General features: G+C 43.3%; 1 protein-coding gene and 1 long non-coding RNA gene across 3 annotated transcripts in view; both read left to right on the top strand.

Moving 5' to 3' along the window:
• Positions 1 to 20,132: 20,132 nt before the first annotated feature.
• LOC308589512 lies at positions 20,133 to 30,719 on the top strand. The gene is made up of 3 exons (XR_014009339.1): positions 20,133 to 20,274; positions 23,752 to 23,873; positions 30,371 to 30,719. It is a non-coding gene; the product is annotated as an uncharacterized lncRNA (long non-coding RNA).
• A 34,795-nt stretch (positions 30,720 to 65,514) lies between these two features.
• The window catches only part of GPC6 (glypican 6), an 809,956-nt gene continuing 803,381 nt past the window's right edge, over positions 65,515 to 72,089 (top strand). For both annotated transcript variants that reach the window (XM_081198452.1, XM_081198451.1), the window contains exon 1: positions 65,515 to 65,702. In XM_081198452.1, the coding sequence (XP_081054578.1) occupies positions 65,540 to 65,702 (163 nt within the window). In that variant the 5' untranslated portion in view covers positions 65,515 to 65,539. The remainder of the gene's footprint in view (positions 65,703 to 72,089) is intronic.

Below are 72,089 nucleotides of genomic sequence, written 5' to 3'. Positions count from 1 at the left end.
TAATAATAATAAATTTTATTTATATCCTGCCCTCCCCAGCCGAAGCCGGGCTCAGGGCGGCTAACAACAATAAAACAGTACAAAAGTACAACATAAACAACATTCTAAAATCATTCATTATAAAATTAATTAATTCAAGCCACTAGCAACCATTGGGCCAGAGCTCTGCGAAGATTGCCGAGGGAGGGGGTCAGGCTGTGCCCTGGCCAAAGGCCTGGTGGAACAGCTCTGTCTTGCAGGTCCTGCGGAAAGATGTCAAGTCCCGCAAGGCCCTGGTCTCTTGTGACAGAGCGTTCCACCAGATCGGAGCCACAGCCGAAAAAGCCCTGGCTCTAGTTGAGGCCAGCCTAACTTCTCTGTGGCCTGGGACCTTCAAGATGTTTTTATTTGAAGACCGTAGGTTTCTCTGTGGGGCATACCAGGAGAGGCGGTCCCGTAGGTACGAGGGTCCTAGGCCATATAGGGCTTTAAAGGTTAAAACCAGCACCTTAAACCTGATCCTGTACTCCACCGGGAAATATTGGTTTGCATTAGGATATTTTCTTCAGCAGCAACAACAAATCACAAACTGGTGTGGAAATGGGAAGAACTGAAGTCAGGATTAGAAAATGAGGAATTGAGAGAAACGAAAATGGACAGATTCACCCATCCCTAAATTGCACAAATGTTTATGGCACCAAAAGAAAATATTTATCTCTGCATTCTGAGAGCGACACACTTTTTGAGCATCTAGAACAAATACAGTGGTGCCTCGCAAGACGAAAAGAATCCGTTCTGTGATTCTCTTCATCTAACGGTTTATTCGTCTTGCGAAGCAAGCCCATTGACGGATTAGCAGATTAGCGCTATTAGCGGCTTTTAGCGGCTTTTAGCGGCTTATCGGCTTATCGGATCAGCTGATAAGCGGCTTAGCGGCTTAGAAAAGGGGGGGAGGGGAAAAAACCCGCAGGAACTCGCAAGACATTTTCGTCTTGTGAAGCAAGCCCATAGGAGATTCGTTTTGCGAAGCACCTCCAAAACGGAAAACTCTTTTGTCTAGTCTAGCGAGTTTTCCGTCTTGCGAGGCATTCGTCTTGTGGGGCACCACTGTAGATCACAAAATACATGTCCCTTTCCAAACTGACAATGTTTTGCGGTACCTTGAAGAGCTGCCCAGTCCCCATGATTATTATAAAGAGTTATTGCAGATGAGATCTCTCCTAGGGAAGCTTGATCTCTATGTAGTACCTCTCATTTTAAACTGTAGATCCCAATGAGAGGGCTATGTGGCTTTTCCATAGTGCTGCATGTTAATTAAAAATATATCTCTACAGAACTAGTTATGTCAGAATTTGCCTTTGGCAAAACGAGGGAAACACTGGTCGTGTATTATGCATGGTAATTATTATTGCTCAAAGCAAGGAAAGGTCTGTCTGTCCTGTTTAAGAAACTTTTTATGTATGTTTGCAAGGCTGCGGACGTCAGTAGTGTGAACTACAATAAACTTTGGCTACGTTTGTCCCATTCAAGATAATGGGTTTAATGTGTGGCTGCATAGCAGGTAGGTTTGCTTGTTTCTGAATTTATATGCCACCGTTCCTCCTGAAGGTGTCCAGGGCAAGTACATATCATTATCATTATCATTATTTCCTTGCTTTTACTATGTCTGTAAAGGGTTTTTTGTGTTACTTGTTTATTTGCTTGGTTGTAAGTCACTTTGAGGGATGCGGGTGGCGCTGTGGGTTAAACCACAGAGCCTAGGACTTGCTGATCAGAAGGTTGGCGGTTCGAATCCCCACAATGGGGTGAGCTCCCGTTGCTCGGTCCCAGCTCCTGCCAACCTAGCAGTTCGAAAGTACGTCAAAGTGCAAGTAGATAAATAGGTACCACTCCAGCGGGAAGGTAAATGGTGTTTCTGTGTGCTGCTCTGGTTCGCCAGAAGCGGCTGAGTCATGCTGGTCACAAGACCTGGAAGCTATACGCCGGCTCCCTCGGCCAATAAAGCGAGATGAGCGCCGCAACCCTAGAGTTGGTCATGAGTGGACCTAATTGTCAGGGGTCCCTTTACCTTTACCTTTAAGTCACTTTGAGTTGCCTTGGGCAAGAAAGAGTGACTAACACTATTAATAAATAATAATAATCACGTTGTTGTTATTAATACGGTGGTACCTCAGTTTCCAAACGCAATCCGTTCCAGCAGTCCGTCTGAGTTCTGAAATGTTTGAAAACCGAAAACTGAAAGTGGAAGCCTCAAAAGGGAAGCCTCAATATGGAAAACTCAAAATGGAAGCTGCGTTTCCTGTTCGAGTTCTGAGGTGCATTTGAAAACCGAGACATTTACTTCCGGGTTTCCGGCATTTGAGTTCTGAAACATGACTACGGAGGGTGTTATGTACTGATGTTCTCATCCTGGGCCAGCAGGAGGATACTGTAGATAGTTATGCAAATGAAGGATCGAAAGTGACGTTCAGTGACTGGATAGTTTGTATGCAAATAAAGGATCGAAAAATGACGTTCTGTGATTGGATAGTTTTAGAAAGTTGCAACAGTTACAATTGTTCTGGAGCTCTATATAAGCAGGCTGACTGAGCTCCTTAGTTAGTTCTGTTCCAGCTTACAAATAGAGAGCTGCTTTGGAAGAATCATTGTGTCATCTGATATGTTCGCCCACAACATAACAGAGGCGTTCGGAAACCGAGTTCAGAAACTACGGAGGCGTACTTAAAATATGTTCTAAGAACAGTTAAAATATTCAAAAAACAGCTATGGTTAAAAAACATTGTACATTGCACCCCAACTAACAAATGGTTAAAAAACATTGTACATTGCACCCCAACTAACAAACACACCTACCAGGCATAAGATGGTTAATGTCAGGAAAGGCACCCTTTTAAGTACACACAAACACAATTTTTGATGATGAACAACACCCTTACTAACCAAAGTCTTTTAAGGTGTTAGCTTTAAGTTTCCTGATTTTGTGGAACAGGTGATATAGCCTGCACTCTGCTCTAACAGAAGCAGGTTTTTAAAATGGTTAAATTTCCTGATCCCCTTCTGCAGAACAAGATAGATAATGATTGCTATTCCAGAGTGAAACCAGCGGAAACTGCAAACAGTGTACAGTCATACCTTGGGTTGCGACCGTGATCCGTGCGGGAGGCACGTTCGCAACCCGCAGCGCCACATCTGGGCACACACGTGACGCAATTCGGCACTTCTGCACATGTGCGTGATGTCATTTTGTGTTTCTGCGCATGCGCGAGCGCGGAAACCTGGAAGTAACCGGTACTTCCATGTTCAGCATGGTCCGCAACCCGAAAACACGCAACCCGCAGCTTTCGTAACCCAAGGTATGACTGTATTGGGTGTAAAGGCAAAGGCTTTCTAGTTTTAACACTGAGAAAATGGCATGTTTTCTACATGTATGGGAGTGTAGAATATTCTGTCGTACCCAGTTGCTCATACCAAGCTAGTTGCTGAATGGAACATAGATCCACACAACATATCCTGGTGTTCAACTGGTTAACAAAAACCAAAGCTGGTGGCAAGAGATATGCCCTAACATGTCTATATTGCAAGGCAGACAGTGCCAGCTGTACTTCCTAGCAAGTCAAGTAGATTAATTTCCTTTCTGGCTCATAGTTACATGACACCTAGTGACCTAACAATGAATTGCAAGATCTAATAGCTTTACCGTGACTGTTCAGTAAACTGCATGGGAAACAACAGAACTATTTCATTGGAAGACATGTGTATGCCTACTGATGTTTGATTTTCACCACAAAAGAATATCAAATGACTTATGGGAACAAATATCAATAGAACATGCATATAGCTAATATTAGGGGAGCATTGGATAATGCCAATGAAAATAGAAATGGGAGGGGAAGTTGCCAGTGTTTGCTCATTCATCCCTGTCTGGAAAGGAAATTGATCCAGGGAATATGATTAGCATCCACTGATGTTGCTACTTTCAGCCCACAAACAAGCGTAATTGATCATTTCCCCCATTTGCTTTGCTTTTCCTTTCCATTGAAACGTATGGGGTGGAGCAAGATAATTCATGCAACTTTAGTAAGCTATGTAATTAATCACATACATTTTGTAAGCTGTGTCTTTTTGCCATGGCAGATGGTGAGACAAATAGCAAAGGTTTGGGCAGAAGGCGAACTGCAGTGGAACAGAAACAGTGCTGCATGGGATGAAAGAGCAGTGCACGGAAACACCATTTACCTTCCCACCAGAGTGGTACCTATTTATCTACTTGCACTTTGATGTGCTTTTGAACTGCTAGGTTGACAGAGCAGGGACCGAGCAATGGGAGCTCACCCCGTCGTGGGGATTCAAACCACCAACCTTCTGATTGGCAAGCCCTAGCCTCTGTCGTTTAACCCACAGCGCCACATAAAGCAGGATATCAAATCCAGACTCTTCTTCTGGTCTACTGCTGGATGCTACAAAGCATCCTCAGTTCCCACAGCCCCATCCACAGTCTCTCTGGCGTTACTGGGAGATGCTGGGAATTGAATCTGGAGCTTTCTATTTGGATACACTGAGTTACAGCCTTCCAGGTTGCACTGTGTTGTACACCAGGGTGATTTGAGTTCTCAGATTTAATGAAAATTCCAATCTTTACGAGAGCTTTCACAATCAATTAAGTAGGAGAAGACAACGGTGGCCATACACACAAACTCAATTTTCCAGTTATATCATAAAAGCAAATTAAAATACTTTGAGTTTGACCCCAGCAGCACTCAGTAGCTTTGATTGAAACATAGTTAGCAAAAGCTAAAAACCCATTCCTAAAATTCCAGCCATGTGCTTAAAGGCAGCGGAGGCAGTTCACTCGAGTTGTCTTGTTTATCAAAATAATTGGTCTGCTATTTCTCAAGTGCATTGTGGTGATCGAAGAACATCCGCAAGGTTTTTCATTACATAAGCAGTCGTGGCATTAGCAATATGGCATGACTGTAGGTAATGCAGATTGGAAAGCATTTGATGACAATTTAATGCTTGAAATGTAATGAATAATTCAGCCTGTGGATCCTGAGAATCATCTTTCTTGCCACATTATTAAAACTATATGGCAGAGATTATTGTTACGAGATCAAAGCAAAGCACTTGACGAAATAAAAACTGACATCATAGGCCAACACCTTTTATAAAAAACATTATTTTGCTATCTCTTTGAAGAATGTCTTTGACGAGATGGGAATACAATGTACCAAGTCTATTACCTAATCCTTCACCATTTCCCCCAAATTGCAGCATATTGCATCACTGGTTTATTTTTTAGAGGCTCTTGAAACAGTGCCTGCCCTTTCTGGAGTTTTTTTTTTTAAATAAATGAATAAAATGACATCAATAAACTTGTATAATTTCAAAATTACAATATCTGCCTCTGCTTCTGGACAACAAAGAAACCAAGAAGAAATCAGAAGAAAAGGAAACAGCATAAGAAATTTACATAAAGTCATACCTTGGAAGTCGAATGCAATCCGTTCTGGAAGTCCGTTCAACTTCCAAAATGTTCAGAAACCAAAGCATGGCTTCTGATTGGCTGCAGGAAGCTCCTGATTGGCCGCAGGAAGCTCCTGCAGCCAATCAGAACCCGCGGAACCCACGTCGGACGTTCAGGTTCCAAAAGAACGTTCAAAAACTGGAACACTTCCTGGTTTCAATCGTTCAGGAGTTGGTTTGTTCAAGAGCCAAGGCATTTGAGATCCAAGGTACAACTGTAATTTGCTTTATCTTAAACTTTGTCTTAAATACAATTCTGAAACTGAACCAAATGGTTGTACATGATCCTACATCTTGGAGTTCTACCACATAACAACAACATCAACATTAATTTTCAAAAAATGCCTTTCCCTGTTTCTGACAAAATCAGCTAATAGGTTCATGAACAAAATTTTATTTTATATGAGCTGGGGGGGTCAGTAAAAAAGGAAAGGTAAAGGACCCCTGGATGGTTAAGTCCAGTCAAAGGTGACTATAGGTTTGTGGTGCTCATCTTGCTTCAGGCCAAGGGAGCCGGCGTTTGTCCACAGACAGCTTTCTGGGTCATGTGGCCAGCATGACTAAATCGCTTCTGATGCAATGAAACACCGTGACGGAACCCAGAGTGCACGGAAATGCCGTTTACCTTCCCGTCGCAGTGGTACCTATTTATCTACTTGCACTGGCGTGCTTTCAAACTGCTAGGTTGGCAGGAGCTGGGACAGTGCAAAGGGAGCTCACCCCATCATCAGTATAACCAGCTGCCTGCAGCAAAGACACATGATACATGACAGGCGTATGCATCAACCCAAAACTTAAATCTTATATTTGTAGCAATTGGAAGCATCTCCTTGAAACCCACTCTTTGAGGCTCTGTGGTTCACCCTTAGACGCAAACGGAACTGATTTCATTCCCCATCCCTACCCGACAAGGACCACATATTATGCGGTCATCTGAAGAACCCCTGTGAATGAATGCTTGTAGAGCTTTTCCACAGCAGGGGAGATTCTGATTGATTGAAAGATCCACAATTGCATGCAAAAGGTCCCTTTTTGCAGCCAAAAGATATATAGCCAGAGAGGTGTGTGGCTGGTGCACAGGTGAGCTCTCTATTTTGAGACCACTTGTCCACCTCATGCATTCTTTCAACATACAAGGGGTTTCAAGTGAAACACTATTATTAGTTTGAAAATCTTCAGGCAGGGACCTGCTAATTTCATCTATGTAAAGCATCGAGCTATTTTAAGCACATAATAATTATTGTCATCATCTTCATCAACAGATATCATCTCCGCCTTCAATCATTATGGTGTTCATTTCATGACATACAGCAGATATGCTAAAACTGCCTCTTTTATGTGAAGTCATTGTTAGCTATCTAATTCCAGAGTTTTAGTTTAGCTTGCTGGTTTGTTGCTTTTTAAGTAGTCCTTTAGGATGAACACACGGGTTTGCAAATACAGAATGGAAATTCAATCACTGCATATAAATACATGTACATCATAAATATATCAGCTTGTATGAATATTTCACATTACTGTCACTTAAAACTAGCTTTCAATCTGAGTAATATCATTAGCTCTTTTCTTTCGCATTTTCTCTCTCGTTTTTCTTTCAATAAGCTCTAAATAATTACAACTCCAAAAGAAGCACTGAGCATTTTGAAAATATTAAAAAATGGAAACCGTAGATGGTAGTAATATGATCCTTTTTGAATAGATTTAATCCTAGTAATATGAAATGATGTGGCGTTGTTATTGTGATATAAACTATAACTTGCCTATGTTGACATGCCATGCTCCCTTTTCCGGGTAGACTTGGAAATTTATCAGGTGAAGCTTTTGGAGTATGTTCTGTGGTTTTGTGGATGAAACTGCCACTAAGGCCCACAAAGGACTGCCTTTAATTATTCCTGATTCCCAAAATAATTCTGAATGGACAGAAAGGAGCAAAATGTGAAGAATTATATAATCAGGATGATGGCTTTCAAAAAAAAATCTACTGTAAATCTACTGTATGTACCATGGTTTACGAACTTAATCTGTTCCGGAAGTCTGTTCTTAAACCAAAGCATTCTTAAATCAAGGCATGCTTTCCTGTAGCAGCGGGGGACTCAGTTTACAAATGGAACACACTCAACAGGAAGTGGAACATGTTCTGCTTCCAAGCAAAGTTCACAAACCAAAACACCTACTTCTGGGTTTGCAGCGTTCTTAATCCAAGTTGTTCATAAACTAAGCTGTTCTTAAACCAAGGTACCTCTATATAGTGTTTCTTGCTTATGCTGAATAAGTGTGCTCTAGTCTGGAAAGTACATCTACAGTGGTACCTCAGAAGTCGAACATAATCTCTTCTGGAAGGACGTTTGACTTCTGAAATGTTCGATTTCCGGGGTGAGGCTTCTGACTGCCTCCTGCAATCAGAAGAGCCAATCGGAAGCCGCTTGTCTGCTGTGTCGGGCATACAGCTTCTGAAAAATGTTCGAAAACTGGAACACTTACTTCTGGGTTTTCAACGTTCGGGAGCCGAAACTTTCAACAATGGAGACGATCAAAAAATGAGGTTTGACTGTATTGTGGGTATCTGTTTTAATCTTGGATATATTACACAGCTGCTTTTCACTTCAGTTGATGGATATATAAGAGAAAAGGAGCATTGTGGAGCCCTATCACAACCACTATTTGCTCACAACAAAGCTCAGTTAAATCTGGATTGGGACCTTAAGAGTTATGTTCTGCTGTTGTCTTCCATTTCTTCAGCAAAATAATAATAAAAAATCTATATACCATTATTTCACAAATGTTATATTAAGGAAATACGCCCATAATACTAGTGAAATAAACTCAGCAAACAAATACAGTGGTACCTCAGGTTAAGTACTTAATTCGTTCCGGAGGTCCATACTTAACCTGAAACTGTTCTTAACTTGAAGCACCACTTTAGCTAATGGGGCCACCAGCTGCCGCCGTGTCGCCAGAGCACGATTTCTGTTCTCATCCTGAAGCAAAGTTCTTAACCCGAGGTAATAGAGGAGTCTGTAACCTGAAGTGTATGTAACCTGAAGCGTATGTAACCCGAGGTACCACTGTAAACAGACAAGCCCCACGTTGTACGAACACTGGAATCTCTTTATGCCTATGGTTTGACTCACCATGTGATCCATGATTAATCCTGTCAAATACATGGGCAGGAAACAATTCACCAAATTGCCCAGATAAATATTCAGCATAATCATTTCATTTCGTTCACTCTAATATGAAAATTCCATCCGCCTGACAGGGGAATCCATCATATCACTTTTCTGTGTTTGTAGCACAGAAAACTTTCAGGGCAGCCCAAATGCAAACAGTACCACATACATTCCTCCGTTGATATTTTGGCTTTGACCAAAGAAATGGGCTTTTATGTGCTTTTGCAGCTCGACGTAGGTGGCCAGAACATGTGTTTGCACTTCAGAGCCAATCTTCCTTGCCAGCATTTTTGAAATCTGCCCAAGGTTGTTAAAACAAAAAGAAAAGATGCTTTCCTAAATTTGGAATAAGAGCACAGGATCTTTATCACAACAGCCACATCTCGTATCTTAAGGAAACGCTACAAATTGCAACGGTGGTCTTCAGGTCATGTCAGGTTTCCCTCAAAACCATTTTGTCCCATCATTTATGATCTCATCTTGAAATGTCAAAGAAGTGTTGGGCATTTCTAGGGCTCTCATTGGACTAAGTGCTGCAGGGATGTGTATAGATGCTAAGAGAGGATATATTCATTAGATATTATCCTTCCTTCCTTCCTCACGTTTGTGAGTTCAGCGGAGGGCATCCCTTTTCACCTTAAAACAGAAGCCTTTAGTTTAAGTAATACAGTTTGATTTAGGGCAGGCTGGATTCTCTTGCTATCTCCAATTTAAAACAATAATCACACAGACGGTCTTGTAAAAAGTAAAAAAAAAACAGCAACAACATTTACTCACCCAGCATTTCTTGTTAGAAGAAAAACAGGTAACAGCTGGTTTTGTTCAGTCGGATTTAACATTTTAATCCAGTTAACCCAGTTGCCGACATACTTTAGTCTATCTTAAAATGGTGTCTGAGCAATGGATGTTTCAAATTGCTGGAATGAGGTGAAAGAGGAAAGACGAAGTACCTGGCCAGGTGAGGGGATTATATGTGACTACAGCTTCCTCCTGTCAAGACACAGTGGGTGTGTCTCCCAGAGTTCTCTCTAGGAAATTTACAGGGAAACTCTGAGCTTCAGCTCTTGTCATGTGCTTATCTAGGAACCATGCATTGTTGGCTTAACTACATTGTAAATATCCCACAAGTGCTACCTGAATGGTATACCTTAGTGTGCTTTTCAGACTCCTCTGCAAGAAGCAGCTGCCATATGGCAGGTGTACAAGGTTTTCCTTGGCATACAAATGAAAGTGGCAATGATCTAGGGCGGTTTCTCATATATCACCCCAACACACACACAAAAAGAAGAAACATCACCGAAAAGAAGACAGAAGAGGTCACAGAACTGCCTAAAACTTGCACATGCCGATTTATATGTAGAGGTGCCATTTAACAAGTAATAATAATAATAATAATAATAATAATAATAATAATAATAATAATAATGAATTCATTTATACCCTGCCCTCCCCAGCCAAGACCGGCCTCAGGGTGGTTAACACCCAATATAAAAACAAATTGATTGAAATACAAATTAAAAACAAGATTAAAACACAACATTAAAACATTAAAATACAGCCTCATTTCAATGGAAACTCAAATCAAAAACTTTTTGGGGGATGAAAATGTCAAGTCTTCACCAAGGCTAACTATCCAGACTGGTCCTACATGAGCCAGAAAAAAGCCAGGGAAGTCCCCAAATAGGAGTTCCATCACAGGAGGAGAAAGGAAAAAAGAAGAGGGGGAGGGAGTCAAATTGATTCCAAGCCAAAGGCCAGGCAGAACAACTCTGTCTTACTGGCCCTGCAGAAATAAATCAGATCCTGCAGGGCCCTGGTCTCATGAGACAGAGCATTCCACCAGGCCGGAGCCAGTGCTGAAAAGGCCCTGGATCTGGTTGAGGCTAATTTGGCTTCCTTAGGGCCTGGGACCTCTAGGGTGTTGCTATATGTGGACCTTAAGGTCCTCCGTAGGGCATACCGGGAGAGGCGGTCCTGTAGGTATGAGGGTCCTAGGCCATGAAGGGCTTTAAAGGTCAAAACCAGCACCTTAAGTCTGACCCTGTACTCCACCGGGAGCCAGTGCAGCTTGAAAAGCACTGGGTGAATATGCTCCCATGGCAGAGACCCCGTGAGGAGCCTTGCTGCAGCATTCTGCACCCGCTGGAGTTTCTGGGACAGCTTCAAGGGCAGCCCCGCGTAGAGCGAATTACAGTAGTCCAGCCTGGAGGTGACCGTTGCATGGATCACTGTGGCCAGGTCAGGGCGGGAAAGGTAAGGGACCAACTGCTTGATGCGGCGAAGGTGGAAAAATGTCGCCTTGGCTGTTGCTGTAACCTGCGCTTCCATGGAAAGGGAGGCGTCAAGGATTACACCCAAACTCTTAACGGAAGGCAATGGCACTAATTGGGCCCCCGCAAGAGAAGGGAGTTGGTTCCTCATTCCCATGCCATCCCAACCCAGCCATAGGACCTCTGTCTTCGAAGGATTTAGTTTCAATCGGCTCCCACGAAACCATCCAGCCATAGCTTCCAAGCATATGGTCAGTGTGTCCAGGGCCGAGTCAGTGTGGCCACCCATCAGCAGATAGAGCTGAGTGTCATCAGTATATTGGTGACAACCCAGCCCAAATTTAAATTAATATAATTTAAATCAAAATGCAATGCATTATAGTTGGGAAGACTGTCATCAAATTACCTGTGTGCTTGGTCATTCCTCTGTCTGAGTGCTTAATGTTGATGGGTAGCTTAAAAGTCCTTGCTCTCCTTTTTTAGAGTTCTTTATATTTAAACTGAACCTTTCAAATAGACGACTCCTTCAAAAAGAAGGCTGTCATCTGTACAGCAGGCTGACTAGACACCCTAAAACAAGATCATGAAGGGGGGAAAGTAATGAAAACAGGAACATAAAAACCCTAACCTTTGACAAAATCTATACAGTCTTTTTTTGCGGGGGTGGGGGCGTGTTGGGAATCATATAATCCTCATATACTGTCAGGTTGCCACCCTTGGTTTTTAAACCAGCGATATCCAAGCTGTCCATACAGGTTAAACTATAGCAAAACTCAGCTTGTTGTGCCCCAAGTTTTATTTGCAGCCCTTTGTTTTGCTACATATTCTCCCAATTAACGTCAGAAGGACAATGAAGCATTGAACAAGGTGCCATTTTCTAGAGAGATTGTATCAGGGAAGGGGAGAAGCAAGGACTTTCTTGCAATAACCTCAAAGCTTTGAAACATACTTCCAGGGAAACTACATCTTTCTGTCTCCTTACAGAGATTTAGGAAGTTCTCCCAAGCCCAATTTGTTCGGCATGCATTTGAAGATTAAGTCTGTTTTGAGGCCTTGTTGGGTGCTTATCTTCATAGGAGTGCAATCTTGCCTGTTGTTTACTCAGAAGCAAGTCCCACTGAGTTCATGAGTGGGTCTTACTCCCAGGTAAGTGGACAAAGAATTACAGACATACAGTCGTGCCTCGGAAGTCAAATAGAATCCGTTCCGGAAGTCCGTTCGACTTCCGAAATGTTCAGAAACCAAGGCTCAGCTTCTGATTGGCTTCCAATTGTGCAGGCACGTCAGAAATAGCGGAAGCCAGGCTGGACATTCAGGTTCCAAAAAAAGTTTGGAAACCAGAACACTCGCTTCCGGTTTTCAATCGTTCGGGAGCTGGAACATTCGACTCCCAAGGCATTTGGGAGCCGAGGTATGACTGTATTGCTTTAACATTGACCATTTCTGTGAATGCTGCTTAAGCTATTTGAGGAACATTTTTTAGAGTTTAGCCTTGTTTCAATTCAGCAAAAGGCCATGCTGACTTAACATCTGTCACGATCAGCTTGTTAAAAACAAACAAACAGCCAAGGCGTTGGCTGTAGCCCTGATCCAAACATAGCAGTTTATGGGCGTGTGAGAAACGACGCAAACAGCAGAAGTTTTCAGTTGCAAAACCAATAATAGGCAGATTGTATGCACATACAAAGCCTCCTTTAGATTCCCGTCCCATGTTTACACATTTTAGGCCCCGTCTTAACAATGCAAGTTCTGTGCAAAGAGCTGACATGTGGATCTCATCCGTTTGCAATGTACCTGCAACTATTTTGGTTGCTGGAAGCCAAGTTAGGGCCCGGCAGGATGCATGCATGCTCTGGTACTCGGCTTTTTCTTTGTTCTGATTAGAAAAAATTCTTGAAACGCAGACTTTGGGTGGAACGTGGTTATTTTTCCAGTTTCATTTGCTGGAAACCTGCTGTTAATGGACAGAGCCAGCAGCCAGCAGGCTCAAGGGTGGACTGCCTGGATCCTGTCCATTTCTCTGGCTGTTTTTTAAGCCCTTGTTTTTCTATTTGATGTCTGTTTTATAACAAGTGGCTGGCTGTGCGAATCTAAAGGGTCTCATCTTCCATGATCTTTCCCAAAGGGACGCGGCAACAGCTGAAAGTGATTTGGCAGTATGTAAGAGCATTTCTGAGTAGTGTCCTTTGCTTTGAGGGATAGCTTCTCCTCGCCCAAGAGCCATTCTATGGAATCCTCACATTCAGAGTCACAGCAGACTCTAGGTTTGAGGGAGCATTGGAGAAAACGTCCTCCAATGTGTGTGCGTGGCTGTGGTGGTCATAGTCCAAACCATACTAAGTGGCTGGATCTAGCCACCGTTTTAATTTCTCAGAGGGACACTAGGTTGGAATTATTGTGGGAAATTAAAAAAAAATAGGAACCTGGGCTACTCAGGGATCTGGACCACAAAAAATATTAACCACAGGAAACCCAGGGAAAGCATCAACAGCAGATCCTGCCAGGCACCAGCTGAGGCCCAAGAAGCCAATTCCTGGTCCTGTTCGGAGTAATCACTAAACACAGCCTTAATGGGATTGTAGCATACAGGAAGTTGCATGTTTCCAAGTTCTCCTCTGTAAGAGACTCCTGAGACTACAGATAAAAGATAGCCTTGCCTTCTCTTTGATTAAATAGTTTCTGAGGTGCAGAGATTGCGTAAGTTTTTATTCATTCCTTCCTCTGTGTGAGTGAGACCCAGGTAATGGTCTGGCAACATTTAGAGCTGCAGTACTTGAGCATTGAGATGTTCAGTGCCTGGGTGGGGAAGCAGTGAGATTCCCAAGCTGCTCTGTACTTTACGTTGCTTTTCAAACCATAGTCTAGGAAAACCATGAATCTTCAATGAGATGATGAATAAAGTCAAATGGGTGTTTCTATGAAGATAAATGGCCAGTCACTGCCAATCTTCTTCTGCAGTGTATAGTCTCGAGAGAGAGTTGGGTGCTTTCTAGGACAAACCCTCAATTCACCTGGGAGTACAGGAAGCTGCCCTATTTTAGCTAAGACCATTTGTTGATCTCACTTAATATTGATGGGGACAAAAATGGGAACAGGTGTGGTATTTGCTGCTGTTGCTGCTGCTGTCGCTCGCAGCCCATAAACGAAAAACGTAACAGATTTACTTCCCTGCTCCCATTTGCAGTGGGGTGGAATAACAAAATGGCAACACTATTTGTGTAACTGATTGTGTAAATAAGTTATGTAATTACACCACATCAGACAGCAAGGTGAATAATGTAGCTGTGAGTGGGAGATGAACTGCAGTGGTACAGAAACATTGTTGCACGTGATAAAATACAAGGTGGAATAGAAAATGATGCATCCCTGCCACAATGGCGACTAGGATTTTAAAAGCCCCAAAATGGAAAGACGACAAGATACCAATGAAAGAAGAATGGCAAGTTAAACTTATGGAATATACAGAAATGGTGAAACTTACGGGAAGACTCAGAGACAAAGACAACAGAGACTTTAAAAAACACTGGGAATCATTTATGTCACATTTACAGAAACATTGTAAAGAAATGGACTCACTAGCAGGGTTTGAGTAAACACTTACAACTAACAATAAAGGGTAAGAGATAACAATATGGAAATTAATTAAATGTAAGATACAACTGGAAGGAAATTTGGTATAAAAATGATAAAAATAGAAGAGCATTCATCTATAAGATGGAAAATAAGATAAAATTAAGCAGAAGTAGCAAATAGTTAAAGAACCAGAAGGGGAAGTTGAGGGAAGTCATGGGGTGGTGGTGGTTATTATTATTATTATTATTATTATTATTATTATTATTATTATTATTATTATTATTATTTCTTTTATATGATTAATATGTTGAATATAAAATGTAAAACTTAATAAAAAAAGAAAAGAAAAAGAAAATGACGCATCCCTACTCTCCAGATCCTACTCTCTATTGTTTCATCATCTGCAAACTATTTCTTTAAACTGGATACGACAAAACTGAACTAGTAACTTTCTATATGTGCTCTGCCACTACGCTCTGATTCTTCAACATGCTATGACAGAGAGGTGTCTTAGAACACAACCCACCATGCAGAGGCATCCCTCCGTAGACAACTTAATGTAGACGTGTTCCCTGCAGTGTAATGGAAACAAGGGATCTGAGAATAATTAGGAGGGTATCAAAATTACCTAATCAAGTCACCATTTATTTACTGCTCTGTTTTGAGATTTCTGCCCTACAGGACTGCATTGATAAAGTCATCTACTGCCTGCTACCCTCTCACCTTTGGGCCTTTTTAACTTGAGGAACAGGAACGAGGAGCTGCAAGAACAGAGGGCAACAAAACAGGCGTGAGTCCGATTCACCATAGGGAAGATGCCATCAAGTCTGCCTGTAATTGATGCTGCTCTGTTTTGAGCAAAGCGCTGCTCACTTATGGGATCACCCTTGCTTTGAATACTGCAATTGTCCTGCCCTGTCCTCTTCCAGTTCTGTGCCTCCCACAACAACCCGTCTTCATCCTGCCTCATCTCCCCTTCTCACTCATTTATCCAGAAGGGCTGGGAGACTATTTTCCAAAAGAATTGATTTAATGCCTTTTTATAAGTCTTCCTCCTAGGGGTCTCCATTTCAAACCCATTGGATTTCTCATCATTGGGCTGAGGGGGTGGGGATGGACAGACACCTTTTTCTTCAAAGTCTTCTAGCATGTATGGAAAAGAGGGTGTTTTCCCCATTCTTTTGTTGTTGTGATAATGCACGATGTTTTGTGATGTATTATGCATGCCATTTTGCCACTTTTATTAATTTATATCTGCTTCCCCCTAGAGCTGTGTGTGGATGCCTGTGCGCTGTCCTGTTTAAATTTTTAAGCAGAGCTCAAAACTGTCCGCTGAACAGAACACAGGATGCTCTGTTGCAGAGAGAGGAAGGATAAATATCCCACTAGGACCACTCCCAACTGAGAACAGGAAAAAGAAAAGAAGCAGAAGTTCTGGCTAGACTGAACCTCAGTGGGCTGATGCAGAGAAGATGGAATGTGAACATGAAGGAGTAAAGCAGGGGGGGAGGGTTTGGGGTCCCCCCCAAAAAAGCCAGTTTTAGCTGGTCTTATGATATTCTTGAAATCATGTCCAGGCATCACAATACACACATACGCTGCCTGTTATTTCTGGAAGAGATTTTAAAATATTTTAACATGTGCCAGAATCGATGTACTCTGCTGCTTCCACCTAAATAATAATAGATAACAGCAAAATTATTAATAATAATAATAACAACAACAACAACAACAATAATATTTTAGACACTGAAAAATAAAGTAATTTGAGGAGGAGGAGGAGGTACTTTACCATAAGTAGAGATGGGGAAATCTATCAATTTTGGTATTATTGAGAAATCCCAGACGAATAGCTGTAGGTGCAGCAGTGGCCAAAGAGATGTCATAATTTTGTGTAGTTTGGTCCTTAACTAAAATACTTCAACACAGCAGCTGTAGTATGTTCTTTCACACCATTAGCCGAAGATTCATGGATTATGAAGAACATTAACCTTATAACCTTCTTTGCACACAGTATCTGCTTAACCTCACAACTACCAGCACTTTGGGGGCTGTGAATCACAAACCACTTAGCTTGGAGTTGTCCGACCAGGTCAGTTTTAGTCACATTTTCTTTAATAGCTGAAATCACTTTGCACAGAATTGCCAGCTCGCTAAATGCTGCTCCATATGCATTTTGTCCATTCTTGCAGAACATCTGTCAGTAACGTCCTACAAGATCCTATTTCACAGGCAGGGAGATAAGAGGATATGATCTGAGGGGGAAAAAATATTCATGGCCAGGCAAAGATTTGAACCCACAACTTCTAATTCCAAGCCGAGGGCACATCCCAACATTCTTAGGCTGTCCCACATGCCCAATCAAAAGATTTGTCATGGGCTGAAATCAATATGGAGTAGTTGTAAAAATGCGGCACCTCTCCTTATGCATGCAAAACCATATCCACTAGTTCAAAACAACCACTTAATCATGCAACTGGTTGTTTATAGTTTATGTTAAGGTTACCAGACGTCCCAATTTCCTGGGGACAGTCCCCGGATTTACAAATCAGTCCCCTGACAAAATCCTATCATTCCTACTGAAGTTGAAACATGTCCCTGGATTCATTGGAAAAAATCTGGTAACCTTAGTTTATGTTAAGTATAAGGGTTTGATTGACACTGAAATGAGAATGCCTAAATGTGTATTGGTGAAAAGGTTTAACATGGGAATTTTCCATGAAGCTATATCGACAACAAGAAGAGCTCTCTCTGAGCTGTAACTAGTTCATGATTTTTATTTTTTTATTCAGTCCTGAGAGTGAGCATTTGATTTCTTTTTTAAAAAAAGATATTTATTAAAGTTTCCAATTTTTTACAAATAAAAAGAAAAAACAAACATAAAAATATTAAAAACACATAAATTTCACAACTTATTTTCTTGTGACTTATTTCCCCGATCTCCTCATACCTCCCCTTCTTGTATACCCAGTTTAAATTATTTATACAGCAAATCCTTATCTCAACATCTTAAATCATTGTAGCTTTAAGTTCTTACTTACAAAAAGAAAGTCATTTTATCATAGTTACAGCTTGAAACCACTTAATTTCAATCCAGCATCATTCAACATTCCTTAATTTTACAATATTTTTGTAAATAGTCCTTAATTTTTTTCCAGTCTTCTTCTGCCGACTCTTCTCCCTAGTCACGGATTCTGCCAGTCATTTCTGCCAGTCCCATACAGTCAATCAGCTTCATCTGCCATTCTTCCAAAGTGGGTAGGTCTTGTGTCTTCCAATACTTTGTGATAAGTATTCTTGCTGCTGTTGTAGCGTACATAAAAAAGGTTCTATCCTTCTTTAACACCAATTGGCCGACCATGCCTAGGAGAAAGGCCTCTGGTTTCTTCAGGAAGGTATATTTAAATACCTTTTCCAGTTCATTATATATCATCTCCCAGAAAGCCTTAATCCTTGGGCACATCCACCAAAGGTGAAAGAGTGAGCATTTGATCATGTGATGAAGGTATTGAGTCGCAAATCTCCATTTTGAAAGGGAGTTGCCTTTAGTTCTTTGTTTCCCAAACTCCATGGAGTGAAAGCTCTTCTGAAGGGAGTGTAAATAACCTAAGGCAAATGGAAGCTGGAATGCAGGTTGTGGGGAAAGACAGACATCTGCTTCGAGGTCTGTTTGGATTATTTCATATTTTCTTAGATGCTGAGCCTATACTGGACAGCCCACTACATTGTATGGATATTTTGGATGTATATTTTATGTTTTGTTTTGAAGAGTTCTGCCAGTAAAATTTTGAATAATATTTTTATGGGCCTGGACAATGCCTGACTTCCAAAAGAAGTCAGTTCTTATGCTTCCAGTCACTTCAAACTGTACAATATTAATATCTGCAACAATCTAATACAGTGGTGCCTCGCAAGACGAAAAGAATCCGTTCTGTGATTCTCTTCGTCTAGCAGTTTTTTCGTCTTGCGAAGCAAGCCCATTGAAGGATTAGTGGATTAGCGCTATTAGCGGCTTTTAGCGGCTTATCTGCTGATCGGATCAGCTGATAAGCGGCTTAGCAGCTTAGAAAAAGGGGGGGGGAGGGAAAAAAACCAGCAGGAACTTGCAAGACATTGTCGTCTTGCGAAGCAAGCCCATAGGAAATTTGTTTTGCGAAGCACCTCCAAAACGGAAAACTCTTTTGTCTAGCGAGTTTTCCGTCTTGCGAGGCATTCGTCTTGCGGGGCACCACTGTATACATTATGTTGCAGTACTGCACAATGAATGAGTAGGACCAACTTAGCCCTCTGAAATAACCAGTTTGCAGAACATATGCTGACGATCAGTTAACTGGGCTGCTTTTCCTAATGTATCCATCAATTTAAAAACTCAATAACACATAAAATTTTATTTCCCCGAGGGCTCTTATCACAGACTCCAACTAATGGGGAACTTGCTGCTTTCTGGTTCTCCTCTCCTGAATAAATTCTCTATACCTTAGAGGATATATTAATAATGAATTGGTTCGCTTCTAGTCCTCTACAGTTCAGAAAAACTATCTTTTGAGTCATGCTCCTAACCATGTAAGTTCTAGTAGTTAATAAAACACAGCAATATGCTCCCTTGGGACATCGACCAACTCAGTCTGCTGGTTCCAGATTTGGATGCTGATCAGAATTCAGCTGCCAGTCAGATTGTGCACTTCTGCAAATGACGCACACAAGAATGCAGATTTGACAGGGGAAAGTGCTCTGAAACATGCATTTTAAGGAAAGAATCTGTCCAACATGTGCGCAAAGTGTGTCTCTTAATGAAAGGTACGGTTTCAATAAGTGTTTGCTGAGCATTAAAAAAATCCACAAAAAGCAGGATGAAACAGACCTGTGACAAAGCACATGTAAAAATGACATGGAATGGATTAAGATTCATCTGACCATTCCTATTCTTAGCTCCCCTTCAGATTCTCTGATCATTCATCTGTGGTTGCTTAACTCTCCAATTAGAGGTGGGCGGCTCTCCACTGCCCTAAGAAATGTCACAAGCCTTTTACCTCTTTTGCTTCCCTTTGAAATTCCTCAAACATTTCACTCCAGATTGGTGGGAGGGGTATTTTGTAAGGTTGTCATCTGCTTCTGTATCTCCAGTTTGGACTGGGAAGATCACTGCCAACCAGGCCATTTTTCAGTCAGAACTCTCTAAAACTCAGTTTCATTGCCATTATAAGAGAACAAGGGAGTTGTGTTCAGAGTGAGTCCTAGCGCCACTTTTTCTTGAAAAACAGCACTACCACCAACTAGTAGTTGGGTGTGGGTTTGCTCCACCACGGTGTGGAAGCAGGTCTTGTTTGGCTTCCTTCAGTGTGCAGGTGAAATCTACTTCTCTTCATGTGACCTGCTGGAGCCAGTAGTGTTGAGGCAGGGGAGACGGCCTATAACAGCTGGCTTCTGCAAGGTCACTTCCTTCTCTTTCTTGCAATTGCATCCTGTCATCCCTCTTAGAAAAATACTGGGGCCTAATTTGAATAGTAGAATGTCTGGCATCTGGTGGGTGGGGTTTTTGTGTTGTGCTCCGGAATCGGCCCCTCCCTTCAGGTGTTCCGTTAGAGAGGCCAACTGTCATTCTTCCTTCCCCCCTCATGCTGTTGTTTCAGTTTCTCTCAGGCAGCATGCTATTGTGTTGCCATTTTCTTTATTATTAAAGCTTTGTTTGACATATAGGTGAGCCGCTTTGCCGACAGAAAAGAAACTCTGCTGAGAACAGTGGAATATCCTCAACTTGGGTGAGTGAGGGGATATTCCCAGTCTGACAGGACTGATTTTTTAATCACCACCACGTTAACTGCTTTCAGTTGCTCTGTTGGATTTTATAGGTATATAATTGTATACATTGATATAAACTGATCTGGGAGGCAATTTGACTTTTAAAAAAAGCAGTCTAAGCCTATTATTTAAATGGTATATGACAAGTTGATTATTTTTTTAATCATCCCCCCCCCCCATCCTCCACAACAATCCCACGCTTGAGCAGTTGGCAAGTGGAGCTGAGTCTTCTTCTTTGGTGATCACTAGTAGCCAAGTAAGATTGTCTTCCATGAATACAGTCTTAACAGTGAGTCCGTAAGTGACTGTGGAGGCCAATTCTGGGTCCACATCTCCTTCCACAGTGGGGACATAGGTTTCCCGGTGGGAATTGATCACAGTGAGGGTTTGCCAAGCGTGCCTTCCTCTTAGCACATTTCTCCCTTTTGTCCTGGGTTCATGCTGCTTCAAAGTCCATGATGCTTTTGGTTAAGGCTGTTTTCGCAGGCCAGTGTTTCCCAGTTGTTTATGCTACCTTTTTTTAGATTTGCCTTGAGAGAGTCTTTAAACCTCTTTTGCTGGCCACCAGCATTATGCTTCCCATTTTTAAGTTCAGAATAGAGTAGTTGCTTTGGAAGACGATCATCAGGCATCCACACGACATGACCAGTCCAACAAAGTTGGTGTTGAAGAATCAATGCTTCGACACTGGGGATCTTTGCTTCTTGCAGTACACTGGCTTTAGTTCTCTTGTCTTCCCAAGTGATGCGCAAAATTTTTCGGAGACACTGTTGATGGAATCTTTCGAGGTGTTGCAGATGGGGTTTATAATAGGATTGGCGTGAGGCACAGTGATTTTGGGGTGCTCTCTCTTTTTTTGGCCTGTTTTGCTCTATTCTGAATTTGATTGGCTTGTGATGGGATGGGGTTTCATCTGACCGTTTCGTTTATTGGCCATTGACCACAAACAGGTGAGCGTTTTAGATACCAGCCTGCCTTCTGGCACACATTGAGTGAAGGACACACCACTAACCACCGCTTGTAGATGAATAGAGTGGGGCGCAGGCTGCTTCTCGTGGTCCTCGTGTAACCTAGCAGGCACCACCTGCTGAATGCTGAGCAGTGGGCGAGGGGGCCTATGGCTTCCCAGTACCTATGGCTTGGGTGTTGGGAAGAATTTCTGCCTCCCAGCACATCTTATGCCTGCCTGCACTTCTGTTTTGGTTTGGCACAGGGATGGGAAATCACCTTTAACCATATCCCTGTATTGAGCCCTTATTTAAATTGTGAGGCAAATATCACAATCTGAAATAAAACAGTCACGCTGTCAGTATTGACAATTCTGAGCTAGATGGGCCAAGGACAGCTTCCTATCTTCCTATCCATGAAATCAAATGTGTAATAATTTTAGTCAAGGGAAGATTTTCCAAACGATTTATTCACATGCCATTTTGCTTCTTTTCATCTTTGTATATCATTACTTGCTTGCTATTCCAATTGGAGACAGGATGTTACTCAAATATCAGATTATTTGACTATCCACCATTCCATGCAATTGTTTTAATTATGTGCCACAACGCACCACTTTCTCACTCTCTCTTTTTAATTGATCCATGACAATCAGTTAGAGTGCGATTGATTGATTGATTGATTGATTGATTGATTGATTGATTGAAATTTGCTCTAGCCATTTTCACTCCAGGAATTTAAAACCATATGTGTGCATTATACCACTACTCTAAATAGTATAAGCTTTACATAGAAATTAATGAACTGAAAAGTCAGGATAAATCTGAACTAATAAAACAGTGAACATGATGGTTTAAACAGAATCATCTGAGATACCACTGACTCACACGTAGGTCAAATGAATTATTTCAACCATTTCAGTTGAATGATCTCAGTTGTCTTTCTCATTCTTATTTTTGGGAGTCAAATTGAATCTCTTTTTTTAAAGTCCTGATTTTTCCATTGGATAAAATCCAGCACTTTTTAAGTCGTGCTGATTTCAGTGAGATTTAAGCAAATGTTCGATGTGAAATCAATGGAGCATGTTTAAAATTGGTTGTATCCTGTCTGCCTCTAGCACCCCCATCTCACCTAGGCTTTTGTCCCTTCTTCTAAGTGGGTCTCCAGACTATAGAATTATCGGTCACATTCTTATTACAGTCTGACCTTGTAATTTTTTGAGCCGGATGGAAACAAATGAACTGTAAATTACCTGGAAAGACTCAGCCAAGATTTGATGGTTGCTAAGATACTTGTGGTGCAAAGGTGAAACTGTAAAAGTCAGTTGTTTGAAAAGAAATGGCAAGCCTGATCACTTTTGGGAGGGGTGTGTGGAAATGGCCACTATAATAAATTCTCAAGACAGTTTCAGCCAGGAATTGCTTTCTAATGGGTATCACAACAAAGTTTGCAAATGATCCCCTTGTCCTTATCTCTCATGTGCTAATCCCTTCCTCTTGTCAACCCTACGACCTCACCACAAGCCTGGAATGGTTTCTCATGAACATAGGGACATCCTAAGGGAAAGTGGGACATTCAGGGATCAAATCAGAAACTGGGATGGCTTCTGTAAATCAGGGACTGTCCATGGAAAATAGGGACACTTGGAGGGTTCTCACATCCTGAAAAAATAATTGTGGAGAGGAAATACTGCTAAAATATTATTCAATTTTTCCACTATGCCCTGGCTACAACTGATGACACAGTGGTATCACACCTACTGTGGGCAGAACTTCACAGCCACTTGACTCTATATGTTCTGTAGCTGTTAAGGAAGGTAGTATGAACTTAATTCTTAAAATACAAACAAACCGCAAAATACCAAAACCAAGGGCTCAGCTAGATTGGTAAACAAAAAGTGTTTTATATGTGTTGTATATGCATTATAACACTGTGACACCAGATGGCACTGTGGAGTTCCGTTTTTGTCAACCTGATTTCTCATACAGTGGTACTTCGGGTTACAGATGCTTCAGGTTACTGACGCTTCAGGTTACAGACTCCGCTAACCCAGAAATAGTACCTCAGGTTAAGAACTTTGCTTCAGGATGAGAACAGAAATCGTGCCACGGCGGCACGGCAGCAGGGGGAGGCCCCATTAGCTAAAGTGGTGCTTCAGGTTAAGAACAGTTCTTAACCCGAGGTACCACTGTACAGAGTTTACAACATGTTTAACTAAAATGCGTCTTTGATGTGTCTAGCTCCAGCGCAAGTTATTTCCATTCCAATCTCCACAGTAGAAAATTCCAGGTTTGCTGTTGGCATAAAGTATGCAAACTCTGCATATATTTTTCTTAATTTTGCACAATTTGTACTGCTGTGTGTGCTGATTTGCTTGGCCATGGGATGGGTGAGGGCACTGAAGGCCTACTCCCACTCCCAAGGAAAATATTCTCAAGCCACTTCTCTAGTTTCTGTTATTTTACAGTCTTTGTATACATTTCAAGCAGCTGTAGGATCTGGGAGCTTCGTCTGTTCTTCAAATGAAGGCTGAAATTCTCAGAAAGCTGAATTCTGCACTTTCTTCTATGCCTCTGGAAATAATGGCTTGAAAATGCAGTGCTGGTTTCAGGTACACATCTAAAAAATAGGAGGGAAGGATTCAGTCTTATCTGTAGCCTGTTCGGTCATAATTCTGTTTTCTACATTAATCTATGCTTTAAAATAAAATTTAAATATGTTTTAATACGTTCTTCACAAAATATGTCTTTATAAACATATTTTCTCTTAAAAAACATATTCTGGTCTACTTTTGCAGCTGAGAAGTGCCTAGAAGGCTAGTTTCAAGCATCACATGAGTCCAATAGGAGCAGATCAGGTCAAGCCATATTGGGACACACAAACTTTAAATTCCTTGGGTATTCTGACTAACAGTGGAAATAGTTAATATGAAAAACAAAGGTTTGAGCACATGGTATCATACTATGGGGCTAGGGTGAAATGGGGGGCATTTCAGTGAATTTCAGGGGTCCATTGTTGTCCATTGGGGTGGACAAAACTTTAGACCTCTTTGATGTTCCATCCTTTATTGGCGATCACTTGTAGCAGAGTAAGATTGTCTTCCATGAACACGGTCTTAATAGTGAGTCCATAAGTGACTGTGGAGACCAGTTCTGGATCCACATGTCTTTCCACAGTGGGGACATAGGTTTCTGGGTGGGAGTTGATCAGGGAGAGGGTTTGCCAAATGCGCCTTCATCTTAGCCCTGTGGAATGCCCTCCCATCAGATGTCAAGGAAATAAACAACTATCTGACTTTCAGAAGACATCTGAAGGCAGATCTGTTTAGGGAAGTTTTTAATGTGTGATGTTTTATTTTGTTTTTAGTCCTCTGTTGGGGGCCGCCCAGAGTGGCTGGGGAAACCCAGCCAGATGGGCAGGGTATAAATAATAAAATTATTGTTATTACTATTAACTCATTTCTCCCTTTCGACCTGAATTTGAGTATCTTCAAAGTTCATGACACATTTGGTAAAGGCTGTTCTCCAATTGGAGTGCTCGCAGGCCAGTGTTTCCCAATTGTCAGTGTTCATACTACTTTTTTTTTTAAGATTTACCTTGAGGGCATCTTTAATCCTCTTTTGTTGACCACCAGCACTACACTTTCTATTTTTAAGTTCGGAATAGAGTAGTTGCTTTGGAAGACGATGATCAGGCATCCAGACAACATGACCAGTCGAACAAAGTTGATGTTGAAGAACATTGCTTTGACACTGGTGATCTTTGCTTCTTCCAGTACTCCAGAATTAGTTTGCCTATATTCCCAAGTGATGTGTAAAAAAAATTGGAGACACATTGATAGAACCTTCTGAAGACTTGGAGATGGTGTTTGTAAGTGGTCTATATTTCAAAAGTGTACAGTAAAGTTGGTAGTACAATAGTTTTGCAAACAAGCATTTTGGTTTCCCTGCGAATGTTCCTGTCCTCAAACTCCTCACTTCAGTCGGGAGAAAGCTGCACTCAGAGCTCAGGCAATGCTGGATTTTGGCATTAATGTGGGCCGTTGTAGAAAAATAACTGCCTAGGTAGGAAAAATGATCAACATTTTTCAACTTTACACCATTAAGTTGGATTTGTGGTGCTGCAGAGGGGTTGTTTTGTGCTTGTTGGTGCAGCACTTTGGTTTTTTGGATATTGAGCAATAGCCCAAGCTTTTCATAAGCTTCTACAAATATATTTAGGATAGTGTGGAGGTCATCCTCTTAGTGTGCACACACTACATTGTCATCAGAATATTGAAGCTCTATGATGGAAGTTATGGTAACCTTACTCTTTGCTTTCAACCTACTCAAATTGAAGAGCTTTCCATCTGTTCGATATATGATTTCTACCCCAGTGGGGAGTTTCCCTTCTACAATGTGTAGGATGAAAATAATAAATAGAGTTGGGGAAATAACACATCCCTGTTTAACACCTGATCCCACTGTGAATGGTTCACTTTGAGATCCATTGTTATCTGTGATTGTTGCTGTCATATTATTGTGGAGCTGCCAAAGGATGTTTACAAATTTATTAGCCACGTGTTGTGTTTGGATTTGTACAGATTTATTTGGGCAGCTGATTTTCAGAAGGACAGTCCACAGGGCAGTATGATTTACAGTGTCGAAGCCCTTAGTCAAGTCAATAAATGCCATATACATGGGTTGGTTTTGTTCTCTGCCTTTTTCTTCAAGCTGTCGACAGTGAAAACTTTAGAGCTCTTTGATGTTCCATCCAGCAGGAAGTCAGCCTTTTTTATTTCCCATAATGCCCCATCCAGTGCTATTTTTCAGGAGGCGTTTTCCAGAACACCTTCCTTGTTCTCTTATAATGACAACAGTGCCCACCTGTTGTCGCCCTGGCACCATTCCAGGTTGCATTTTGAAGGAAAAGGTGGCCACCACAGAGAAATTGTAGTTTCCCTTGGAAATGTCCCTTGGAGTGGGACATTCTGTGAGATAAAAAACTGACTATTATCCAGATGTAGTCATCAAAGCACTACAGTAAGTAAGTATCCCCTCTCCCATGTGACCTCAGACCTGAAAACATGCACTAGGGGAGATGGTTTTGCCCCCTCTTCCACTGCTATCCCCCCATTTTAAAATGAACATTTGGCCTTTCAAAAATGAAAATTTCACCTAGCCCAACAAACAGGTACAGTGGTACCTTAGGGTACATATGCTTCAGGTTACATACACTTCAGGTTACAGACTCCGCTAACCCAGAAATAGTACTTCAGGTTAAGAACTTTTCTTCAGGATGAGAACAGAAATCGTGCTCCGGCGGTGCGGCAGCAGCAGGAGGCCACATTAGCTAAAGTGGTGCTTCAGGTTAAGAACAGTTTCAGGTTAAGAATGGACCTCCAGAATGAATTAAGTACTTAACCTGAGGTACCACTGTATACTCTTCCAGGAGCTAGGATTGTCTGCAGCTTCCTGTTCAATGAGCCCTTGATGACAAATCTGGTAATGCATGAAATGGACCTCTGTCATGCCAGAATCATGCTGTTCACCCTGCAAACTGTCTTTCCTGTTGCCATTATTCTCATCGGCTATTCTGAGGGCACTTGCCTTCTTTGTGCAACATGAGTCACTGTTTTGTCAATACTGCATACAAATCACATTTTCCAGTTAGTGACCTCAGTCTTCTAGCGTACTATACTAGAAAGCCTAGAATAAATGAGGCAGAGGGGTAGCTGTATGCAAGAGTAGGTGTCCATATTTGTTTATGTAGATGGCATGTCTTAATTAGCTTATCTGTCTTTTGGCGGTATGTTCAGGAGTAGTCATTCGGCTGAACTTTACTTTGCAACCTGTTCTGTCCTATTTGGGTAAAATTTGCATAAACAATACAACTATAATTATCCATGTTTCCCACCAGATTAGAGGAGAAAATTACTAATTAATCTTATTTACACGAGGATGAGGTTAATTAGCCAGGCATACTAATGCTTGCTATCCTGCTCTATTGCAATATGTCATTCCTATGATGACGGTGCAAAATATGATTTTTACAACACTTCGCTAAAAGTGTCTGCAGCTATGTAGCTATAGCTAAATTTCCATCTGGATTTTCCTTAAAAGAGCAGAAACAAAACCCTTGGGCTGAGGTTGCTTCCAAGTTAGCTGTTTGTTGAGCATTCATCCTGATTCATTTGCAGAAAGTTTCTGTTGAGGTTATGTGATATTAACAAACCGTATTTTTTGCTCCAGAGGGTACACCGGACCATAGGGTGCACCTAGTTTTTAGGGGAGGAAATAAAGGGGGGGAAATGTGTGCGGCTAAAGAGGAAGCCAAGACAGCGAGTGTCTTGGCTGACTGTCTTGGCTTCCTCTTTAGCCGCACGCTGACTGTCTCCAGCAGAGAGAGGTTGCGCGCGGCTTTGGCAGAAGCCAAGACAGCGAGCGGGACGGATCCCACTCGCTGTCTTGGCTTCGTTTTTAGCTGTGGGGCTGGGGCGGGGGAAGCCGAAGCTTCCCCCAACCCCAGCCCCCAGAATGGGTCCAGGAGCGGGTGCGAAGTTCGCTCCCGGAGCTTGCTGTTATCCGCAAACCTTCTGAGCCCGGCGGGAACTCTCCGGGCTTCGGGCTGCAGGCTGCTATCTGCAAGCCTTGGGAGCCCGGTGGGAACTCCCGCAGGCGCTGGACTCCAAAGGCTTGCAGATAGCTGCCCGAAGCTGGGGTGTGCAGCGCTGTGCTCCAGGCTTCAGCGAAAACCTGCATTCACTCCATAGGATGCACACACATTTCCCCTTCAAGTGCGTCCTATAGAGCGAAAAATAAGGTATTTTATATAGCATTCATTCCAATTTGTTTGAAGGGAGGTTAGATGAGGTCATAACGATATAAGAACTTGCATCATTTATCCCTTAGTTCCATTCATTTCCCTATCACTTCCCTACTGCAAAAGTTCACTTTTTGGGAGGGGGGAGGAGCAGGCCTGTTGCACAAGAGTCCTGAACCCACTTTGATCGTGCATCCTGAGTGTGCTGGCCTGCAACTAAATCCCACCTGCAAAACAGCACTTCCAGAGGGAAGTGTCCACAGCTTGATAATACATAGTAAATGGGTTATAATATCAGACACAGATGAAAACAGTGTGGAAAAGAATTTGATCTCTGTCCCAGACAGTGGTTACATCTTCCCCATAAGAATGAATGCATGCCAACTTACTTAGAGAGGAAAATCAAAACATTAAGGACAAAACTGTAAAGGTAAAAGTAAAGGTAAGGTAAAGGACCCCTGGATGGTTAAGTCCAATCAAAGGCAACTATGGGGTAGTGGCACTCCTCTTGCTTTCAGGCTGAGGGAGACAGCGTTTGTCCAGAGACAGCTTTCTGGGTCATGTGGTCAGCATGACTAAACCGCTTCTGGCGCAACAGAAGCAGAGCACATGGAAATGCCATTTACCTCCCCACCGGAGCGGTACCTATTTATCTACTTGCACTGGCATGCTTTCGAACTGCTAGGATGGCAGGAGCTGGGACAGAGCAACAGGAGTTGTGATGGAGTCAAAACCCAAGGACCAAGTCTCCCCTGACCTAAAGTGGGCAGTGTCTCTCTGTACAGAGAATCTGTCTGGGGAACAGTGGCAAAAGATCAGGGAAAGGTAAAGCTCTTTTGGTACAACTTTGTGTCCCTGCCCAAGAGAATACCAGCCTAAACTTGCCAAAATGGTCTGGTGGCAGTATCGAGGCCAGTTACACTAACCCAGTTGTATTACTCAGAGTAGCTCCATTAAAATTAGTGTCTACAAGAAAATTAGGCCCATTAATTTTAATAGGTCTACTCTGAGTAAAAGTTAGTTGAAGACAACCTATTTTATTAAGATATTACAGTGGTACCTCAGGTTACAGACACTTCAGGTTACAGACTCTGCTAACCCAGAAATAGTACCTCAGGTTAAGAACTTTGCTTTAGGATGAGAACAGAAATCGTGCAGTGGCGGCATAGTGGCAGTGGGAGGCCCCATTAGCTAAAGTGGTGCTTCAGGTTAAGAACAGTTTCAGGTTAAGAACAGACCTCCGGAACAAATTAAGTTCTTAACCTGAGGTACCACTGAATACACATCATATTTTGTCAGTCACAGATCTAGAGCTCCTTGATCTAGACTCATGAGTTGGCTACTCGGAGATACTTCAGTGTAATGAAACCATTTTTTAGAAGAATCTACCCTAAGTCACTAAATGATAAAGAATAATTTGAAATGCAGATATCTTCTGACAACGTTATACGTCATCACAACCTGAGTACAGCTGTGGAGTTTGCTCTTTTTACTGAGTTTTCATGTTCTTCTCCATGCAGTTGTAGATAAACCCAAACCTTCTCTCTCTCCTCTCCCCCACCCTCCAGCAAAAAATAAATAAAAATAAAAATCCTCTAGAAGCAATAGGAAAAGAAAATATGTGTTTGATTTAGAAGTCCTATTTGGGCCAAACAGACTCCAATAAATGGGGCACTAGTGTTTTAAGTATGTGCAAGCTCATGAGTCCTGTAGATTGAAAAAAGGAATTATGAACTTGAAAACTGTTTTTACGATTATGTCAAGCGTGTGTTTTGTGCGTATGCTGTCTGTGTTCTTAGCATTCGGAATCACGGCAGAGTGAGCTGAAGGGCTTCACAGAATGTGAAAGCTTGAGGTGCGAATTGCACCCAAAGGATTTATCCTTCTAGTATCGGCAATAACAATAGAGAACATTTGTGCTTAAGTGACACAAATGGGAAGAGTACACAAAAAGGAAGACTACACAAACAATTTACAACTTTAATGTAAAACTTGAACTGAAGTCTCTCCTGGGATCACGAAGTGGAAATGGCATCATGAGTAAATATAACAAATTATTAGATGAGGCATTAATTTGTGCAGTTTTCCTGTAAAGTGTTGTTTCTCTTTCAGGTGGCCTGTTGGTACATGCGCTTACGACTCAATCCTGTGAAGCAAGCCAGTAGCAAATGAGTGGGTCGGGTTAAGCATCAGATCTACTGCACCAGTGTAGCATTGTAAATTGTGGTAATAGGTACTAATCCCACCATTTTTTGAACAAAAGCATCAGGTCCAAATCTCTTGCATTCTTATCATTGAAATGAACAGGGCAAGAAGCAAGAAGAGTTACCGTCGATTGAAGAATGGAGGATGAAGTTAATGGACTATGCAGAATTAGATAAACTAACAGGAAGGATTCGAAACCAGCAAGACCAGAAATTCACGGAAGAATGGAGTAAACTTACAGACTATTTGAAAAGTAATTGGGAAGAACAGATGACGTTTGTAGGGCTGCAAGAAGTTTTGTGAGGAGTATTATTAGAAGTATTGTAAAAATGGACAAGGGGGAGGATGATTTGTTAAGAGATGTAAAGTCAATATAAAGTTAAGAAATGCATAAGAAGTGGTTAAAACGGTGGATCATCAGAGGTGCTGATGGAAGTCCAAAAAGATTGTATACGTGATAAGTTTTGTGGTACATTTTATAATTTATATGTTAAAATTAATTTTAAAAATATTAAAAAAAGAAATGAACAGGGCTTTTTTCAGCTGGAACTCAGCTGGAACTCACTGGAACTCAGTTCTGGCATCTCTCAGGTGGGTATTATTGCCATTATAAGAGAACAAGGGATATGTTCATGGTGAGTTCCGGCACCTCTTTTTCTAGAAAAATAGCGCTGGAAATGAATAAGAGAAGCACAAGAGCATGGTAATATGTTGTGTGGGTTCTAGGTAACACAAGGCAACATCAAGATCAGGCTTCCCTGAGTGTTCCTTGGCAAATAGACATTATCAATGTTATTAGCTGCAGACAACTATGTAATAGTGAGAAATTGGAAAACAAGATGGAGGAATCAATCTCCTTTTATTGGCTTAGTGCTTCGTTTACATGAATCAGGACACAACACAGTTAATGAAACATAGTAGGAGATACTTCAGGATAAAACTGTCCAAAATGGCTCTTAGGACCTATGGTGACGTAATTTCATGCTGTCACTCAAAAATCTTTCCACATTCTCCACAACGTCATTCCTACAATTATTCAGCAGATAAGACACCCTGGAAGAGCCAGTGCAATAAATCTCCTCCTTCAATAAGGGACCCAAATACTTATCCTATATATTTGCATAACATGGGCAATAAAATAAAAAAAAGTGTGTGATGGATTCGACCTGTTTTGTGCCGCAAGGGCAGTAGGTGGAACATGTCAAGAAGGGGAAATTGTAATACGGCACTAATGTATGCTTTAATGGAAAGATTGACAAAGTAAGTACAATGAGAAAAACAAATATGGAAGCTGACTTCATAGGATAGTATTATGGATTCATTCTATCAAGAACTACAGTGGTACCTCTGGTTGCGAACGGGATCCGTTCCGGAGTCCCATTCTCAATGTGAAAAGCCCGCAACCTAAAGCACCATATCTGCACATGTGTGTGGTTCGGTTTGGTGCTTGTGCGCATGCACGAAGCACAATTTAGTGCTACTGCGCATGCACAAGTGGCGAAACCCGGAAGTAACCCTTTCCAGTACTTCTGGGTCGCTGTGGGATGCAACCTGAAAAAACCTAACAAGAAGCGGACGTAACATGAGGTATGACTGTGTTGAAATGGGCAGTTCCTCAACAGCTTTGCAAGAACTTTGATGGAGAGACTTGATAGGTTGAGGTACCAACTGAATAGCTCAGTTGGTAGAGCAGGAGACGCTTAATGTCAGGGATGTGGTTCGAGAACCACGTTGGGCAAAATATTCCTGCATTGCAAGGGGTCTTGTGATCCCTTCCAACCTCATAATTCTGTTAATTCCATGGAGTGATACATTTCTTTTCATATTCTCCCTACATAACATGAAAATAAGAATAATGACAGAAATGGTAGTTTTGTATACCACACAAACCGAACCAAATATGACTTCCCTGTACAGTGGTACCTCGGGTTAAGTACTTAATTTGTTCCGGAAGTCCGTACTTAACCTGAAACTGTTCTTAACCTGAAGCACCACTTTAGCTAATGGGGCCTCCTGCTGCCACCGCGCCGCCGGAGCCCGATTTCTGTTCTTATCCTGAAGCAAAGTTCTTAACCTGAAGCACTATTTCTAGGTTAGCGGAGTGTGTAACCTGAAGCATATGTAACCTGAAGCGTATGTAACCAGAGGTACCACTGTATTGGTTTGTTTGTTTTTCATGTTGTTATATATGCGGGGGGTGGGGCTTTTTAAAGGATATGCTTTTGCTTCAGTCTAGGTTAAACCTCCCTGCCCTTTGAACTAACATCAAAGTACAGAGGCAGCTGTTGTAATATTCCCCTGCTCATTCCATTCATTCAGTGGGTAATTAGGATTCCTTCTCCCTCTTTTCACCTGCAACAGCAGCATGACAAGAAGAAATTCTACAGATGCAGCTTTTCCCAGCAAGGCGATTCCCCAGTGCTTTAGATGTTGAATGCTAACCAACTATTAAATACACACAGCCTCTGTTGGAAGATGGTGACCTAATGGGAGATTCAGAACAGGTGCGGGTTTAGGTGAAGGAAAATAAGCCCTGAAAGAAGCACTAATTAAATGTTCCCCCTCAAACTGCATCTGTTCCCCATCTGCATCACGCATGAAAGTGAATTGGCCAGAGCTATGTAGGACTAACCCCCTGGCGATTGGTGCTGATGTTGCTGCTGCATCAATGGCGTAAGGAAACAACAGCAACGAAACCTTCAGGCAATGTGGTTCTTAGCCATGCCACACCCATTTCTATGCTGCCTTTTTGCCAACAAAAAGCAGCATGTCCCACTCCTTCAATTACCCCGAAATAATATCTTGAAAGGACAGGGAATGCCTGTGAAATATACTCAGACCTGCAGTGATTTCATGCTCTTTATTGCAGCTTGTAAAACAGTGATTGAATTTCCCCCCAAAAAAACTCAGGCCTTTATATTATTTACACAATGAGTCCTGTCTGATTGGCTGATTCTGTTTCCTTCCTGGAGCCTGATTGGTCTTCTCCTGCAGGCCAATCAGTTGTTGCATTCTACGATCCGACCAGCCTAATAGGCTGATTAACTTCCTCCTGGAGCCTGATTGGTCTTCTCCTGCAAGCCAATCAGTTGTTGCATTCTACGATCCGACCAGCCTAATAGGCTGATTAACTTCCTCCTGGAGCCTGATTGGTCTTCTCCTGCAAGCCAATCAGTTGTTGCATCCTACCTGCCTATTGCTCTAGGATCCAAGCTTAGTACATAACAGCCTGCATGATTAAATGGTCATGATCATGTAAAGCAAAGGTGGGAAACTTTCCCCCCCTCTCAGGGGTCAAATACTGATATCGGTGGAGCCTAAATGAATAATGGGTGGGACCACTGGGGGGGGCGGGGGAGTGCACTGCCCCCAGCACCATTGGGGAGGGGGGTACCATCACAGCCACTCCCCTGGACATGCGCCACACCCCCAAGATGCACACCACGCCCCTGTGGCCAGTGCGCCCCATGGACGCACGCCACGCCTCTGTGGATGGCATGCCGTGCCCCCGGGACACGTGCCACGCCCCCAGGACATGAGCCAGCCATGCCCCCACCTGCTCTTTGCTCCCGGTGCCGGAACATGCATCTTCGCCATTGGGTGGGGCATAGTCTTTGTTATGTATTCAGTGGTCTGTGTTTGCCTGAGCTTGAGTCTGGACTGAGGATTCTGAGCTCTGAGCTCGATACATGATATCCAATCACAGAACATTTCAGGATACGGGCCTCTGCCATTGGCCCTTGAACTCTGAGTCATGATTCACAGCTTGGAAGTTTAGACAGCCAATCATGTTAGGAGTGGGAGTGGCCTAGGCCTCCAGAAATGTATACAGTGGTACCTTGGGTTACAGACGCTTCAGGTTACATACGCTTCAGGTTACAGACTCCGCTAACCCAGAAATAGTGCTTCAGGTTAAGAACTTTGCTTCAGGATGAGAACAGAAATTGTGCGGCAGCGCAGCAGCAGCGGGAGGCCCCATTAGCTAAAGTGGTGCTTCAGGTTAAGAACAGTTTCAGGTTAAGAACAGACCTCTGCAACGAATTAAGTGCGTAACCAGAGGTACCACTGCATAAGCAATTGCTTTGCCCCTGTTTCCCAGTTATGTAGTTCAATAAAGGTTCTTGCTGTAATCACTGTGTCTTGCCTTGTGGGAAGCCACCTACACTTCAGTTTTGTTCTTTCATTCTCTGTCACCCCCTCTCCCCGCTTCTCCATCTTTGCCACACACACGAAATTAGGCTGAGAGACACATTAAAATAGCCTGCACTGTGATCCAGCCAATAGCTACTCTACCAGCTGAAATGTAATGAGCTCATATAGCAAAATAGATTTCCACCCCCTGACAACAATGGAAAACAATGTGACCGACCCAAAAACACAGAAGTTGCCTATCTTGGATCTACACTTTTTATGTGGGGAAAACATTTATACATCTTCGCAGGTTTGCAGGCTGACCTTTTACCAATCAAGCCTTTGAATAATAAATGCTATATTTTTTAAAGACGTTTTCATTAAGCAAGTAGGTCAGTGATAAACTCAACATTTCTGTGCTGTTGTGTGAATGCTAAATGAAATTCCATTTTAAGATATGCAATTTGCTGAAGGGGCTTAGAGGGAAATTATTAAATTAGACTACCGTGCAGTGTTTGCACTGTGTATTTTCCTGTCTTTCTATCCATTAGTGAAATTGACTTAAATGGTCAGCATAGTAAATGGTCTGAATGAGCTAGCTGATATTAAAATTCTGCTAATTAAACTAATTTCTAAATTCACCTACTTGCTTTTACCAAGGTCACTTAACCAAACAGCAGAGCAAAAATATTAATATTCTATATCCCTTTTATTGAATCGGCTCAGAAGGATTAACAGAGAAACCAGATTGCTCTTCAACACTTAACTTTTTTATCCATTTGGTCTATTTTACTGAGTCTGCTCTATCAAAAATCCCATAGTTCCACAGATTTGGGTACTGGGCACACATTTTTCTGGGTTGTGACTCAAGATCAAACTGTTTCTGTGCCTACATTCTGGTTTCTTTTTCCTAAATTTTTATTAAATGAAATTTAATACATTTTCCACAAAAAATAATGAACATGGCATTAAGATTATAACATCATTTTACATGTTCCATTGAGCGGGAGAATTTGGCAGTAGTAGGTGGGAAAATAAGAATATTCGATAGGAGGAAAACGAAAAGGGAAGTAGATAAAATATCAACATTTACGGGGTCCATCAGGGTATGGGAGAGGGGAGCTTTTCCCTGGCCTCTCTCCCCTTGCCAAAATGTAGTGTTATGATAAAATGGCCCCGTTAAGGGAGCTCGTCCTAAAGGAGGTAGAGGATAAATTAAAGGAGATCTCAATTGAGGAGATGGAGAAGAGTTGGGGAATAGAAGGTATGATGGAAAGGGGAAAGTGGTATGTGGAATAAAATTAATAGGTTACAGAAAAGACAAATTTCCTCTCTGCTAAAGGAAGAAGAAGTTTAAAAATGTGGTAAAAGAATCATTACACCCTTTGAAGAATTAGTGAAAGGATATAGGACAGATAGGGCCAAAATAGTTTCAAAGTTGTATAAGGTGTTATTAGACAAGGGGAAATCACCAAAGGAAAGTTTGAAAGAATATTGGAAGTTAGATTTTAGATGAAGAATGGGAAAGAATCTTTCGGCAACCACCCTTTGTTGCGACCTCTAGGATAATCCAGGAACAGGGGTTGAAGTTGGTACAAAAATGGTATTATACACCTGTAAAGTTATATCATATTACAAAATCTAGAAGTAAGAATTGTTGGAGGAAATGTGGAGTGACGGGAACGTACAGTCATATGTGGTGGGATTGTCTGTTAGTTAATGAATTTTGGATTATTTACTTTTTGGCAAGCCTACCCAGAGATATTTCATAACATATAACAAATTTAAAGTTTAATGTGTTCTATTTTTGTTTTTAATTGTGCTTTAAAAAATCCTAATGTTTATATTCTTATGTACTGGGGTTTTTTGTGTGGACTGGATTTCAGCTGTGTTTTATCAAGCTATGTTCTGTGTTAGAACCTGGAAGAAGTCAGAGGTGGTATTCCTGAGAGTCAGGTTTGGAAACAGAATGGTCCAACTTGCCTTCCACCTGGCCTGTTTCTGCTGGGGGGGAGAGGAGCCTGGCGTCTCTGGTACATACAGTCCTACAACAATGTGTGTTTGTGGGTTTTAGAATCCATTGCTATGAAGGTGGAGTTACACCCAGATGTCATGGGCTGCAACTCTCATTATTCCTAACCATTGGATGGTAGGAGTTGTCTTCTGCAACATCTGCAGAGCACCACATTGGTTTCCTGCTATAAAGTAGGAACTGATGAGCAAGAGCATTAAAAAGATAAACACAACCTGTGTGTGATGAAAACACTAAATGAAGGGTCTCATTGCTTGACTTTATGTTTGATTAATATTTGTATTTGATTATGAATATCGCAGCCAGACTAGCTTCCTTTTTAGCTTTTGCTTGTTTTGCCGGTCAATTAGAACATAATATGCTATCACCTTTAGAGATCCATTCTGTTAGCCCATTCTTAAACATTGGCCTGGGCCCAAAGAACTACATTACCAGTGTTGTGTGCACAAGGGAGCTTTGGATTTGTGTTTCTCAGACAGATATCTCCCATGCTATATGGCAAATCTCTTTTGAAGCTGAGAAGAGGTCTGGGAAAGGTAATGGTGCTCCACTGATCCAAGATGGAAATCCATATTGGATGCTTCCAGACTATCACTATTTTCAGATGGGATGAAATCACATATTGGGCAAGTTCAGGTTGTGCAATAACAGTTGCTTGGGAGGTCTTGCCCAACAAACTCACTTCCCTCAAAATATCAGACTTTTCGCAATAGAGGTAATGATGGAGAAATGTTGATAAGTGTGGGCTAACACTTGCTTTGAAACAGCATTGTCTAACCTCCGCACAAACAGCAACTATTCCACATTTAAAGTGTGGAATTGGTCCATTTACTTATTTATTGTCTACTTTGACTGGAAGCAGCTATCTGGGAATTCAGACAGGGGATGTGAATCCAAGGCCTTCTGTTTGCAAGCAAGTCCTTCAGCACTGGACTACAGCTCTTGACTAAAGCCATTAAAAATCCCAGACCTAAAACAATCCCATGCAGAACTGTGTTACTAGCAGCTAGAATTTTGAAGTAGCTATTCTGCCTGGCATCTGAAATGTTGGTACCTTCTTGGTAGAGGTTTGTGGTCTCTCATGGGAATTTGAAATCACGCAGAGAGAAAGGCAGCAGTAGAAGTTGCTGGTGGAAAATGTTTCTATAGCCGTGGTTCTTAAAAGACAAATCGGGAAGATACAAGATCTTCCTTTGCAAAGCCTAGTTGTGGTCAAAAGAGATACAAGAGCGAGTCCTTTGTTTTTTTTTGTATTTAGTATGGATGCTTGTGAGGAAGAAATTGAGAGAAAGGCAAGAGGGGCTGGAAAATGGGATTTAAAAATAAGAAACATTTTTCTTTTTAACCTTTCCTGCTACCTGTGTGTTAGAAACAAGCTTCACAGCATTGTGTTATACCTTCATTAATTTGTGGGTGCGTCTTCCACATTCTGTGCTGCTCTGCTTATGGCCCAGTGTCAAGTGTACAAGCACTATCTGGACTCCTTTAGGACCAATTTAGGTTAATGGGAAATTAAATTATGCCAGTAGTTCCCAAACCTACCCTCCACTCCCGCCCCCATGGACCACTATTTTCATCTGTTTTCAAGTGGACACACTATGGGGTAATGAAGAATCAATCTGCAATGAACTTTTATTTGTGGAATGAACTCAGTTTCCCAAGAAGCACTTTTCAGGGGCAAAAATATATATATGCAACAGACCCAGATTCTGTGTGGACTATTTAGAAAAGACTAATACTCAGTCTCCATTGATTCTAGAATAAAATGTTCTGTGAACACAGTCAATGTTTGACTTGATGAACAAACCACCTGGATCCACCACTGCCCCTGGAGACAGAAGAGATGTCTTCAAAAGCTCTGCTGCCTGTTCCATAGATGATGAAAGCCAGTCATTTAGCCACCACTTAAGAAGGTCTGCAGTCTTGCAAACACATTTTGTGCCTATTTTCAAAAAAATAACGTGCTCTTTTTTGAACAGCAATGGCTGCCTATTGGCATAGCCTATGCAAGAGTGTTTAATTAGGCATGCTGTTTACATGGGGCTTTCCTATCCTTTGCAATTAAGCCAGAATAATTGATCCTCTGGTGTCTCAGATCAGCGAACTTAATCCACACACTTCTCTAAGCAGATGATGGAACTGATATTCAAATTATGTTCTGCGAACGTGGAGCAGAGTCATGTTGTTTAAATTATCTACCTAACAATAAAGGCTTCAATGTGCCTCTTAAGTAAACAGTTTGGCTGAACTAGTAAACCACGCTGTGGAAGTTCTAAATAAATAAATAACCCTTGCTGGTGTAATACATTCCACACTAAGAAAAGGTAGATTATGTTACCAATATAATTACTGCAACTCAAGCAAATTGGCTCATTTAGCATAATTTATAGTTCAATCTAAGACATGAACTTCAGATGTAAGTTTCACTGAGTTCTATGGGGCTTCCTCACCACCCTAATGAGTAGGATGAGGGTGGCGCTGTGGTCTAAACCACTGAGGCGCTTGGGCTTGCTGATCAGAAGGTCAGAGGTTCGAATCCCCATGACGGGGTGAGCTCTCGTTGCTCCGTCTCAGCTCCTGCCAACCTAGCAGTTCAAAAGCATGCCAGTGTAAGTAGATAAATAGGTGCCACTACGGTGGGAAGGCAAACAGTGTTTCTGTGTACTCTGGTTTCTGTCACAGTGTCCCATTGCATCAGCAGCGGTTTAGTCATGCTAGCCACATGGCGGGGAAAGCTGCCTGTGGACAAATGCCAGCTCCCTTGGCCTGAAAGCGAGACGAGTGCCACAACCTCATAGTTGTCTTTGACTGGACATAACCATCCAGGGGTCCTTTACCTTATTTTATCTAATGAGAAGGTAATAGGACTGCAGATGTCAAGAAGCACCAGCCCAGGTTGGCTGAAGTTCAAAGTCCCAATGAAAGCTTGAACTTTCAAGAATTTGATGGAATGCACAACATTCTAAGTCCTAATGACTATAGAGACAAAGAAGAGAGGGAACAGGAAGAGGGCATGATGCCTCTAGTGGCTTATGGCATTTCCCTCTCCACAGCTCTTTGCCTCTCCTTTTTCTCTTCCTACAGATGTGGATTAATTCTCACCAGGATCTTATCAGCCCATTTCTACTTCATCAGTGCTCCTTCACTACTATACAGTTTTGTTATGAGATTGGATTAGCCCTGTGTGTTGGGCCCTTAAGCCCCACAAAGTTTCCCTCATTTCTCCATCTGACCACTATATAATTGCTACTGTATTTCAATCAAAACTTTGCCGAAAATAGAAGGAAAATGTTGAAAGCAAATAAGTACTTTTTTAAAAAAACAGCAACAGCAACAACATACATGCCAGCTGTTTAGCCTTTTAATGCAAACAGAAATTAATAACTCCAGACATGATGTAATTGAAAAGCAAATAGCGGGCCAGAGACTCTTTCTGCAATGGCAAAAGTCCACAGTCAACCTCACTAAAGCTGAAGACTGACATAACATTTAAAAAGTGGCTTCAAAGTACCCTCACTGGGTTCTATACAAAGGCTTTCTTTCTCTCCCAAGGGAATTTCCGAAAGAAAGAAGAAACTTCTACAAGTTTCTCCTGTTGTGATTTTGAACTGGGGGAAAGCAGGTGTTGAAGGTACCAATTGGCTAGCACCTTTGTGACATCAGGTGCATTTTAAATTGCCAGAGCTGTTTTAAAAAAAAGTTGAAGAAGGTATGTGTAAACCTATAGAGAGCCAGTGTGGTGTAGTGGTTAAGAGCGATAGACTCATAATCTGGGGAACCGGGTTCACGTCTCCGCTCCTCCACATGCAGCTGCTGGGTGACCTTGGGCCAGTCACACTTCTCTGAAGTCTCTCAGCCCCACTCACCTCACAGAGTGTTTGTTGTGGGGGAGGAAGGGAAAGGAGAATGTTAGCCACTTTGAGACTCCTTAGGGTAGTGATAAAGCGGGATATCAAATCCAAACTCTTCTTCTTCTATAAGATTTGTTCAACATTTCAGTCTTTAAATCTCTTTAATTATTGGTGACATTATATATTATAAAGAAAAAAGTTCATGCATAACAATAGCAATGAATTGTGTGGCGAGTTCCCGCCTCCCCCCAGTGGAAATAAAGACACAAGACATTATTATTAAGGTTAATGGGCTAAAATTGGCCACAACTTTGGCTTAGGCATTGGTCCTAATCTAACCAACTATCCGGCTGAAGGCCGGGAAGGGTTAACACCAGCAGGGGGAGCCCTGCTGATGCACATCAACTAGGCACTCCCCTGGGGTCACCACTAGGGGGCGTGCCTTGGGCCCTGGCCTCCATATGCTTCAGAAAAGGCCACGCCCCCCGGAGTCCTTTAGCGGACTACCCTTAAATCACCGGGGGAGGAGATGGCACTCCTTCCCCCATTCATCTACATAACAATACCCTGACCAATGCGTAACCGCCAAACCGAGGAAGTTGTGACGATTTGCTACGGGGTAGACGAAAAAACCCAATGGCTGGTGCCAATTTGCCTACCAGAAAAATTCCTACCAGGCCCCTTAACGGCGACCAATCGAAGTCCATAGCAAGATCAAAGGAAAACCTAGAGGGTGGGTGGGTGGGAAATTCCGCAGCTGATCAGTGGCAAAGAGGAAGCTTCTCTGCCACGCTTGCCTTAAATGCGGCACGCCACACCCCCCAAGCCCCCCGATTGTCTGGCCAGGGAGATGACGCGGCAGAGGATTCCCCAGATCGCGAGATCGTGCGGGGCTGGGAGCCAGCCTCCGCGCGAGTGTTGGGGGCGGGAGCCCGCAACACCACCTCCTCCCTAGGGTCGGAAGTGGCTTTGTCGTCTTTTGAATCTCAGAAGTACAGGTTGAGATGGATAACATCCCAGCAAATAGGAAACAACTCTGAGTGATGGGGAGTATTGAGATATTTGATGTCTGGGTGGCAAATTTGATACTGATGCTCAGCTACAAGCAGATCCATAGGGTAATACTGGAAACCTAACTCTTAGCTCAGCAAAGGAAGAGAAAGCTAATGAAATCATTAGCACTAAAGTAATTAGTTCATTAGTATAATTTAATAGGAACAAATGAACACTGCTTTTATAAGGGCAAATCGGATGTCTTTAGTCCATTAAATTCATTGGCGGAAGAGTGCTCATTTATAGAGTGGTAACATCTTTTTTTATGGCAACCCCCCGAAATGGATTTTCAATAGGCATCTGTGGATTTAGAATCCATTGTAAAGCCAGGGCTATTGTGCAATATCGAGAAACCAGTACCTGAAAGTAAGGTAAGCTGTTCAAGAGAACCTTCTGTTATGTGTGGTTACACAAGTCTTCAAAAAGTTCAGATCAATATAATTTCCTGGGCAGGTTAATAGGTCTGGTCAGCAAGTTAACCTTTGTCAGAGGGAATAAGTGGGAACTAGCCTCAGTCTGGTGTTTTCTCTAGACCACAACATTTATTTACCATATTTTTTTATACCCTGAATTTCCCATGGGGATTTCACAAGGTAGTATAAGAACAAGAGGTTGCAATATGAAAGCGCATCATAAAACAAGTGATGACAATACAGCAAATCTGGACCAATGGAATCAGCAAATAAAGACCAGTTGATTTTATTTCCACGTGGTCACAATCATTGACAGTTCTTACTAACAGGTCTCCTTCCTAAGGGAAGTGATATTATGGCCTCATACACCACACTTCTGCAAGTGGTGAGATGTTCCAGTGGCAGTGCTTACCAGATTTAATTTCTTTTGGAGGGAGAGATCTCTGGAGACTTGTGATGTTTGTGTAGTGTTTAGGTTGATTTTTGGCATTTGCATTTATGCAAGCGAGATATAAATGGAGACTAATAGCTTAGCACTCATTCAGGAACTAAATCCATAACACCAGTTGGATCCATAGGGCGAGTCCAGACAAATAACATTTGGGAAATCTAATAAATTAGACATTTTTAAAAAAAACATCTTTATTGAAAATTCAAAAAGTACATAATTATATGTGCACTAAACATGGTGAGATGTAAATAAAAAAGAGAGAAAGAAAAAGAGAAACAGAACCTGTGTATAACGGAAAACAAAGGGGGGAGGGGAAACGCAAAACTGTATGTTTTACATATTTGTTATTGTACTTCAACAGATCTTAACCTATTGCAGTATTTGTAAGAATGGATTCCAAATATCATTGAATTTCTCCATTGCAAGTCTGCGTTTATATGCAAGTTGTTCATAAGTTGCAAGTTTGTATAAATCTTCAGTCATAGACGGGAGCCACATGTTTATTTTTCCAATTCATCAGTATCAGTCTTTTTGCTGTGGTAAGGGCACAGAGAGTCCATTCGAATTGTCCTTTTGTAAGGTTCCATGTGCTATATAATTCAAGAGGATATTTTGCTCTGTAAATGTTAAGTTGTTCCGTACAGTTCTGTTGATAGTTCCAGTTACAGTGGCACCTCGGGTTAAGTACTTAATTCGTTCCAGAGGTCCGTTCTTAACCTGAAACTGTTCTTAACCTGAAGCACCACTTTAGCTAATGGGGCCTCCTGCTGCTGCCGCACCGCCGGAGCACAATTTCTGTTCTTATCCTGAAGCAAAGTTCTTAACCCGAGGTACCATTTCTGGGTTAGCAGAGTCTGTAACCTGAAGCATCTGTAACCTGAAGCGTCTGTAACCCGAGGTACCACTGTACCTTCTGCCTAAAATCTTTCAGTCTAGGACAATTAAAAAATTAGAAATTCTGCAACGAAGCAAATTAACAAGATTGAGTATCCACCTAGACCAGTGATGGCCAAACTTGGCCCTCCATCTGTTTGGGGACTACAGTTCCCATCACCCCTGACCACTGGTCCTGTTAGCTAGGGATGATGGGAATTGTAGTCCAAAAACAGCTGGAGGACCAAGTTTGCCCATCACTGACCTAGACCATTTGACTGACAAAGGATATGGTCTGTGTAGCTGATACACCTTGGTCATCGTTAATAGAATCTGGCAACTTCTGTTTCAGTGTATCTGAAGAAGTGTGCATGCACACGAAAGCTCATACCAAGAACTAACTTAGTTGGTCTTTAAGGTGCTACTGGAAGGAATTTTTTTTATTTAGAGTTTTTGTGCTACCCATAGTAGGCAATGACTGGTACTAGCATGGAATGGACATTCTCCATGGACCTGGCATTACGTGCAACAATGGGGGTATCTAAAAGCCGTCACAAAGCTATTCCAGCTTTTTCCATGGAAATTTTTGTGTGAAACTATATAGGGTAGACATGAATATGACTTCTGGAAGTCTACAGGCAGAACAGCCATACAAAACGGAATCTGGCCAGACAGGACAAGGGAGAATTGGGATTTTGTCTTTTTATTAATAATTTTCCAGTACTACCTGGGAGCCCACTAATCTTAAGAGCAAACAAGCATTTTAACAAATGGGGAGAGGGAAACAAATGTGAAAGATTTCCTGGATGAGAAATAACATTTGTACTTGTATTACTTGTCTTGACTTACAAGGGAAGTGGAATATGCAGCTTTTGAAGGCATGCGTTATTTCCAAAACAGTGCTTTATAGTAAACCAGCAACTGCGATTTGCTAACCTTGATTTTACATGTCAGGCAAATCACCCCATTGGATTTTCCGGTGGGTTCAACTGGTGCAGAGCCCTGTGTGCTTTCCTGCCAGCAGAGCAGGCAGCAAAAAGATGTTATGAGGCATCTTTGTGGAAGCTGGTCAGTCTTACTTGCGAATCAATCCCTGCTATTGAGTTTGTGCAGAGCTGGCAGACAACTAAAATGGAAGCATAATTAATTTGGATTCCCTCTGGAACACTTACGCTTTTTCCATACAAATGGGGGGAGAAGAGGGAGGAATTGCGCACTCTGGTCTTGGCTACCGTTATGGAAAAGAGTCAAAAAGCTGGCATGGGCAGAGGAAGAGTAAGGCAGCCTCGAATCTTCCCTTGTTACCTTTATGCAAACATGGGCCCAAGATTCATCTTTAAGGCTCCATAATTTTCCAAGTTTCTATTGCTAAAACTGAAGTCAGCAATTCTAATAATTACCTTTTGCTCATAGGGTGAATAGGCTGACATGGTATTAATTTCTGGATAAGCGTTCTTGAATCTCAGTTCCTTATATTGAAAATCTCTCTTGTGTGCGTGCGTGTTTTTAATCACTTTGTTCATATCTAGCATTTTCAATAAGGATAATATTTTAAACTGAACCTGCAGTCCAAAACCATTTGCTACCAGCTCTGCAGAAGTCCTGCTGAAAATGATTATAATTCATACGCTCTAACATTTATCCAATAAAAATAGTGATGTCCTATTCAATAATAATAATAATAATAATAATAATAATAATAATAATAATAATAATAATAATACCCCACCCATCTGTCTAGGTTTCCCTAGCCACTCTGGGCGGCTTACAGCATATCTAAAAACATAATAAAACATTAAACATTAAAAAAACCTCCCCATACATGGCTGCCTTCATACATTTTCTATAGGTTGTATAGTTACTTATCTCCTTGGCTCATAGGTGGCATAACTGTGTCATTTTTCTATGCCTCCACATTCCCTTGCTCAAGTTTAAGATAATTTGTTGCTATCAGTAACAATGGTACTCACAGCCTGAACATCAGCAATAGAGGGAATTATGACGAATACTGCTGATTCTGCTATTAGATTCTGTTCAGATGTTGGTGTGGCAGGGCTCATCAGCCTTCTGTTACATACTATAAAGCACATTCAAAGCATATTTCTCCCCTCAAAGAATTCTGGGCACTGTAGTTTGCCTCTCACAGAATTACAATCTATGAGCTCCCGTTGCTCGGTCCCCGCTCCTGCCAACCTAGCAGTTCAAAAGCATGAAGTACAAGTAGAAAAATAGGTACCACTCCAGTCAGAAGGTAAACTGTGTTTCCGTGCGCTGCTCTGGTTCGCCAGAAGAAGCTGGCCACATGACCCGGAAGCTGTACGTTGGCTCCCTAGGCCAATAAAGCGGGATGAGCGCCGCAACCCCAGAGTCGTCTGCAACTGGACTAATGGTCAGGGGTCCCTTTACCTTTATCTATCTATCTATCTATCTATCTATCTATCTATCTATCCCCTTTATTGGCATAAAAAGTGCATTGTATACATGGATCAGGACGCGGGTGGCACTGTGGGTTAAACCATAGAGCCTAGGACTTGCCAATCAGAAGGTTGGCAGTTTGAATCCCTGCGACGGGCTGAGCTCCTGTTGCTCGGTCCCTGCTCCTGCCAACTTAGCAGTTCGAAAACATGTCAAAGTGCAAGTAGATCAATAGGTACCACTCTGGCGGGAAGGTAAACGACGTTTCCGTGCGTTGCTCTAGTTCGCCAGAAGTGGCTTAGTCATGCTGGCCCTATGACCCGGAAGCCGGCTCCCTTGGCCAATAAAGCGAGATGAGCGCCGCAACCCCAGAGTTGGTCATGACTGGACCTAATGGTCAGGGGTCCCTTTACCTTTTATACATGGATCAGAACACAACACAGTTAATGAAACATAGTAGGAGATACTTTAGGATAAAACCGTCCAGACATTGTGAGGTACGAAGATGGCTCTTAGGATCTATAGTGATGTAATTTCATAGCATCACTCAAATGTCATTACTACAATTGTTCAGCAGATGGGAATATGGATGGAGCTGAGCTTTGGGCGATGGCCATCCACCCTGTGAAAAGAGGGTGCAAGCTCATTTAAGAAAAGGTTGAATAAATATGGGACTAAGACACAACCCTGTTTTACCCCTTGGTTGGCAATGATTTTTTTTTGGGGGGGGGGGGAGGCTAGCTTGCCTGCCTGGGAGCATCTCGCCTGGCAGCATGTGGAGGTGTGTAGTTTTCTGATGAGAAAGAGTTACCTTTCATCGATGTTCAATATGGACAGTTTGTTCTGGAGCAGCTCCCTCAGGATTGAGTCAAAGGCTCCTTTTAGGACCCGAAACACTGTATAAAGTATTTGACTAGGAGCACTAGAGAAGTTATTCACTAGGTGGGAAAGTAGGACACAATGTTCCAAGGTGGTTTTGCCCTGGCAAAAGCCCACCAGCTCGGGGTCTGGTAATGCAAATTAGGACATCCCAGAAGATGTTTAGCATATAGCTTCCCCACTATGGAGAGGAGGCTTATTGGTCTGTAGTTGGATGGTAATGTGTGCTCCCCAATTTTGTACAGTGGTACCTTGGGTTAGGTACTTAATTCATTCTGGAGGTCCGTTCTCAACCTGAAACTGTTCTTAACCCGAAGCACCACTTTAGCTAATAGGGCTTTCTGCTGCTGCTGCACTGTCGGAGCATGATTTCTGTTCTCATCCTGAATCAAAGTTCTTAACCTGAAGCATTATTTCTGGGTTAGCGGAGTCTGTAACCTGAAGTGTATGTAAGCGTACGTAACCTGAGGTACCACTGTATGTTGGAACGATGATTGTGCTTTTCCATGCCTCTGGCATAGGTCCAGTCATATCTATGTCAGTTTGCATTTCTGAGTGCAGAAAGTATTGATCTGATGTATAGAGATCTTTCCTATTCTAATTCATTCAAGAGGGTTCTGGAAGCTTCTCTGTGTGAAATAAACAAGCAGAAGGTTCATGATGTTTGGGTCATTCCTTCAGAGAAACTGAGCACAGCTGGCTTAAACTGGTTCTCTTATCTCTTTCAAGCAAGGTCATGCTGACCGTAAAAGTAAGGCCAGAAGGAGCCTGCGTTTCACTTTCTCTTCTATCTCGTTTCCTCCTGGTGTGGTGTTCTGTAAATAGTATGCTTAGTGTTAAGGTTTTGACTTATTGTAAGTTATTGTAAGTTTAAGTTAAGTCTGCTGTAACTGGATTTCATATGGACAGTGCCAATCCTGAATGTATTGGATTTGTGAACATTATGCCCATTTCGTTTCAGTAGCAGCAAAGCTCTGCTGGATGAAATATTTATTTTATTTATTTGTTTAAGTTGTTACTCTGCTAACTATACATGGGAAACTACTCTGGATCAATATTGAGTAGAATTCCACAACAAAGCTTTCTTAGAAGATGTTTGACATAGAGCAGCGGTAGGCAACCTAAGGCCCGGGGGCCAGATGCGGCCCAATTGCCTTCTCAATCCGGTCTGCAGATGGTTCGGGAATCGACATGTTTTTACATGAGTAGAGTGTGTCCTTTTATTTAAAATGCATCTCTGGGTTATTTGTGGGACATATGACTTTGTTCTTTCTTTCTTCTTCCATAATATAGTCCGGCCCCACACATGGTCTGAGAGACGGTGGACCAGACCACAGCTGAAAAAGGTTGCTGACCCCTGACATACAGATTCCCTGCTTTGGAGAGGCGGCTTATTGGTCTTTAGTTGGATGGTAATGTGTGTTCTCCCTTTTTATATACAGTGGTACCTCGGGTTAAGTACTTAATTCATTCCTGAGGTCTGTTCTTAACCTGAAACTGTTCTTAACCTGAAGCACCACTTTAGCTAATGGGGCCTCCTGCTGCCGCCGCGCTGCCAGAGCCCGATTTCTGTTCTTATCCTAAAACAAAGTTCTTAACCTGAAGCACTATTTCTGAGTTAGCGGAGTGTGTAACCTGAAGCGTATGTAAGCCCCTGAGGTACCACTGTACTGAAATGATGATTGTGCTTGTCCATGCCTCTGGCATAAGGTAAAGGTAAAGGTACCCCTGCCCGTACGGGCCAGTCGTGTCCGACTCTAGGGTTGTGCGCCCATCTCACTTTAGAGGCCGGGGGCCAGCACTGTCCGAAGACACTTCCGGGTCACGTGGCCAGCATGACAAGCTGCATCTGGCGAGCCAGAGCAGCGCACAGAAACGCCATTTACCTTCCCGCTAGTAAGCAGTCCCTATTTATCTACTTGCACCCGGGGGTGCTTTCAAACTGCTAGGTTGGCAGGTGCTGGGACCGAGCAACGGGAGCGCATCCCGCCACGTGGATTCGAACCACCGACCTGACGATCGGCAAGCCCTAGGCGCTGAGGTTTTACCCACAGCGCCACCCGTGTCCCTCTGGCATAAGTCCAGTCATATCTACCCTTGTGAATAGGTTGGCCAGCAAGGGAGCCCACCAGTCAGGGTCTATCTTAAGAACATTGGGACCTATGCCATCGGGGCCAGCGGCCCTTAATGAACTACAGTCCCCAGAATTCTTGAGGGGACTATTTCATTTTTTTGGCACTATTAGAAAATCTGAAAGGAGGGCTAGGTGATTTCATTAATTCAAATATGATTCTTAAAGTTAATAAACTTTAGTGCACTTCTTGGTGGTATACTTTAAGGCAGGCATTCCCAAACTTGGTTCTCCAGCTGTTTTGGGACTACAATTCCCATCATCCCTGACCACTGGTCCTGTTAGCTAGGGATGATGGGAGTTGTAGTCCCAAAACAGCGGGAGGACCAAGTTTGGGGATGCCTGCTTTAGGGGTAAACACACAATGGAATCATTTCTTTTTTATTGTCCAATAAGTTGCAAATATCATTAGCATTTATTTTAACTTGATGAATGTCCTTCACTTTAGAATAATTTGTATTATTTTAAAATATTTAATGTAAGTCACTCAGAGCCTTAGGAATAAAGCCAGTTATAAAGAAAATTAAATGAATCAATTTTTTAAAATGAAATAAAAAAGTGGGGAAAATACAAGTTTCTTCCAAAAAAATAGAGTTGGGAAACTGCAAATATATTTAATTATCTTCTCCTTGTGCATAGTCATACTTGTTTTGAATAGGCAGCAGACTTGCAATTTGAAAAGGAAACATGAAGGGAACCTAAGCTAAATGTTGATAAGAATACACAGGCGATGTACAGCATTGATTTGGATATGAATCACAATATCAGCTTATCTGCTTTTGCAGATGAGAATTCTAAGCATGCTGTCTCTGTGCTCATGAAGATGGAAGTATCCAAAGAAAAAAAGGAGGAAGTTCAAGCAACAAAATATTGGGGAGATACTATAGCTCACTGATACTGCATATATGTTTTATGTAAAAGAACCCAGGAACAATCACCAACAGCTGTAGCTAAAAATAAAACAAAAAACTGACAAAGCAGCAAATTCGAAAGCAGTGTTCTGTATTTCTAGACAAGATCCCAAACTATATACTAGCTATTCTGCCAAGTGATCTGAACAAATGCAGACAAATAGATTCGGCAGCTTTTGTGTGAGATACATTCAAATTTGAATCTGAGGTGTGAAGAACTAACAGAGATTTGCTCTCCAGGCAAAAATATTATCTCTGATTATAAGTGTGTCTTGACAGTCACAATGCAACTCTTTCTCTCCTCTTGCTCTCCTGGCACCTTCCTTAACCTTAGTTTTTCTCTTGCGGTGATACTCCCTCCTCCAAAGCGCTGGGATTGGAGAGGGCTGGTAAAATGAAACTAGGCTTGTCAGTTGTGACAGAGCTCCCCTTCCTGATCCTCTTGCTTTAAGCCAGAAAGATAAGTTTTGTTTCAGCTAACCTGCTCCATCTCCCTGGCATTTATATAGTTAGCTTGGAGACATAGTTTCACTTTTAGTACAAATTTTTTATATCAAGAAATCTAGCTTTCCTTAGACAAGTCCACAATCTGCATGAGGCATCTATTGTTGAGTTAAAATCCAAGAAACATCCAGAGCACAGCAACTATATAGCACTTTACAATGTCAGTTGCAGAAGAAGAAGAAGAAGAAGAAGAAGAAGAAGAAGAAGAAGAAGAAGAGGAGGAGGAGGAGGAGGAGGAGGAGGAGGAGGAGGAAGAGGAGGAGGAGGAGGAGGAATTTGGATTTGATATCCCGCTTTATCACTACCCTAAGGAGTCTCAAAGGGACACGGGTGGCGCTGTAGGTTAAACCACAGAGCCTAGGACTTGCCGATCAGAAGGTCGGTGGCTCGAATCCCCGCGATGGGGTGAGCTCCCGTTGCCCGTTCCCTGCTCCTGCCAAACTAGCAGTTCAAAAGCATGTCAAAGTGCAAGTAGATAAATAGGTACCACTCCGGCGGGAAGGTAAACAGCGTTTCCGTGCGCTGCTCTGGTTCTCCAGAAGCAGCTTAGTCATGCTGGCCACATGACCCGGAAGCTGTACACCGGCTCCCTCGGCCAATAAAGCGAGATGAGCACTGCAACCCCAGAGTCGGCCATGACTGGACCTAATGGTCAGGGGTCCCTTTACCTTTAAGGAGTCTCAAAGCGTCTAACAATCTCCTTTCCCTTCCTCCCCAACAACAAACAATCTGTGAGGTGAGTGAGGCTGAGAGACCAGAGAAGTGTGACTGGCCCAAGGCCACCCAGCAGCTGCATGTGGAGGAGCAGGGAAGCGAACCCGGTTCACCAGATTACAAGTCCACCACTCTTAACCACTACACCACGCTGGCTGGTTGTTGGTCTGAGACTGCAGTGGCGCAACTTTCAGTTGGGAGCATGAATGATTGATAGAAAACAGTGTTTCCCAAACTTGGGCCTCCAGCTGTTTTTGGACCACTGGTCCTGCAAGCTAGGGATGACGGGAGTTGTAGTCCAAAAACAGCTGGAGACCCAAGTTGGGGAAACACTGACCTACTAACAAAATAAAAGGGGGATCTAACAAGATCCACTCATTGTCAAAATTAATGTTCCAATTTGGTCTCAGATTCCCCATATTTCTTTTGAATGCTAAAGCCTGCATGATTCATTAGGTTTCCATTCATTGTGAAACTAAAATAACAAATTATATCCTTTTGTAAATGGAATCATTACAGCAGTAATTTACAAAATATATTTAGCCCTTTGATGATCTTTTGCAAAGGAGAAAAAGGAGCTCCATATACTTTTAAACACATTGCCAATCAGTTATCATTTTAAAACTGTATTACTTCTTGGAAAATATTTCTGTGTACATCTGATGTCCAAATTGGGATGTAGTCGCACACTATGGGTTTTCTAATTGTCAGAAAGATTAAAGCTTTAATGGAATGTGTGAACAAGACATAATGGTAAATTGCCTTAAATTGATTCACTTTTTAGTTCAACATTGTTCTAGCTCAAAAGCAATGCAAATCAGCTTGTCCATCAAGGGTGGCTGGCATATTAAATGTTCTGTTGAGTAATGTTGCTATAACTTTTTTGGTGTTTCTGATGGTGATATACATACAGAAATTACCAGTGTGGACTACAAAGCCCTTGCAAACATTTTGAAGACCATTGAATTGTGGGCTTAACTTTCAAAGGGGAGGTTAAAGGACTAAAAGGGAATGACATAGCTTTTTGCTTTCTTTCAGGAGAATTGGGAATGACCCATAACTGCCCCATAACTGTGTGGTATGGCCAGTCAGGAGAACAGTTGGGAGGCTGGGACCAAGCAAACACAATGGCAGAAGTGCTCTCATTGGGCCTATGAACGTTTTGCAGCACAACCCTAAACATGTTTTCTCAGAAGTACATTACACTCTGTTCAATAGGGTTTACTCCAAGGTTTACCTTCCCGCCGCAGGAGTACCTATTTATCTACTTGCACTGGCGTGCTTTCAAACTGCTAGGTTGGCAGGAGCTGGGACAGAGCAACGGGAGCTCACCTCATCCTGAGGATTTGAACCACCGACCTACTGATCGGCAAACTCAAGAAGCTCAGTGGTCTAGACCACAGCGCCACCCACGTCCCTTGCGTTTCCATGCATTTCCAGGCACTCTGGTTTCCATCACGGTGTCCCATAGCGCCAGAGGCAGTTTAGTCATGCTGGCCACATGACCCGGAAAGCTGTCTGTGGACAAATGCTGGCTCCCTCGGCCTGAAAGCGAGATGAGCACCGCAAGCCCATAGTCGCCTTTGACTGGACTTAACCATCCAGGAGTTCTTTACTCTTACCTTACTCCAAGGTTAAAATGTACAGGCTTAATTACAGCAGCTCCCTGATGACTTCTGGTAACAACCCTGGATAGAACGATGTTATTGTCACCTTGAGAATCCTGAAAGAAAACATGACATGGGGGTAGGCAGTAGGAAACCTCTTAAAATATTTGGATGGCAAAGGATAGGGAGGTGGAATACAAACCATATATTTAGAGCACTCCCAAGAATCTTGGGAACTGAATTTTGTTAAGGGTGCTGGGAATAGTTGCTATGTGAGGGGTAAATTAAAGTTCTCATGATTCTTTAGGGTTGCTTTAAATCACAGATTTGTAGAGTTGGAAGGGACCCTGGTGATCATCTAGTCCAATCCCCTGCAATACAGAAATATGCAGGGATCGAACTTACAACGTTGGCATTATTGGTTGCTCTAACCTACTGAGCTATCCAGGCTTTAAATGTATGGACAGCTGTGACTACATTTTCATACAAATCCCCATTTAGTTGACGTCCTGCTACTTTCTTCCATTATTCCTTCAATAATATTCATGGTTTACATTTCCTAAGTTCCTTAGAACTAGATTTCAACTCATTTTCTGTAGGCATATTAAGAATGATTGATGAATATTAAACACAGAAAGGTTATGTCAAATGCTATGTGGGCAGGATGAGCAATCAGGAACAGCATTTGCTAAGTTTCTTCTTGAGAGACACTTTTAGGAGAATGGAAAGAAAAAATGTTAAGTTACTTGCTCAGGACTACAGTGGTACCTCGGGTTACAGAAGCTTCAGGTTACAGATGCCTCAGGTTACAAACTCAACTAACCCAGAAATAGTACCTTGGGTTAAGAACTTTGCTTCAGGATGAGAACAGAAATCGTGCGGCAGCAGCGAGAGGCCCCATTAGCTAAAGTGGTATCTCAGGTTAAGAACAGTTTCAGGTTAAGAACAGACCTGCAGAACGAATTAAGTTATTAACCCGAGGTACCACTGTATATATTAGGAAGGGGGACAAAGTCTTTGGTTCAGTTCAGCTGCACTCTTCTTCTTCCTTTAATTATTTTAAATGTGGTGAAATGGCTAGATACAAATCTAATAAAACAGACTTCCGGGGTGGCGCCATCGGTAATGGCGGACTCCCTCTGATCCGGAGGGACTGGCTCCACGGGTCTTTCCGCTACGGCGAAGCGGGGACCCTTTAAGAAATCACAGGCGGGTGAGGCCTGTGACCGTGGGACTCGGCGGGCACCTTTTGCGCCCCCCCAGTTTGCAAAGGAACCCAGTTACGGGCTCTGGAGCGAAGCGGGGCAAGCGGCGCGGTGCTGAGAGTCAACTGCTTCTTCCGTGGAGCGAAGCCGCACAGCCGTTGCCGGAGAGCGCTGCCTTTTTCCTGTGACAATCTGGCTACAAAAACAACTACCCGTGAGTAGGTTATATTTGGACAATTGGACTCCAAACAATGACCCGTGAGTAGAACGGAAAATTGGACTAAGAAATTCTTTTTAATTTGGCACCGAAGCGGGAAGGTCTAAACAGGAAGTCAGCCTTCCGCTCTTTGTAGAAAGATTAAAGCAAAGACATGGCAAGCTAGAGTTTAGGAAACCGTTTGTAAAGGATCAACTTTCATCATCTAAAATTACTGAACCCCCTTTGGAAGCAGGAGAAGAGGGGGGGTATTTTTTCTGGACTGTTTAAACCTGCAGAAGAGTGTGTAAAGTAAAGCAATTTTCCACCGTCTTGAACCTGGGAGCGGGGCGTCAGGACAGACGTTTTCGGAGTTCATTGACTATAGCAAACATTTTTGACAGACAGTTAAAAGAAGAGAAACATAGTGATTCCATTGTTCTCCTTCGCAGTTAAAAGGAAAAAAAATATTGACAAAATATCTGAAAAAGGAAACTTTGTTGTTAGATCTGCTTTGTTGCTAGATCTGCTTTTAAAAAAAGAGAGAGAGAGATGGATACAAATAGAAGTTCTTCCCCTAGAGGGAGCTTGTGAAACTGTTATTAAATCTGAACTGGGGAGCTATAGATTAAGATCGTGGGATCAGACTTTGACCTTGTACAATAATGTACTTGGAGGCTCTGCTGCGTGCTTTCTGTAAGACAAGTGCTTTATTGGAACAGTTACATGAGAAGACGGATTTGATGACTGTTGCGATCAGAAATTTTGGACAGGTAGTGGGTATCTATATAGAACCCACTCAGGAATCAATTCAGGAGTGTGCTCTGACAGATCAGATGAGGGAGGAGGCTGTGGCTGGACCCCGGCAGGCAGAGATGGAGGGAACTGTGGCCCAGCAGGAACATGAGTTGTGGGACCTGACGAATGAACCTGGAAAAAGCCAGATTTGGAGAGATAGAGTCTTGTTTGGCTTGGAGATGGGGGGCTGGATAGACCCCCCTATGCAGGGATGTTTTGACTTTTCAAGTCTGGCGTTGGGCCGGGAGGAGTTTGGAGTTGTGGGGATCCTCAACTTTGGAGGGACCTTGAAACATGTTTTTAAATACCACATGGAGTTCAGTGTGGACTATGAAGAAGGGGTAGATCTGTCGAGAAGGGACAAAAATATTGCCAAGCTGAAGTCTCCACGAGTGAAAGGAGCAGAAGACAAAGTAAAGTACAGGTATAAATATGAAGAAGATCTGCGGAAGGGACATGGAAGAGTCTTAAGGGCCTCGGACATAAGGTTACCAGGTTAATGAACTAGATGGATGAGATAGAAAGGACTGACAAACCCGAGACCAGGAGGAAGACACGTTGGATAAAGATTGGAAGAAAGTTTTTAAAAATTCTACTTAGGAATGTTCTCTAAAATTAATGAGTATTAGAAAAATGTTGGAACGAAATTATTTGGCTTTAGCAGAAATGTTAAAAAGAACTGTGTAAGAATATGCTATGGTTATGAGAAATTGGTATAAATAAGATTCAAGTTTTAAGTTTTAGGGTTCTTTATGGTAAGATAAAGTTAAAATAGATTAAGGTAATTTAATGACATAATATTATGAAAAATGGAAAGGATTTGCTGTGACAATCAACAACTAGAATACAAAAAAAGGGAGGTGTGAGGAGGTCAATGAAATAAGGTAATGACAGTTAAGGATTTGGGAATATTGGATCTGTTTTTAAATTTTTGTGGCCTATTTTTGCTTTCTGATTTTGATGTGTTATGTGTTTTGTTTTTGCTTTTGCTTTTGGATTTTGATTTTTATCGATTTGTGTTGTTTAATTGCTATTTGTTTCTTGTTTTTTCCTTCTTTTTCTCTTTGTTTTTTTGTAATTTTAAAATTTTCAATAAACATCATTTAAAAAAAACAACAAATCCAATAAAACAGAGCATATAGCACAAAGCAATACATAGTATAACAATAGCATAAAAACTCATCTGCATCTTAGTGTGAACTTTTCCTAATGAACACATTTTTGCAAGCAATTTCCCCAAATATAATGCATTTTATGTGTTATTTGCTCCAGCATATGCATTTGTAGGCACACTTACCTATAATATACACATTTTTGTACATATTACCCGGTTGGAGAACTGCATGACAAAATTCGATGATGTGTGAATTTTGCCTGAGAGCTGTGATTCATCTTGTGTGTTCTGGGAAATTCAAATTGGAAAGGTTCGCATAGAAATACGAATCTCAACAACTTTCGCCTCCATCCCCACATCTCTTGCTAGTGGGTGACACATCAGGGCAGGATCCTCCACACCTGTTTGACTCTGCCAGCTTCCAGTGCCAGACCCGACCTCCCTTGTCATACTTAACTCTGCTTAATGGCAAACATATTGTCTCAGCTGTTCATTGCAAGCACGCATTACCATTTCCTTTGCCCATGCTGCTGCTATCGCTCAATCCACATCAGGGGAGCTTTTTAAAATGGACAAATAAAGAAACTCGCTATAAACTCACAGGGCAATTTGAAACTGTGCTTTGTGCAACTCTGCGTGATTGTTCCTGGTAATATATCTTGGAAAATGAGGACAGGAAGAACCTGTGATGGCTGCCACTTTTTTTTTCAGGCAGCAAAGGGATACAGAGAGTGCATAAATGCTCAGCTACATCTCGACTGAGGCTTTGCGCTAACCGTTCTCGACTCCTTCTGAATGCATGAGGCAATTCTCTGTAGGGGATCAGGAAAAGATGCCAGAGCAGGTGCTTAGCACCTCCCTGACTGCTCTCCCCCCCCCTTTTATTCCAAGTGTGGGTCTCTGCTTTGCCAGGAGGCAAAATGCCAACCCACCTCCTCCCCTACAACACAGGTGGCTATTTGCCCAAAATCGCTTGCTTGGATTGTTTGTATTGGCAGGCCTTTTGCTCCCCAATAATCTTTCTTTCATGTGGGCCCTGGGTTTTGTTTCCAAAATGTTGACTCCCGGGATGAGAGCGAGCATTTCCAGATGATTTGCTTTGCATGCAAAAGTTTCAAGGCTCCGGCTTCCATCTCCTCCTTCGTTTGGGGAAGAGTCATGGCTCAGTGCTGGAGCATCTGTCTTGCCTGCAGAAGGTGCCAGGCTCAATCTGTAATGAAGATGATGATAATTTTATTATTTATACTCCACCCATCTGGCTGGGTTGCCCCAGCCCCTCTGGGTGGCTTCCAACACATATGTAAACATAATATAACAACAACCATTAAAAGCTTCCTGATACAGGGCTGCCTTCAGATGTCTTCTAAAAGTAGTATAGTTGTTTATCTGCTTGACACCTGATAGGAGGATGTGCCACGGGGCACCACTACTGAGAAGGCCCTCTACCTGGTTCCCTGCAACCTCACTTATTGTAGTGAGGGAACCACCAGAAGGCCCTCGGCACTGGACCTCAGTGTCTGGGCTGAATGATGGGAGTGGAAACGCTCCTTCAGGTATACTGGACTGAGGCCATTTAGGGCCTCAAAGGTCAGCTCCAACACTTTGAATTGTGCTCAGAAACATACTGGGAGCCGGTGAAGATCCTTGAGGACCAGTGCAATATGGTCCCAGCGGCCACTCCCAGTCACCAGTCTAGCTGCCGCATTCTGGATTAGTTATACTTTCTGAGTCACCTTCAAAGGTAGCCCCAAGTAGAATGCATTGTAGCAGTCCAAGCAGGAGAAAACCAGAGCATGTGCCATTCTGGTGAGACAATGTGCAGGCAGGTAGGGTCTCAGCTGCCATACCAGATGGAACTGACTTTACCTCCATGGACAGTTGTGAGTCCAAAATGACTCCCAGGCTGCACACCTGCTCCTTCAGGGACACAGTAACCCCATTCCAGACCAGGAAGTCCCCCAAACCCACCTGCCCCCTGTCCCCCAGAAAATGTCTCTGGGCAGAGCTGAGAAAACCCCAGCTGAAACCCTATCGAGCCACTGCAGGTCAGTTTGGACAACACTAAAGTGGAAGGATCCATGGTCTCATTTGGTACAAGGTGCCTTTCTATGTTCCTATTTCAGTCACTGTGAGAAACTGCAGCAGCTTCATATAGAATCCTCAGCAAGTAATTTCTATTTCAGTCCAAGTACAGAGTTCTTTCCATTTTCCAAAAAAAAAGTGTCCCTCACGAAGAAACCTAGCAAATGCTGTTCCCGATTGCTCATCCTACCCACACAGCTTTTGACATAACCTTTCTGTGTTTAATATGCGTCAGTCATTCTTCACAGATATGGCCACAGAAAATGTTTCAAGGCTCCAGATTTCTCACCCACCCCCCTTCCTTTGGGGAAGAGCTGTAGCAAAGTAGCAGACGGACTGCTTTGCATGCAGACGATACCAGGTTCAATCCCTGATCTGGAACCCTGCAGGGCTGCTGCCAGTCTGTGTAGACGAGAGTTTCCCAAACTTGGGCCTTCAGCTGTTTTTGGACTACAACTCCCATCACCCCTGACCACTGGTCCCGGTAGCTAGGGATGGTGGGAGCTGTAGTCCCAAAACAACTGTCTATGCCCCTTTTCTGAGCTTCCTCCAAATAGGGGACAGCTTTTTATGAGCTCCCTCCTTTTTTTCTTTCTTTAACTGTAGGCTCAACCTCTTTCCCATGGTCTCAGTAATGAACTTTTATGTGCACCAGACTGACTTTCTAATTACTCTGGTTGTCAGGGCATGGAATAGGTTTAGCAAACAGCCCAGTGTTGGCTCGGAGTACAGCTGCAAAGTTGCCATTTACTCCTAAGAATCAAAGTAACATGCTAGGTTGCATCAAGAAGGCTGCTGCAAAGAAGGCTAAAACTTCTCCAGGCATATAATAGTAGTCAGTCCTGGCCCGGTGGCCAATGAGGGAGGGGCCAAGTCTCTGTAAACAGATCACCCTGAGGTGCATCGCCGCCTGCTCCACAAGGCATTTGGGATGTGAAAGTTATGCAACACTGTGAGTCATATTCACAGGGACATTGACAGCATCTTAAAGTAGGCAAAATGTCCCTCTGCTGATGTTCAGCAATACCTTTTCAGTAATTTCTTTTCTTTCTTTCTTTTTTGGGCAGAGGGAGGCTGACAAACTGGGTCTGCTGAATTTCACTTTTCAATACAGTGGTACCTCAGGTTAAGTACTTAATTCATTCCGGAGGTCTGTACTTAACCTGAAACTGTTCTTAACCTGAAGCACCACTTTAGCTAATGGAGCCTCCTGCTGCTGCTGCGCCGCTGGAGCCCAATTTCTGTTCTTATCCTGAAGCAAAGTTCTTAACCTGAAACACAATTTCTGGGTTAGCGGAGTGTGTAACCTGAAGCGTATGTAACCTGAAGAGTATGTAACCCGAGGTACCACTGTACAAATATTAAAGCTGAACCCTGTTAGTGGGGTAGGAGAACAGAAAATAATGTCAATATATTTCATATCTGGCAACCAATGCTCCCCTTTGGTTTCAGACAGTACGTGGGTAGATGAGTCTAAAAACTTGGACACAAATTTCCATGGCCCTCTAGAGGCTATGGTGGAATTTATACCAGAATACTCTATTCTGACCAAACTAAGCCTCCTGGAGCACAATTTACATCAGGAGGTTTAGTCTAGGCAGAATTGAAAACACATTTCCAGAGTTAATGCTAAATACCTTATTTCTGGTAAATGTGCCACCATAGACGCTAGACAGTTGTGAAAAATTGTGTCCCAGGCTTTTTAGACTTGTCTACCCATGTACTATGTGAAACCCAAGGGGCCCATTGGTTGCCAGATGTGAAATATATTGATATTATTTTCATCTATCCTTCCTCACTATATCCTCTTTATCACCTGGTCATCCTGCCCAGTGCTGGATTTACATATAAGCTAAACAAGTTATAGCTTAGGGCCCCACTCTCTTGAAAAAACAAAAATTGAAAAAACAAAACAAAACCTGGATGTACATTTCCAAAATATAAGATAAAAAATAAATAAAATAAAACCTACATACAGCAACAGTTTTTTGTGTTGCGTAGGCTCCTATGACGTAAGTAATAGGCCCCGCCTGCTAGCCTGCTCACTAAAATATCACTGGTTGGCTCATTTCTATATACAGTGGTACCCTGGTTCTCAAACTTAATCCGTTCTTAATTACCATATAGCATATATTCAACACAAAAGAACAGTGACAATTTGTTGTTGACAAAGGACAGCTGGACATACAAAGGGCCCCATTACCTTCAGTAGCTTTGGGCCTCATCAAACTCTTCCTTTAAATTCGTGGGAGTTTACCTTAGTGAAGACCTCACTTGGAAAAACAATATAACTCAGGTGGTTAGGAAGGCCCAAAAGAGACTCCATTTTCTCAGGTTCTTGCGAAAGAACAATGTTAAGCAACAACTGATGACCTCCTTCTACCGGTCCACAATAGAAAGTGTCCTCTCATATTGTATCACAGTGTGGTACGTTGGCTTGACAGCCACGGACAGAAAGTCTTTACAGAGGGTGGTGAACACAGCACATGATATCATGGGCTGTCCTCTGACCCCGCTAGATGACATTGCAGGGGATCGTTGCCTTAGGAGAGCAAGAAAAATTCTCAGGGACGATTCACACCCCGGCCAGCTCCTCTTTAATCTTCTATCCTCGGGCAGGAGATACAAAAGTATAATCAGTTGTAAAGGGAAAGGGAAAGGGACCCCTGACCATTAGGTCCAGTCATGACCAACTCTGGGGTTGCGGTGCTCATCTCGCTTTATTGGCCAAGGGAGCCAGCGTACAGCTTCTGGGTCATGTTGCCAGCATGACTAAACTGCTTCTGGTGAACCAGAGCAGCACACGGAAACGCCGTTTACCTTCCCACTGGAGCGGTACCTATTTATCTACTTGCACTTTGATGTGCTTTCGAACTGCTAGGTTGGTAGCAGCAGCGACTTAACAACGGGAGCTCACCCCGTCACAGGGATTCGAACCGCTGACCTTCTGATTGGCAAGTCCTAGGCTCTGTGGTTTAACCCACAGCGCCACCCGCGTCCAACAGGCTAAAAAACAGTTTCTATCCATGGGCTGTTAGGCTGCTGAATGGAAAATAATATAGTGCAACTGACTGGGATGATACTGCATAAGCAAAATCTGACTGTGTGAGGTCATCTCTCTCATTACATTATCCCTAATTGGCTGGGGCAGAGAGGAGAAAACACGGCCCTTCCACACAAAAAGGGTACAATTGAAAGGTTTTTAGGGGCACTACCAAACTGCGGGAGGCAGTGGAAGACAGGAGTGCCTGGCATGCTCTGGTCCATGGGGTCATGAAGAGTCGGACACGACTAAATGACTAAACAACAACAAGATAGGTTTATCTTCCCAAAAGCATTTTCACTAGTGATAATTTTGCTCGGCTCTAATAGAAAGTCAAAGGACAGCATGCCAACAGCTTCTGACTTTGCTGCATTCGTGGGAAAGTGCATGACTACAATCTCATAGATCAGGGGTGTCCAACTTCCAAGAGATCTACTCCCCTATAAATAAACTGGCAGTGATCTACCCATTGGATTGACCAGATCCAGGATCGACCAGGGACAGCATGTGATTGACTGGTAGATTGCGATCAACCTGTTGGACAGCCCTGTTGTAGATGATACCCACTTAAAAGTGAAGTAAGTTTTTTTGCACTTGCCATCACGTTTTCACAACCAATAGATGCAGCTGTTTGGTCCCACCAGAGGTATTTGACTGCACATCTTTTGCTTTCCCCTTATCTCTGACATTAGAATTGCAAAGTGGCGTGGCAAAGCCTTTAGTCATACTGACCAAAAATAGCCAGCTGCAGCTTTGTCCTCATCACAATTACAAGATGACTTGAGTCACCTGGAGTTTCACATCAGGCAATTCACATAGGAGAAAACTCATCATGACCACCATGTCACAGAAGATGAGGCTTAGCTTGAGGTACCCCAACTATTTTGGACCTTGGGGATACATTTGAGAATACAGAAAACTGCTGTCAGCATCAGAAAAGATCCATTTCACAGAAGAAAAACTGGCTACGCTCAGATAACTGCCTTTCAAAAACAAGCTAATACCGACAATACTAGATCAAGGGAAGTAATAGTGCCACTGTATTCTGCTCTGGTCAGACCACACCTGGAGTACTGTGTCCAGTTCTGGGCACCACAATTCAAGAAGGACACTGACAAACTGGAACGTGTCCAGAGGAGGGCAACCAAAATGGTCAAAGGCCTGGAAACGATGCCTTATGAGGAACGGCTAAGGGAGCTGGGCATGTTTAGCCTGGAGAAGAGGAGGTTAAGGGGTGATATGATAGCCATGTTCAAATATATAAAAGGATGTCACATAGAGGAGAGAGAAAGGTTGTTTTCTGCTGCTCCAGAGAAGTGGACACGGAGCAATGGATCCAAACTACAAGAAAGAAGATTCCACCTAAACATTAGGAAGAACTTCCTGACAGTAAGAGCTGTTCGACAGTGGAATTTGCTGCCAAGGAGTGTGGTGGAGTCTCCTACTTTGGAGGTCTTTAAGCAGAGGCTTGACAACCATATGTCAGGAGTGCTCTGATGGTGTTTCCTGCTTGGCAGGGGGTTGGACTCGATGGCCCTTGTGGTCTCTTCCAACTCTATGATTCTATGATTCTATGATTCTATGATTCTATGACAACTCCCAAAACAAACAAAAGCAGCCCCCCCGCCCAACCTCACCCCCCCAAACAGACAACTCTCCCCAAACAATTGCCACAAAGCCAAAATTAATCCACCTTTGGCAGGTCTTGGGAAACTTTTGCTCTCCAACTTCCGTCCCTCTTGGCCATTCATTGATGGGACTTGTAGTTCATAACACCTGCAGGATCAAAGGTTCCCCACACCTGGCTTAAACAAATAATATTGGAAGGCAAGGAGTTATTGCTGGGTGCCAGGGGTGTGTCTGAGGGTCCTGTAGTGGGCAAGACACTGGGGACTCCAGGACTATAGGCGTGCCCTGTACAAAATGGGAGAACAGCACAACCTTACACCTGTCTGCTCAAAAGTAAGTCCCATTCAAGGAAGAACTCAAACTCAGGGCGCAGGACACAACTCAGTGTGGCAAGTGAGTCTGGCTCTCAGACTGGGCAAGAAACCTAGTGCTTTCCTGAGAATGCTGAACTGTGTTGGCACCTCTGGGAGCTGGGTGATGGAGGTTTTGCTGCCTCCTCAGAGGCAGATGGGACAGGCAGGGTATCCCTCTCCCAGAGTCTGCCTCAGCCCTGGAGATGGAGACAAAACTTGTGCCTTGCGCTGCAGGACTTGTGGAGAGATGGCATGAGGCGAGAGCAATTTCCTCCTCAGGATCTCCCCCAGGATCCCCCTGCTTGAGTGCTCCCAACACCAATAGAGATCTTCCCATCCCACTGGATCCATCCCCATGGTCTTCTGTCGGCCGCTCTTCCTGGCCCACCCAGGGCCCTTGTTATGCAAGGCCCTACAATTCCACGTACTCCTAGGAATGTAGCCTGAATTGGGGCATCTTTATTTCAAATCTTAAGCAGGTCTCTTTTACTCAGCTCTAATAGCAACTGCAGTGGGATGCGGGTGGCGCTGTGGGTTAAACCACAGAGTCTAGGACTTGTTGATCAGAAGGTCAGCGGTTCGAATCCCCGCGATGGGGTGAGCTCCTGTTGCTCAGTCCCTGCTCCTGCCAACCTAGCAGTTTGAAAGCACATCAAAGTGCAAGTAGATAAATAGGTACCGCTATGGCAGGAAGGTAAACGGCGTTTCCGTGCGCTGCTCTGGTTCGCCAAAAGCGGCTTAGTCATGCTGGCCACATGACCCGGAAGCTGTACGCCGGCTCCCTCGGCCAATAAAGCGAGATGAGCGCCGCAGCCCCAGAGTCGGCCACGACTGGACCTAATGGTCAGGGGTCCCTTTACCTTTACCTATATTACTTAACACGCTCAGAGTACTTGAATTAGAGAACCAGCAAAGTTGACTAAGCAACTGTAATAATAATGCTAATAATGGTGTTCAGTAATCTACCTTGCAGAATTGCTGTGATTATGGGAGGTCAGCCTAATATTTAATATGCTACAAGTGGAGGCAAAAGTATAAATCACAGCAACATGTAGTTCTAGGTGACTCAAGCAAGTGAGCCAAGCTACATGTTCTACAAGATATGAGAAGGAGAGGGTAATATACCCCAATCGTATAGTCCTCCTTCAGGTACTGTAGATGGATTTGGTAAAACAGTCATCCATAGCCTCACATCTGGCAGTCAGTTATAAGGTGTCAGGGGCAGACTTTGGTAGTCTTTGGTAGTAAGGCATCCTGTGCAGGAGAACTGCCCCAAATCTGGCACTGAAGGTGATCAAGTGACTGGCGTGGAGGGAATCCAGCTGTGCCTGCTCCTGTTCCTTTTTTTATGGAGCGGTATAACTCAGTGGTGGAGTAAATGCTTTGCATGCTGAAAGCCCAGCTTCAGTCTCTGGAATTTCAGGTAGGGCTGGAATAGACCTCTGCAACACAATTCTGAGTTAGATGGAGCAAAGCTTTTGCTTAGTTTAAGACAGTTCTCAGATGCTTTTCACTGTATGTTGCCTGGCCAATGTCTGCACACCCAGGCATTGTTAAGGACGGAGAAGAAGGGACTGATGAAAAGCAAAGTTGGTCACCCTCTTTATCGCTGTCCCTGATGTCACCACATTTCCTAGGGCACTGCAAGGAAGGAGAGCCTGAGCTGCTGCAGACGTTGCTGCACTCCAGCTCCCCCGCCCCCACTAACCATTGGTCATGCTGGTCAATGGGAACAAAATCAGCAGGACCACAGCCGCCGCCCCCCCCCAAATCCGTGTATCACTGGAGATAAGCAGGGTACGATTCCCCTGCTTAATGTCAACATGTCCCCTGCTGAGTGGGATGGGGGGCCACTTACAAGGGTACCCTTGTTCTTAACTTGGGGAGGGGATGCTAAGTGACCCCCCATCCTTTCTGCGCGTAAGCCCCCCCCCCGTCTCCTAATGAATAAAGTGGGGGTGCTCTGAGCGAAAACGTGCGTTGTGGGGTTCCTCCCCTCTGGAGAGAGCGGGGCGTTCTTTTCATTTGGGAGCGGGCAACATTGGTCGGCGGCCGGGGGAGGGGGGGACACGACTCGGAGTCCATCCCGGGTTTTCCTTCGCGCTCCTCCTCACCGGCAAGCCGCCGCTGCAATGTGGAGCACGTTCCTCGCCCGCTCGCTCGCCTGCCCCGCGTGCGCTCCTGCCGGCTCCCTGCTAGGCTGCCGCGGCCGCCTGTTCTGCCAGGAGGCGGTTGCTGCTGCCGCTGCTGTTCTAGGCAGGCTGCGCGGCGCAGCGGCTCCCCTTTCCTGGATGTCCGCCTCTCAGCAGCACCAGCAGCGCAGCGCGCAACAGCCAAGCCAAGCCACCCTCTCCAGGCTCTCCTCCTCCCCGTGCGTAAAGCCAAGCCAGCGGCTGCTTCGCCATCTCCATCCTCCGCGCCGCACCTCCGGGCTTTCCGCGCTCCCGGGCGCCGAGGACCAGCGCGCCCCACCACCAGCGGCGTTGAGCCGGGCCGGACTTTAACGGGACCCGCCGAGGAAGGAAGAAGGGAGGAGGAGAAGGAGGCGGAGAGACGAGAGAAGGGGCGGGCGGCTGCCGCCTTGCCTCGCCTGCCTCGGGTGCGCCCTCCTCCTTCGCCTTCCCAGCCGGCTTCGCAAAGTTTGGCCGCGACGAGAGGGGGGCTCCCGGTTGCTCTTTCCCCCGCGGGGGTGCGCTCTGTCGAGGCGCGCACGGCTGCGCAGGACTCGGGGCTCTGGTAGAAGGCTCTTCCGTGGGATTTATCTTTCCAAGTGGATTTGGCGAGGGGCTCTCTTTTTGGGGATTGGAGGGGGGAGGCGGGGGTGAAAGAAGAGGGGTGTCTCTTTTCTTTCTTTTTGGTTTGTTCTTACCCCCTTTTTTGGGCATCATGGTTCCTTGGATCGGGGCGCTGCTCGGGGCGCTGCTGGGGCTGCTGCTGTCGCTGCGCGCCGGAGCGGCGGACGCGAAAGCGCGGAGCTGCGGCGAGGTGAGGGAGGCGTACAAAGCCAAAGGATTCAGCCTGCTCAACATCCCCTATCAGGAGATCGCAGGTAAGCACCTGGGCAAGGGGAAATCTCGGCACTCGCGTAGCCATGGGGCTGCCTTCGTTCCTCTCCCCCCCCTTCCCCAACCACCCCCGGTGAAACGCTCGCTTTGCCTGGATATCTCCCTCTCGCTCCCTCTCCCTTCTCCTTTCGCCTCCCAGGGAAAGAGAGCAGTGCCTTTTCCACTCTGCTGCTGCTTAGGCGATGAATTGCCTCATTGTGCAGTGAATAGAGAATCCGTTTTAGATTTCCAAAGAGACCAACAGGGGGAAGAACGAGTTGGGGAAGGGGGGCGCGCGCAGAGAAGAGACGGAGATATTTGGCAAGATGTTCACTTTTTTCGCCTGGGGGGAGATGTGACAAGAACAGAGGGAAGGCTGCCCTCCCTGCTCTTTTCAAGTTCTAAGTTGCCTTCAAGGAATTGCATAGTGGAACGCAAGTTTCTAGTCCCTTTTAGATGGTGTAAGTGAGGCTGCCTGTTGCCTCTTTCATTAAGAGAGCGGGCCTTCGTGCTTGTGGCACAGCAGTCTGCCACAAACTACAGAAAGAGAATGACCCCCAACTTGTGTCTTTTATCTGTGTGTGCATGGGAGGGGGGTGCCCCCTTTTATTTTGCACCTGGCCGGCTTTATTAAGGGGTCGTGACAGTTGTCCTTTGCCAGTAGGGTGTGCTCTGCCTCGTTCAAGAGTCTGCTTACCCCTCTCGGGTGGAGCACCTGTAAAAACATTGCTTCACCTGGAAAAAAAGGGGAAATAAAAGAACTGTAGACTTCAGACTATCTGGGGGAAATGAAAAGATTAGGGGTGTGAGTTACCATGAAGATCTCCTCTGAAGGTCCACCTTCAAATCCAACTAACGTTCTGAGTTGCTAAGGATGATTAGTTGTCCCTTCCCCTTTGCACAGTAATGGTATGTCAGGTTTTCTCTCAAGCCTATTTCTCTGCTTCTTGCTGTCCTCTTATCACTGCTGTATCTTCAGAACTCAGTGTGCAAAGAATGAATCGGTGATTAAGAAAAGAAAGGGGGAGGAAGGACCTGTGGTGGGTGTGAGCAAAGGACTGTAAGAAGAAGGAACAGCTGCTGCAGCCTACCTGAGTGAAACTTGCCGCCTGTCAGTTTCCAACACTGAATTAAACCATCTGCAGTTTCCAGGACTGAATTAAGTCATCCGCATAGAGGATACCATAGACTCAAAGATGTCATGTTTAAATCTGATTGTTCCCTTCTTAGGCTTAAGTGATGCAATTAATATTGATAGTTGGCCGTTTGCGGGGGTGCATTCATACATCTTCAGAGCAGCACAGCCAGTCGGTTCCTAAAACATGCCAATTAACCTCTGGGATTAAAGTGAATCTGGGGCCTGCGTGGTTGCCAACTAGGTTAGCTGTTTCGGTTTGAGGTGACCCTGGTAGAGTTGTCTGCCAGTGGGCCATTTTATTTCCCCGTTGGCTTTCTGTGCATGTATTTCTGGGGGCTAAGTTAGATGGGATGTTACCTGCTTGATTGCAATTAACATGCAGGTTTTAAAAAGAGGAATTAAATAGCAACTGTAGGGGGCCTGAACCGTGTTAGGACCACACACACACACACACACACAGATGTGTGTGTGTGTGTGTGTGTATCCTTCACTTCCAATGTAGGTAGCAGCATCTCAGAAGTGATGTATGATTTGGCAGGACCACAGAAGGGGACAAAGGGCTAAACTCCCCCTTCTATTTACTGTAGTCATGGCATTAAGATACTCAGGACAGCCCCAAGCCATGGACGTTTTATTTTTTTAATGAAATATGTCTCTCAATTACATCCATGTGATTAATGTTACATCTGGCTTGGCTCTAAAGCTCTGTTTTAACATTAGACATCCATAACAAGATTTGATACATTTATTGAAATGGGTGTATGGCTATGAATGGGTGTTTGCCAGAAAAGTCACAAGTGCACACCCCACTCATCTGCATTCCTTATTCATTTATTAGAAAATGGACAGTCTTGTTCTTAGATTAGGGGTGATTCGCATGGCTCGTTCCAGCCTATGGAAGCTGCACTTTTGCGAAGTTCCACATTGCCCACAGCCCCAACTTTGTGAGCGACTGCAACTGTGTGCTGCTTTGCACTTCAGGGCTCAGTATGTGGTACTGGTTTCGACGCCGTTGGCTCAGGCTATGGCAAAGGGACTAAAAAATTGGCTAAGGTTAAATGAAAACCAGAGCTTCCAAGAGCCAAAAGAGATGGGGGGATATACCCTTAGAAAGTCATCTGGTTCCCGGAATCTACTGATGGTTGTTGCCAGGGGAAACCCATCCCTTGAAATGGGTTGTTTTGAGTGTGGCAATGGGTACAATCTGAGTCCAGCCTGGGCATTTTTCCTGCCCCCCCTCCCACCTAATGCTCTGGCCAGTGCAAACTGTGAGCCTGCTGCTTCATCATTCTCTACCACTGCTAGGGTGACCCCTAATTTATTTTTGTCTCTTGGTTATTATTACATTGTGGTTGCTTCCATATGCTGTTGGACTAGGATGTCCATCATTGCTGGCCATTGGTAATGCAAGCTGGGGCTACTGGGTGTTCACGATCCCTGACCTACAGCCTTCCATGTATTTAGGATGGAGCATGTGGTTATATACAGTGCTGGTCTTCTTAACAGGACATGGATCAGCTGTTGTCATATATAACTGAACAATCCACCCAAACTAAGGTGACCAGTTTTCCCCCCAATGAATCCGAGGACACTTATTGTTTGCTATCTACATGTGAATGCTGAGAAAGCTGTATATTTGGGGACTGTCCCCTGGAAACAGGGACATCTGGTAACCTTCACCCAAACCACATCTAGCCATCACTTAGAGCACCATGGAAGTAATCAGAGGGCAAATGCAACCACATCACTCTTGGACTTTGCATCTCTTTCTAATCTGTCTTCTTTAAAGTGGAGGCAGATTTGTACCGCTTGTGGTCTGGGAACAGGCATAAACTAGAACAGTGTTTGTGTTGCATTGATGTTACTGATAGGACTATGGCTTTTTTCTGTGGGTACTCAAGGCTACACAGTACCATCACCCCCACCCCCACACAAAATGCTTCAAGTGTGACACTTACTGTAGCAACTTCATGATGAGTACTGGCACATTAACAAAAACTGGGTAGGACCATGAATTTGGAGTACTTGCTTGCCCCTCCAGCCCAATACCCCAACAACGCAAACCAGAATGCCCTTTGCATTAGCCAAATTGGGATCCTGAAAGCCAGGCAGGAAAGTGAGCAATAGAAGTGAAGTGTTGTGCTTCAAGTAATTTTCAAAGGCCTCACTGTGCCGTTTCTAAACTTCCCCTCAAGTTGCTAATCAATTACACAAGAGCTCTCTTCTGACTGAGACCAAAAGCCTCTGGGTTCTTCAATCAAGTTTTTCCTGGACTGACTGTTATTTCATTTTAGGTCAGTGATGGATGGCTTCTGCTTTACTCTGGCTCCTCTCTCTCTCTCTCTCTCTCTCTCTCTCTCTCTCTCTCTCTCTCTCATAAAAAAGACCAGATATCACATTTTGAATAGTTTGGGTTCCTCTTGCCATTTGCTCGCTGGAATGTTTTGATTTGCGCATCCTCCTTTCCATTTTTTTAGATAGCTCCCCAAGCAAAGCTTGAACGAGCTGCATTAATTAGTGTTCAAGTATTTGCAAAAGTAGCGGAAATAAGTGCTGGGGAACCTAATAATCAGCTTCTGGTTTAAATAACGACATCAATCACTGTTAAATCCAATATTAATCTTCAACTTTGTCTTAAGACTTCAACACCATCTCCTCCCCTTTGATGTGTACGGAATACGAAATTGCAACCAGATCCAGGTGGATGCTTTTTTGACTAAGCGTCTCTTGACTTTTTAGTGCTGTTGGATGTAAAAGGTAAAAAAGGGTAAATGGCCCCTGGACAGTTAAGTCCAGCCACAGGGGACTGCAGGGTGTGGGCTCATCTCACTTCAGTAACAAGTTGATGCAATTTAATGGAGACGTTTGGCTTGGTTGTCAATATATTTGAGGGAGAGGTAGACTTTCCTTGGAGAGGGCTGCTTTGTTATAAGGGAACGTAATTGGCAGTGTACTCTTTTGTGCGTAATGCTGAGTGCCTCAATTAAAGAAAAAGCTGGTTTGGGAAAGACATGCCGGCATTAAATGTTGTGATGTTTCTTTTGTCACTGTTATGCACAGACTGCCAACAACCTGAAGAGTTGGGTCTCTTGGTCTGTTTTTATTGTTGGCCCCTGTATGCAAAATATACGAACAGTTCAGTAGTTAGTTCGGTTTTTCTTTTTTTCTAAAAGAAATCTGCAGTTGTGCATCAGATTTCATAGTGTATTGATGAAGAGCTTGTCCATACTTTTGCTTATCCCCCACTCCTTGAAAAGCCCACTCTTTAGTGCTAAATTGGAGCAAACTGAGTGCTAAAGAGAGGTTTTCCCCGGTGGGAAAGCAATGGAGCAACAGGACATACGGATGAGCCTTTAGATTCAGTATCAACAAATATAGAGAGACAGTGTGGCGTAGTGGTTAGTCAACCTGGGAGGTCATTGTTCCAATTCTCACTTGGCACTCAGTCACTCTCAGCCTAACCTGCACCACAGGGTTTTTGTGAGGAGCAGAGCTATATATACCACCATGAGCTCATTGGAGGAAAGGTGGAAGGCAAAGGCAAGAAATAAATAGTCCAGCTTTTATTACAGTTGCACATTCTTACCTTTTTAAATAGAAAAAAGGCTGCATTGGACTTTTTTGGATCTACTGTAAACAGATTAGCTGATATGTTTGATAACAGGGTGTAAAAAAGAAATGTGAAGAATACTGTGTTGGTCAAAATTAAGTATCCTTGGATCAAAATTCTAGGGATATCATAGATTGACAGTGCATGGCTGAAATAAGGTTATTTAGATTCAGTCTGTATGGCAGCCTCAGAGTACCAATACATCTGAACTGAAGCACCAGTTCAGATGCTTCATAAACATTTTTATTAAGTCACTTTTGTATCAAACTGAATGTTTTGTTTAGAATGAAGACTTGCCTTCTTAACTTTTTATATCCAGAAGCTTGAGTTATATTTTTTTTATGTTGGATTATAAAACAATGCAGTGGTGACGTCTCTGAGTTTGTAATGCTTTCTTCTTGTTCTCATGATCTTGTTCAGAAGCCACAGCAAACATGTGACTCCAAGCATAATACTCTGACGTTCTTCTTATACTTGTGCTAAATTGCTAAGTGTAACAATTTTTATGTGCCAGCTAGCAAATTTTGAAACAGAACACATACATCTAAATCTGTTTGGGGATTTGCATACATGGAGAATGTGCAGTGTTGCAAATTCCTTTTTAGAGCGCTGGATGTAGAGGCAGAATTCCCATTATATGGGGGCCAGTGGCTGGTCTCACACAAAACCCTGTGAAAAGAGCTTTCTTCTTCATCATCTTTTGGCCTGCGAGGCTGATGGATCAGAGATGGCTGAAAACTGCTTTTAAAAGGCTGCTGCTTGTGAGTAATGTTGGATGCAGTTCTTCAATGCATCAACAGCCCACAGAACAGAAATGAATCGAATAGTACCTATGATAATTGTATGGCATAAATTGGGACCTCTTTGAAGGCTGTGAAGCCCATACACAGTTCTGCAACCAGATCTTTTACATCGTTTTAAGCAAATCTTCTACAGGAATTACTGAGTGGCCTGAAAACTGGAGCTACTCGTGGGAGGGTGTGATTTCATATGACAGTAAAAGGGCAAGAATCTTGCAATTAGAATGCAGTATGTTAGATTAAGGTGGAAGGAGGGGACAGATAATATTCCCAGGATAAAACACAGTGCATACAGGTTAGACATTGCCTAAAAAGCGGGGAAAATGGGTACTTAAAAAGGTAAAGGTACCCCTGCCCGTATGGGACAGTCGTGACCGACTCTGGGGTTGCGCGCCCATCTCGCTTAAGAGGCCGGGGGCCAGCGCTGTCCGGAGACACTTCCGGGTCACGTGGCCAGCGTGACGAAGCTGCTCTGGTGAGCCAGCACCAGCGCAGCACACGGAAACGCCGTTTACCTTCCCGCTATAAAGCGGTACCTATTTTTCTACTTGCACTTCGACATGCTTTCGAACTGCTAGGTTGGCAGGCGCTGGGACCGAGCAACGGGAGCGCACCCCGCCGCAGGGATTCGAACCGCCGACCATGCAATCGGCAAGTCCTAGGCGCTGAGGTTTTACCCACAGCGCCACCCGCGTCCCTTAATGGGTACTTAATAGGACATATATTTGCATGTGTTACACTATATGCTTATGAAATAATTGCTATAATGTAAATACAGTGCATATTCCCTTAGTGGTGAAGACTGTGACCAGATGACATGTCTGCTTGCTTCTGTCCAAGTGTT

Source organism: Podarcis bocagei, assembly GCF_964188305.1.
Source record: "Podarcis bocagei genome assembly, chromosome: 6".
In the NCBI taxonomy this organism is placed as follows: domain Eukaryota; kingdom Metazoa; phylum Chordata; class Lepidosauria; order Squamata; family Lacertidae; genus Podarcis; species Podarcis bocagei.
Note: the sequence above shows the minus strand (reverse complement) of the source record. Positions and strands in the feature narration are given on the sequence as shown.